We start from the raw sequence: 72,089 nt of genomic DNA on the forward strand, positions 1-72,089 counted from the left end.
GAAGAAAGACTAAAAAGAAATACACCATGGAAATCACTGAATAATAAACATATAAATTATCTTTTATCTTATTTTTAGTACTTTCTCAATCTTACCCAAGTGAAACACATAAGAGAAGGTTATGGAAGATTTACTGACTTTTTGCTATCTTTTCATATGTTTCATGATCTCTTAATATGATCGTGTATTTATAAAAACTGATTCTATTTTTAGATAGGAATATAGTTAAATAATATTATTCAGATTTAAGCAGTTTTCAAGCAAATTGGATTAAATATCCAATCTTTATGTTACAGGAGCTTTAAACTTTTGCTGAAAGTAGATTTTAGAAATTTATTAGAATAAAGTTTAATAATGAAGAAAGTAGAACAGACAGTTTAACCTCAGGTTGAAACTAGGTTGCACAAGAATCACAGACAAAACAGGGACACAAGAAATAAGGGTAAGTGAAATAACGTTCTGCAGTTATTCAAGCCATTTGTTCAATTCAGAGACTCTTCGGAAAACTGCTGTTTTCTTTAAAGGTTATTTGTATAGTTACAATTTCATTTTGTGTCTCTTTATTCAAATTGATTGTGCAACACACTCAGCCCCCCTACCCAGTATTGGTGAATATATTAATTTGGACATTATCAACAGAGTCATTTGCTAAAGTCTGTGGCATGTTTATTTTTCATTAGCATGGCAGGATAGATAGCTATCAATAATGGAATATGTTTAGAGGATTTGAATGAGAAATGTTGACATTATTTGCAAATGAATTCCATAGCTTGAAGAGTCAGTCTTCCTTAATTGCATTGATAATTTATCCAAAGTATGATCATGACTTTTTGCAGATCTGCACAAAAACTCATAAACTGATTTCTCCATGGCCAAATAATATGTTACTAGGACATTTGCTTCATTCTGTATTCATGCTAAGAAGGATCAGAACTAGCACATTAAGCACAGTACGTAAGTAATGGAAAAGCTTGAAATCCTCATCTGTTAAGCAATGTCAACTCACTTTCTAACCAACAGAAGGTATACATTAATGAGACTATCAGGAATTCACAGATCTGTGTTTAGACTTCAGTTCAGAAAATATAGAATAATCAAAACTGTAAGTTATAAAAGTGGCTCAGTGGTAAAGAATCTGCTTGCCAATACAGGAAATGCAGGAGACCCAGGTTCAATCTCTAGGTCTGGAAGATCCCCTGGAGAAGGAAATGGCAACCCACTCCAGTATTCTTGCCTGGAAAATTCCATGGACATAGGAGACTGGTGGGCTACGGTCCATGGGGTTACAAAGTGTACAACACAACTGTGCAATGGAACACATACAAGCTCTAAAGGAGTTAAAAGATAATTTGGTCCACTGTTCTCATTCTACCTGTTTATAGACAAGTAGCATGAAGGGGAAATTATCTGCTACTTCAGAGTATGATTAACTTCTTTGTGATAGGATTGCTCAAGTTTTCTGAGTACCAGTCAATGAACATTTGGCTCCTCATGCTAAATAAGCTAAGCCTCTGATGTGTGTGTGTGTGTGTGTGTGTGTGTGTGTGTATGTGTGTAGGCATGTATTCTTTGGTATATAGAATAATTTCCCCCGTATCTTTTTGTAGTTTGGTGTTATGATTGACATCAGTAGTATAAGTTTCATTTTGTTCTGTTTCAGAACATTATCACTTGAATTTTATAGCTAAGAAACAAAAACTAATAATTCTCCCACCTAAGGACATCTCTTTTTATAACTACAACTTAAAGTAACTTTCCATGGTGTTTAGTTATATAATTTATATATTGTGAGTTTGTCTAAAAGATATTCAAATATCTATTATTAGTATACTCACTAGCTAATTATTTGTGAGCCTAAAATTGGTGACCCAAGTCAAATGGATCACATATTCAAAAGAATGTAAAGGCTTCTAACTGGAGAGGTCTTAAAAGGTCGAGCTCCCTTTGAGACTAGAAGCATTGTGATTTTCTTCAGGTTGCATAGTATCTAATAACTACCTCTCAATCAGAACTCATGAGGCAGCCTGTCTACCTAAACATTTTACTTTCTACTCTGCAACCTGACCTTTCATATTCCAGAAGTATGCAATATAAGAAGTGAGAGGGAATTCCTCAACTATTCATACAACATTAGGACTGGAAATGAGATTAATTTATTCTTGTATTTATACAACACATATTTATTTAATATTATGTATCATACTGTGTTTGGCTCACTTCTCTGAGAACACAGTGATGAAAGGGACACAATATCTATACTAGATGCAATAAGACATTAATTAGGAACAGAACATATGTAAACAAATTTTAAAAGAAAAGTTGTGTGACTATTCTAAAAAGACAAGGATAACAATTTTTGTCACTACATAGAAATGGATCATCAGTGAAGGGATCACAGAAGAGAAAAATTTTAAGCTTGGTCTTCTAAAGACTTCATACAAATGATTTAAGTTTCCAAACAGCAGAATGGGTAAGGTAAGTTAGGCAAAAAGAAAAACTTGGTCCAAGTTGGAAAACTTTGGAAGAGTATGACACATATGAGAAATAATTAGAAATTAAATTATAGATTGGCCTCCTGAAAGAAATTCCAATAGACACTTACTTCTGGAATCCTTTGCCATGATGTTGACATAATTTGGGACAGATTGTCTAATGCCCTGTGTGTGTGCTTGGTTACTCAGCCATGTCTGACTCTTTGTGACCCCGTGGACTGCAGCCTGACAGGATTCTCTGTCCATGGAATTATCCAAGCAAGAATACTGGAGTGAGTTGCCGTTTTCTATTCCAGGGGAATCTTCCTGACTCAGGGATTGAACCTGAGTCTTCTATATCTCCTCCATTGGCGGGCAGATTCTTTACCACCGAGTCACCTGGAAAGCCCTCTGGTGCCCCATATACCTCCTTAAAAAGTATAGTATACTTAATAATTTTTTTAATGACAAATAAATGATAGTATGAGTAAGTCTACTTAGGTTAATTTTCTCAGAACTCTTGGTTTAAATATCCCATGTTTCATAATAGAAACGAGGGAGTTTTCTAGGAATCAGGCCTTAATCACATTCACTTCTTTGTGTAGATTTCTTCCCTTCCCAGTGAAGTGACTCTCGTACGCTACACTGTATCTGCATATATCTGTGAGACAACTCTTCTGATAACACTGACATTACTGTTTTGCTACTTCATTGGCTTATTCAGCTATTCTGGCTCAAAGATTCTCTACTCAGACTTCTGGTTATTTGATGGTTACATAATGTGAGCCCACACAATGTATTCAATTGTATTCTGCTCCCCTGTTAGAAAAATCCCACTCCTTCTCTGGCTCCCTTTCACCGTCTTTTGTCATCTGTAATTCATTGCCGATAGATGAGAGACTTCAAAGTAAAAAATAATAAAATGAACATAATTCTCTCCCTCACTGTGCTTCATCCACAGTAGAAGGATCTATGATGTGTCTAAGGTTACAGATTTTAAAATGATGGACAAATGAACTAGTATCACAGATATAAATTGCTGGAGGACTGGGATAGGGAGGGAGATGGGGAGAGGTTCAAAAGGGAGGACATCTATGTATACCTATGTCTGATTCATGTTGAGGTTTGACAGAAAAAAGCAAAATTCTATAAAGCAATTATCCTTCAATAAAAAATAAATTAATTAAATAAACAAATATAAAATGCTGATAGCATGATCCTTCCTGAAAATTGTTTTTTATATACTGTCATGCTCATTTTGGTTGATATTGCAAGAAAAACCTTGAAAATACAATGCTTCTTGGGAAATGCATGCATGTACTTCAGTCATTTGTTTTTTTCACATATCAGAATGATCACCATGAGGCAAAATCACCTGGATAGTTAGAACAATTTGTTCAATAGTCTGTCTGTGGGTAGAATTAGCCTTTTGCTTGAGTATAAATGTTTATAAGAAGTATATTTTTTTACTTTCGGCAATAAGGAATAATTTAGGCAGCAAGTAGTTTCTACTCAATGGCTTATTTCTTCAATGGCTTATACTAGCTACTAACGTAGACGGTATATCTGAGGAAGCCCTTCAAGGAAAGTTGTTTCATGTGTATCACTGTTTTCTTGGAAGTCATGTGTGCCAGGAAAAAAATGTCACTTTTCTGAACAGCTAAGATACAAATAGAACATTAAAAAAATGATTGCAGTCATACTCATGTATCAGGCACTACCTTTTCATAATTCTACATGTTAAATATTTCTTGTTTCATCACTCCACTAATTCAACTCTGCCACTTAAGACTTTTATATTACTTTTTCTACTCTCAACAAGTCATTCTGGATAAAGTACATTCATAGTTAATATTGCAGTTCATATTAATTCACTCTAAGACATGCCCTCCAGATATGCTTTGCAACTAAAAGTGGTGACAGTCATTTCAAAAATGTTAAGAACTCATATTAGGTGAAAGAAGTTATCTTTGAAATCTCAGTTATTCTTTCCCTTGTTACCTGCCTCTCTTCTCACAGAACTGCTCTTGTCACAATCTTTTCTTCCAACTCTACTGGGTAATACATGCCTCTTGGTTTAGGAATCATGTGTGAAATAATTAATTTCTCCACCAGAGTATAGCTCTCAATGAAAGACTAGCATCTGGGCTCTAATGCACCTCATGGCCAGTTCCTCCAATTAATAGCAGTAAATGTTCATACACTGTGTTCTAAAGAACTCTCAGAAGGTACATTTCTTACAGATGATCTCTTCTCTTCCTATTATGTTTATTATTTGTATTATTAAACCTCTTGAAAAGTCCTCAATCAAAATTCAAAAGCCTCTATGAAGAAAACTTAGATTAAATACCTTAAAGGACATTTTCATAAGGTTTCAGAGAAAATATTCTGTTCAAATAAGCATACTGTGTAGGTCTGAAGAGATCAGGCCATCTGAGAATTAATGGGAGGCTGAAGAACTTTGATGATACACACAATATGACTTAAGCCACTCCCTGTTTATTAAACCTGAGATACTGAGTTGAAAATCACATATGTGTCAATAAAATGACTTTGGTGTTTCATTGAGTAACACTGATGTAAACTATGGAAATTTTGTTACCATGTACAAGGTATATAAATATAGTGTCAAACATTGTTGGTTGTCTTAATTTTAGAAATTGCCAATGGTCAAATTATGACTTATTTTAGGACCAAAAAAAAAAAGCTTAAAAACAGAGCAAATGGGTAAAAAAGAAAAATTAGAATCAGGAGCATAATTTGAAATATCTGAACATAACATAAGAATGACTGCTTAAAATTCTATTTTCCTATTTCCAGGTCTTATGAGATTTATTCTAGTGATATACCCATAGCCCAGGTAAATGGCAAGTTAAACTACTGGAACTAAATAATCCACCATTTAGATGTTGTTGTTCAGTCATTGTGTCTGATTTTCATAACCTCCATGTTCTGTAGCTTGTGAGGCTTCCCTGTTTTCCACCAGCTCCTAGAGTTTAGTTTGCTCAAGTTTATGTCCATTGAGTTGGTGATGCTATCTAACCACCTCATCCTCTGCTGTAATCTTCTCCTCCTGCCCTCAACTTTTTCCAGAATTATGAGTTTTTTCCAATGAGTTGACTCTTCACATCAGGTGGCCAAAGTGTTAGAGCTTCAGCTTCAGCATCAGTCCTTCCAAGTGAATATTCAATGTTGATTTTCTTTAAGATTGACGGGTTTGTTCTCCTTACTGTCTAAGGGACTCTCAAGAGTCTTCTCTAGCACCACAATTTGAAATCATCAATTCTTCAGCACTCAGCCTTTTTTTTTTATTATCCAAATTTCACATCTGTACATGGCTACTGGAAAAACCATAGCTTTGACTGTATGGACATTTGTTGGCAAAGTGATATCTTTGTTTTTTAATATGCTGTCCAGGTTTGTAATAGCTTTCCTTCCAAGAAGCAAGAATTTTCTAATTTTATGGCTGTAGTCATTATGTGTAGTGATTTTGGAACCCAAGAAAAGAAAATATGTCACCATTTCCACTTTTTCCTTCTTTTAGCCACGGAGTGATGGGACCAGGTGCCATGATCTTAGTTTTTTGAATGTTGAGTTTTAAACGAGATTTTTCACTCTCCTCTTTCACCCCCATCAAGAAGGTCTTTAGTTCTCTTCACTTTCTGCCATTAGGGTGGTATCATCTGCATATCTGAAGTTATTGATATTTCTCCCAACAATCTTGATTCCAGCTTGTGCTTCATCCAGCCTGACATTTTGCATGATGCACTCTGCATATAAATTAAATAAACAAGGTGATGATATACAGCTTTGTCATACTCCTTTCCAAATTTTGAACTAATCTGCTGTTCCATGTCAAGTTTTAACTGCTGCTTCTTGACCCACACATAGGTTTCTCAGGAGACAGGTTACTTGATCTGGTATTCCCATTTCTTTAAGAATTTTCTACAGTTTGTTGTGATGCACACAGTCAAATGCTTTCTCATAGTCAAAAAGCAGAAGTAGATGCTTTTATGGAATTTTCTTGCTTTCTCTATTTAAATTACATTTAGATAGCTCTTAGATAACCATTTGGATAACATTTCTCCAAACTTTACTAACATTTTCTGGTAATCATTAAATTCATTATAAGAAATTAACATGCATACATACATATTTATACATAATATATATACATATACACACACATATATAAACACTAAGAAAGAATTCTTGGAGATTATCAAGGCAATTTATGCAACTAATGAGGAGGGATGTGAAACAAATGTTAATTTGAGATAATCTATGATCATTAGAAGCTCAGAGTCTTCTTACAGAGGGTTACACATAAAGGAGGTACCATAGCTTGATGAGAAAAAAATGAGATCACTTAAATAAACTGAGGGAATTTTTTTTTTCCTTAGCTAGTTGAATTATAGTGTCATTATCTATAAACAGGATATTAACACCCACTTTGTTATGGGAAATCCCTTGGTTGTCTGGTGATTAGGATTCCTGGCTTTCACTGTCGTAGCCTGGTTCAATCACTTGTCAGGAAACTGAGATCCCACAAACTGAGTAGCCAAAAAAAAAAAAAAAAAAAAATTACAGGTACAGCATGCTATAGTTAAAATATATAGCTAACAGAGACATACTGTACAGCACAGGGACCTCCACTCAATACTCTGTAATAATCTAAATAGGAAAATAAATTAAAGAAGAACAGATACATGTATATGTATAACTCGATCACATTGATGTATAATATATGTGACTGTACAACTGAGATTAACACAACAATCAATCCTCCTCCAACATAAAATAATATTTTTAAGAAAAGAGATTGTTATGAAAATTAGATAAATTCCATGTGAAGTAATGCTACTAAATAATATGTTATAAAGGTATTATGAATGACTGTAGTCAAGGCATACTATAGAATTTCAACATGGTACAAATATATAAACAAGCAAAGGATGTTGAGATGACTTCTTTGGTACAGGGTCTTTGGGAAAAGATATGAAGACTGTTCTAAAGTAGTTACCACCTTTCTGTTATAACTTCATCTAGCCCAGTGTTTCCCAAACTGAGTTTTGTGAACCACTACCTTCCCAGTATCTATTTACAGATAAATATTTATCTATTTATATGCTTCAAGTCTTCTTTGAACACAGAAGTTGGATAGCACTGAAATAAATAACACACACCAGATATCTTCATAGCAGGTCTTTGAGACTTTAATTTGCATTTAGGGACTAGGAATGTGTGTGGTGGTGGGAAACAAGGCTGGAAGAGAAAGTATGCAGGTTTCCAAAATTTCACCATTAAAAAAAAAAGAAATTGTTCCCTAAAGTGATACCCTGATAAAATTGAATGGTACAATATGATTTTTCAGTTTAGAAAATGTTCGTCTACACCTTTGCTTCTGGAAAATTTGGCTACGTAGCAAAGGACTTTGAGTTCCTGATTTTTTTGGGAGGGGGCATTTGAAGATGGCATTTCTGGTACACAACAGGTAGGTAAAGGGATTTAAAATGTTGCAATGAATTATTTAAACCCTTACTCAAATCCCTCTGAACAGCAGTAAATAAATCCAAGACATTAGTTTGGAGTGGGAAAAGCCCTATTTGAGAATGAAGCTTTAAAAGTAAGCTAAACTACAGGAATCAAAGATTAACATTAGGACCCTTATTTGAAAGCTAAAAAATGGAATGTAAATCAAAGGTCAGGTCTTGCTATGATTGTTACTGAAAGGTAGGGTGGAGTAGGTAGGCAGCTAGTAGTAGCTCGTGTGCCACATAATTGTTCAACCTACCAAAGATCTTCCCAAAGGGAACTGCCAACCATAAGCCCCACCTTAAGGGATACTGACATATTTTTCCTGAAGTAGGTATTCATTTAAATGTTATCCATAAATCTCCAATGGCTCAGGCAAGTAAAGAAACTACTTATAATGAAGGAGACACAGGATTTGCAGATTTGATTCCTTTGTCAAGAAGATCCTGTGAAGAAGGAACTGGCAACCCACTGCAGTATTCCTGCCTGAAAAATCCCATGGAGAGGAGCCTGGTGGGCTACAGTCCAAAGGGTGAAAAAAATTAGACACAACTGAATGACTAAGCACACATATATGTTATACAAACAAAGCTGACACTTCTCTGAGCCAATAAGTGCTCACTAACACTTGATTGTTCCTATGGGTTTTTTCCCCTCACTTTTAATTTAGATATTTTTCCTTCTACCTTGTAGAATTACAAACATTTTTTTTTCTTAAAAAATTAATCAGGGTGGTATTTAAGTTGCTTTTTTAAGGTATTGGAATTGTTTCCTAGTGATTTGTGACACACACACAAACACACACATAAATATACACAGTGAAACAAATGAAAATATTTTAAAACATGAAAGCAATGAAGGAAGTATATCCAAAGCTAAGGAATGTGTGTTTTATATAGTATTTTGTGGGTTTTTTTAGGCTTTTATAGTGAAAACGATTTGACAGTAATGTTTAAAATAAGAGAAGAAAATTCAAAGAACATTAAAGGAGTTTACAAATAAAGAAAGACAGGCAAAGCGGAGACAGACAATCTTTCTGATGATGCAAAGTGCAATTGATGTATCCATATGGCTAGTTTGCCTTGCTTTGGTTCTTTGATTTTGGTAATCAAAGAGGTGATTCATCCATTGCAATTATTTGGCAATACTAATACTAATAATAATTTGAATTAGCTTCCTAACTCAGTCAACTTATGCTGAACATGCCATTCACTAATTGTTTTATTTTATCTTCTAAAGAATGAAATAATTTAGGTACAATGATGTTACTTCTATTATTTAATTACTTCATTTATTTATCTTATAGGTGAATATTCACTCTCAGGCAATATATTAAGTATAGGACAGAGTTAACAGCAGAACAAAATACTTTTCCTCAAGTTTTACCCAGCATAATGGGAGAAATATTGTACTGGATTAGAATCCTCATGGCCCTTTGAGATTCCAATCACTTGCTGTCTTCTTGTTCTATTGGAATCCACCGTCACGAAGTGGAGCACCCTTCTTTCAGATTTTCATAGACAGCAGACCCCTTCAGTGTGTGACCACACTTACACAGTGCTACCAAAGACTCGGATGATTCAGCCCAATGCGGCAACCAAGACAGATGGGGAGGGGGCTCAGGAAGGGTCCAGGTACGTAAATATCCAGGTAAAAGACTACCTCAAGTAGTGCTTTTCTCAACTCATCATAAGTCCTGAACTTTGATCCATCTGCTGTATCTCATCCTTACCCAATATGAAATGGTAACCAGAATAAGAAGGAATTGCTTGCATTGCATCATGTCTTCTGTTCTTCACTACTCCTTTTTCCTCTCTCATCATCCTGGCCTTGCACCTCCCAGATATTATTTAATCCTTCTTTCTTATTTTACTTCTAATGAACGTGGGGTACTGCACAAACATAGAAGCAAACGAATCAAGTGGGAAAACTAACTAGTAATGAAATGATGACCAATTATTGAGTGATGGATATTTTAGGCCTAGAGTTTATAATTTTTCAAATGACCTTGCAAGAGAAATATTGTTCACATTAAACATTTTAGGAAAATGCAGTTCAGGTAAAAAGCACCTGACAAGGTCTTGCAGCTAATGTTGATAAAGAAGACTCAAAACTGTGGTTTTCTTTCCTCACAGACCATGTTCTTTCAGCCCAGTGTTTAAGAGATTGGGGTAGACTTCCATAAGTATGTAGCTTTGTGTAGTTAAGGAGTTCATAAGGGGGAAAAAAAAGAAAGACCTTCCATTCTGAGAGAATAATACAATACTAGCAAAAGGGTATATATTATATATCACAACCCAAGTGCTTAAATCATAAAACTGGAGCTTTCGTTTTACAACTCCACTTGCAACTTGAGCAATTCAACGGATCATTCCACAACAAGAAACATCTCTCAGGGAAAATAAAATCCATCTAAATTGAACAGTGAATCCCAATTTTGGCAATAAATAATAAATATAGAATAAGAAATGGCTTACAACCACCTACTGATTTCATAAACTTTTGCTCAGTGTTTACTTTCATTTTCCTAATAATGTAAGAAAATGTACAAAAATGTAACCCAGAAAGATTATGTAACCTTTTAAATAAGTTTCTTCTTAGATTTAAATTTGCTCTTTAACATAGATATTGACCTAATGGACTAGTATGTTGTTCTTGGAATGCCAAGGTCACTGCCAGAAAGATATCTGCATGCTGATGAATGATCTGTAGATTGCTGAGCTGAGAAAGTCTCAAAATTGTCAATGCTTGAATAAATAAATAAATGAATAAATAACAAGAGTCAGACGCAATGATTCAGAAAAGATGGAGCTGGGGTGAGTGTAGTAGGACAAGAATAGAATTAAACCGAGGGGAAATAGATGGAAAAGGAAGAAAAAGAAACCTCTGGTAAAGCTATTCTTTGTTTAAAAGTTCACTTGCTGTGTTATTTTTTATTTTGATTTATTGTTGGAGTGGAAGAATACTTGTCTTTTAGAAAGTGTTTTACATCACAGAACAATTTTTTTTTTGTTCTTATGTTTATTATGTTTATGTTATGGAAATACCCTTTCTCTCTCTTGGTATTTTTTTTAAAATTTTCATGTCATTATTTTATTTTTGGACCTTTGCTTTGCAAATCCGTTATCTATAAAATATAACAATAGTTTATTAGCATCTAATACATGAGGTTGTATTATTTTTATCAGTTAAAATGTAGTCACATATGCATTCCCAGAGCTCAAAAGAAGATTGTGATTCATAAATGAGTGTGCTGAGTAGGAGAGATCTAATGGGAGCAGCCAAAGTTTTACAGGTGTACAAGTTGTTCATAGGAAAGCAAAATCAGTAGGCTTTACAAATGTTTGAACTATCTAGGGGAGGGATAGCTGGACTTATGGAGGATGTGTGAGGCATCATTCCTTGGGCTGCTCCACTGATTTTTGGAAAAAAATATTTAAAGAAATAATAAAGGTTAAAAGGAAGAAAGAAGGAAAGGAACAGGTAGAAAGTATAAACTTCTTCATGTTGCTGCTCATAGTAATTCTATAAGTATTACATGATAGGTCTATGACTTCGGACAAGTCACTAGCACTCTTTATCTCTCATTTTCTCACCTGAAAAATGGAAATGTAATGTTATATAAATTAGAGCAGAGTATTGAAATAGTTGATTCTCAATTCTCTAACTTTCTGAAAGTTCCTAGAGATAGAATGCCATATTTGGAAAAGCAGAGAAATGAATTTGAAGAAAAGCAGATATGAGTGTGAATCTTCTCTGAATTTCTCTCTGAATTAACATGGGAAAGTTATTCAGATGTGTTAGGATGTTTTGATTCTATTAAAAATTGAACCAACTGCTATAGAAGGCATGAGAAGAAAGCCAGAACTTAGAGTTACTAGAAGGATACTGTTTTGAAAACCTTTCAATAAATAAAACTTTTTTCAGTATAAATTTATTTATTATAATTGGAGTCTAATTACTTTGCAATATTGTAGTGGTTTTGCCATACATTGACATGAATTTGCCACGGGTGTACATGTGTTCCACATCCTGAACCCCCTTCCCACCTCCCTCTCCATCCCATCCCTCTGGGTCATCTCAGTGCACCAGCCCTGAGCACCCTGTCTCATGCATCAAACCTGGACTGACGATCCATTTCACACATGATAATACACATGTTTCAATGGCATTCTTCCAAATCATCTCAACCTCGCCCTCTTCCACAGAGTCCAAAAGACTGTTCTATACATCTGTGTCTCTTTTGCTGCCTCACAAATAGAGTTATCATTACCATCTTTCTAAATTCCATATATGTGCGTCAGTATACTGTATTGGTGTATTTCTTTCTCGCTTACTTCACTCTATATAATAGGCTCCAGTTTCATCCACCTCATTAGAACTGGTCCAAATGTATTCTTTTTAATGGCTGAATAATATTCCGTAACTTTGATTTACTTTTTACACCTGACATTAATCTTCTTAATTTTATCTTTCTAGAAACTCCATTTTGACAACCTCATAGTCTTCCTGGCCTTCTCTTTTACCCTTTCCCCAGGTTTAAGTACTTTTAATTTTCCTGCATTACTTCATAGCAAGTAGATGGGGAAACAATGGAAAAAGTGACAGACTTTATTTTCTTGGGCTCCAAAATCACTGTGTCACTGCCTGCAGCCATGAAATTAAAAGATGCTCGCTTCTTGGAAGAAAAGCTATGACAAATCTAGACCGCATATTAAAAGCAGAGGCATCACTTTGCTGACAAAGGTCTATCTAGTCAAAGCTATGGTTTTTTCAGTAGTCATGTACGGATGTGAGAGTTGGACCATAAAGAAGGTTGAGCGCCAAAAAATTGATACTTTTGAGCTGTGGTGCTGGAGAAGACTCTTGAGAGTCCCTTGGACAGCAAGATCAAACCGGTCAATCCTAAAGGAAATCAATCCTGAATATTCATTGGAAGAACTGATGCTAAAGCTGAAGCTCCAATACTTTGACCATCTGATGTGAAGAGCTGACTTGTTGGAAAAGACCCTGATGCTTGGAATGATTAAGGACAAGAGGAGAATGGGACAACAGAGGATGAGATGGTTGGATGGCATCACTGACTCAATGAATATGAATTTGAGAAAACTCTGGGAGATAGCAAAGGACAGGGAAGGCTGATGTGCTGCAATCCATGGGGTTGCAAAGAGTCAGGCAGGACTCAGTGACTGAACAACAGCAATTTTCTTTCATCATGCTGGGGATTCAGATGAATAAACTTGCAATAGAAACTATCTTTTACCAAGATGTGATAAAACTAATTTATAAAAAAAAAATGCCAGAATTACCAATAATTCATAATTTTGGCCCCATGCTATCTTGTCTACTTGTCCTTGGCACATGGAACTTTATGGGAGCTACTAGAGAACAAGTCCCAGCAGGCTTACAAAGGCAAGATATGCCTTCAGGTAATGACCTTAGCCAAAGTTATTGTTGTTGTTGTTAATTCAGTCACGAAGTCGTGGCCAACTCTTTGCAACACCATGGACTGCAGCATGCCAGGCTCGCCTACTCTTCATCTCTTGGAATTGTTTCCTAGTGATTTGTGACACACACACAAACACACACATAAATATACACAATGAAACAAATGAAAATATTTTAAAACATGAAGGCAATGAAGGAAGTATATCCAGAGCTAAGGAATGTGTGTTTTATATAGTATTTTGTGTGTTTTTTTTAGGCTTTTATGGTGAAAACGATTTGACAGTAATGTTTAAAATAAGAGAAGAAAATTCAAAGAACATTACAGGAGGTTACAAATAAAGAAAGACAGGCAAAGGGGAGACAGACAATCTTTCTGATGATGCAAAGTGCAATTGATGTATCCCTATGGCTAGATTGCCTTGCTTTGGTTCTTTGATTTTGGTAATCAAAGAGGTGATTCATCCATTGCAATTATTTGGCAATACTAATACTAATAATAATTTGAATTAACTTTCTAACTCAGTCAACTTATGCTGAACATGCCATTCACTAATTGTTTTATTTTGTCTTCTAAAAAATGAAATAATCTCTATCTATTACAATCAATATTTCCTTAATAAAAGAGAAGTTATAGAGGTGTTCACTTGGCACAAAACTAGTACTGCTGCTGCTAAGTCACTTCAGTCGTGTCCGACTCTGTGCGACCCCATAGACGGCAGCCCACCAGGCTCCACCGTCCCTGGGATTCTCCAGGCAAGAATACTGGAGTGGGTTGCCATTTCCTTCTCCAGTGAATGAAAGGGAAAAGTGAAAGTGAAGTCGCTCAGTCGTGTCCGACTCTTAGCGACCCCATGGACTGTAGCCTACCAGGCTCCTCCGTCCATGGGATTTTCCAGGCAAGAGTACTGGAGTGGGGTGCCATTGCCTTCTCCGAAAACTAGTACATACATCCATTAATCATAGGTATTACCTTAACAGAGATTTTAAATTAGGATAAACTTGAAGGCAAGCTTCTCAAATTAGTTCCATTTGGCTTTATGGATGCATTTATTTATTTATAGTTCTCAGCATGGTTTACACATGCAGACATCTAAAATGGCAGCTGATTGTCGAAGAAGGAAGTCTAATCAGTAGTCTGTTTCTTCTGTGGGTAAAGATAAGTTGAAAAGACAACAGCCTGTAGTAACACTAATAACCTCAGAACAGACAGCCTGTAGTTAAAATGTTAGAGAGATCTGTAAGGAATCTGGTGTTTCTCTTTTGCTTATATAGTCTCAACATGTATTTGTGAGTCAGCTTCTCACCATACCATATGTAAACTGATTATCGTTTCACAGGATCTGAGTATGAGGTTTTATGAGAAGAAGTAGAAAGAAAATTGTTTTTTAAACATAAATCTCAATAAAGTAAATAGGGTCGTGTTTGTATTCTTCAACAGTTTAAATATAGTCAGTTGTGAAAAGATTGTGGTTTGCCATAGGCAATGAAAACACAACCAGCAGATTGACCTGGAGGACATATTTGGGTAAAATCAGGAAGAAATGACTGAGATTCCTAGAATTCAAATTATCTCCCCATGACAGAAAGTATCAAGAGTAGACTGCATGGTCATTTGTTAGAGATGTTTGAGTATGGATTCTTCCTTTGGGTGGATAAATAGACTAGAGTCTCTCAGAGGCTTCCACAAACACTAAGATCCTATGATCTTATTATCTCCTTGTTCCCGCAGTGTTCCAAGGGCAGGCTACCATTACAAGGCTGGGACCTCAACTCCTCCAGCGGCCTTGTGTGCTGAGAGCATAGCAAAAGGAGACGTGCTGGGAATCTGTGGGGTCTGAAACATGGTATGTTTCAGGGAAAGTCTGAAGGGCAGATGTGCCCTGAATATGAAATGACCAAAATCAGTTTAAAGCCTTTTTTCTATGCTCAATTCCCAGCTACTTTTGTGAGCCTGGTGCACTGTCTGCAGGCAGACCATTTTACTCTGCATGCACTCACTTTTCTGAAAAATGTTTCTATCTTTAAAAGCAGCAGCCACTGTTAAGAATCAAAGTCCATTTGCATGGTGCAGTGCCAGTACAATGTAGTTTATTGGACAATAAGCCTTGCTGACACATCCATTTGAAATCTTAATCCAGCAGCTCTGCTGCATTTCTAATGTTATGACAACAGGGCTAAAGTAAGGGATTTTATTCGATCATGATTTTAAATTTATCACTCATTACTTAGGACAACTGAATGGAGAATTAATTTGAATAAAATATTAAAAGCACTCCCAGTGTTATGAAAGTTTTGACACTGCCAGAACAAAACAATTCTCTTGAGGTGCTAAACACTGCTTATACCGCAAAAGTACTCTTCTTACACTGCTCGAACTAGTTGGAAGTACACTATTATTTTCTCCAAAGCTGGATCTGGATCTCTGCCTAGAGTATATATCAAATGCCTTTATCATTGGAGTGCTTAAGAAAGAATGTTCCTTAGGAGGAAAAAAAAGTGATCACTGAATACAAACAAATAAAAACTGCAGTTCACATTGGGTATGGGGGGAACAAAGTAAATAGACTAAAACCTGGAAAAGCATACATTTAAAAACAAGACAAACATCTGACAATGACATCTAGAATATGACTGACATGTCAGTGAGGAATTGAGTATAAATTATACTATTTAAAGTGAAATATTTTCCAATTAGAGGGTTTAGAATAGGGAAGAAATGAGGTAGAATTAAGAAAGATAAAAGAATTTTTTTTCCAAACTGATTGGATATAAAACAACAATAGAGCTTCAATAGAGCTACTTATTTATAACATTAGTTTGTTGAATTGTATTCAAATTATAGACTTCTAGGTCTTGGGTCAATTTTAAAGAACATAGTAATAGAAGATTGGGGAGTTGGAAAGAATATTACAATTCACTAAGATCTAAATCTTCATCCTTTAGGTAAGAAACAGAAAGGCAAGATGTGTGAGTAACATGCTCCAGTTCATGTAGATAGTAGATGGCCATGATCTGGTAATCTGTCTCCACCCCACATCACTCTGCCGTTATCTCTACCACCTCATTGATTCTCATTCTTCCTTACACTTTTAAAACCCAGAAGGTATGTAGTACACTCTGCTAGTAACACTAACGGTAACCCTTGACATATGTGTGCATATGTTTGCGGGGGCGAAGGTATAGCAGGGTAGAAAATCAGAGAGGTAAGCTTTGAAAAATATCCGGAGAAATCTTGGTATTTTTGCAGACAAACCTCCCTTACTACTTCTCCTCCACTAATAGCCCCTTTCATTTCAAAGTAAAAATTACTTTCTAGAATTCAGCCGACATAATATACTGATTACATAGGCTGTTCATTAACCTATTAGAAATCAGTTTCACTCTCTTGCAGATGCACATAAAATTGCTGTATATGGATTTTTCTTTAAGTGAATGTGCAACAGTCAAACATTTGGTGTGTGTGTGAGCACTAAGTCACTTCAGTCATGTCTGACTCTTTGTGACCATATGGACTGTCATCTGCCAAGCTCCTCACCCATGGGATTCTCCAGGCAAGAATACCGTAGTGGGTCACCATGCCCTCCTCCAGGGTACCTTTGGTACAATGTATTAAAGAGCCCTGTAAACAACTCTTCAGACTATTCATTTCAGTCATATAATTAATTGGTTTGTTTATTTTCCTAGTTTTTACAAAGCCAAATTGTCATTTGAATGACATGACCAATTATTTAGTCATTGTATAGACATTGGGGTCTTCTCTGTAGCTCAAACAATAAAGAATCTGCCTGTAATGCAGGAGACCTGGGTTCGATTCCTGGGCCAGGAAGATCCTCTGGAGAAGGGAATGGCAGTCCACTCCAATATTCTTGCCTGGAGAATCCCATGGACAGGGGAGCCTGGTAGGCTACAGTCTGTGGGATTGCAAAGAGTCAGACATGAATGAGCGACTAACAATACTACTATACTATATAGACACAGGCTTAGGATAACATCTCAAGAGTAGGTAGAACATTCTCAATTCCCACATAAGAATAGAACAACAACAACAACATAGGAAGTATACCATGATACAAATAGGCCAAATGTCCAGATACCTAATTTTTTTCAAACTCTTACTTATAACTGGGAACACTCATGGTCACTGATTTAAGATATTTTCACTTATGATTTTTTTTGACTTTACAATAATGTGAAAGTGATACCAATTCAGTAGAAACTGTACTTCAGTTTTGATTTTTGATCTTTCCCCAGAGATACATTCTTTTGTGATATGGGGCAACATCTACGAACCAGAGTTCCCTGTCAGTCACACATCCTGCAGGTAAACCACTGCTACACTTAGAACCATTTTGTACCTAGATAACTATTCCTTTTTTTTTTTTTTTGGCTTTCAGTACCATATTCAATAAAGTACATGGGATAGTCAACACTTTATTATAAAATAGGCTTTGTGTTAGATGATGCTCAAACATATGTAGGCTACTGTAAATATTCTGAGCACATTTAAGGTAGGCTCACCTAAGTGGTGATGTTTAGGAATTTATTAAATACATTTTTAACTTATGATATGTTTAACTTATGATGTAACTATTGGAACATAACTCCATTGCAAGATGAGAAATATATATACTGCAAAATGTGTCAGTCTCTTTATTATGTGCAGGTTCCAGTCATTAAAGTTGAAATATTTTATCTGATACACAAATCTGCTTATATTACAATCATTTTCAAGAGTTTGTATAACTAAGAAAGTAATGATATCTCAAAACAAATAAATGTTCAATTCTTCACACAACAGTTTTTATAAGATAGAAACACCTATTTAGTGTATAAGTAAATTTAATATGATATTTTAAGGAAGAAAATGCATTTCAGTTAAAACTAGCATAGAAGTTGTGAATTGCAAGTACTTTACAGAAAGAGGGAAAATTATAGAAACTCTGGAATCATAAAGAACTGAGATTTAATTTCTGGATTCATTATTTTGATGATTGTGTGGCTTTAAGCAAATAGTTTATTCTCATTCTCAGTTTCTTCTTCTATAAAGTAATAGTAATAATGTATTTTCATCACAGGGTTCTGAGAACAGAAATGTGGAGCCTTGCACAAAGGCCACAGAAGTGGAACCCAGAACCAAGGTCACCTCTGACTCTGACTGAGCCCCTTTCTAACTATTGCTGAAACCCACTTGATCATCACTAGAAGGCTTCCTGACCTCAAATTAGGCAAAAAATGCCCACTCTATTCTCATCCTATAGCACCCTAACCAGTTGACAAATGCCACCCTTCCAGCAGGTATTTTCTTTGTCTTGAGGCTATGAAAACTGGCTATTAGATGAGTCTAGCTAATGACTTGTCCATTTTATCTTCTGAAAGAACCAACTTTTAGTTTTATTAATCTTTACTATTTCTTCCTTCATTTCTTTTCCATTTATTTCTGCTCTAATCTTTATTTTTTCTTTCCTTTTACTAACTTTTGGTTTTTGTTGTTGTTGTTGTTCTTCTTCTTCTTTTTCTAGTTACTTTAGGTGTACAGTTAGGTTGCTTATCTGATCTTTTTCTTGTTTTTTGAGATAGGCTTGTATTGCTATAAACTTTCCTCTTAGCACTGCTTTTACTACATCCTATAGGTTTTGAGTTGTGGTTTTGCTGTCACTTATTTCTAGTTTTTTTTTTTTTTAATGTCTTCTTTGATTTCTTCAGTGACCTCTTGGCTACTTAAAAACAAGGTTTAGCCTCTTTGTGTTTGTGTCTTTTTAGTTTTTTTTTCCCCCTGTTAAAATGTTGAGGTCAGTAAAAAAAAATATGATATAATTTCAATTTTCCTAAATTTACCAAGGCTTGATTTGTTGTACAAGATGTGATCTATCCTGTTGAATGTTTCATGTGCACTTGAAAAAAAAGTTTATTCTGACATTTTTGGATGGAATAGCCTATAGATAGCAATTAGGTCAATCTCATCCTATGTGTCATTTAAGGCTTGTGTCTCCTCATTAATTTGTTGCCTGAATGATCTGTCCATTGGTGTGAGTGGGGTGTTAAAATCCCCCACTATTATTGTGTTACTGTTCATTTGCCTTTTACAGTGTTAGCATTTGCTGTATGTATTCAGGTGCTCCAATATTGAGTGCATATATATTTATAATTGCTATATCTTCTTCTTGGATTGAACCTTTAATCAAAAATGTAAAGAAAATCTAAACAGACATTTCTCCAAATAAGACATACAGTTGGCCAAATGATGTTGAGAAAAGATGCTCAACAGCATTCATTATTAGAAAATGCAAATTAAAACTACAGTGAGCTATCATCTCACACCAGTCAGGATGGCCATCAACAAAAAAAAACAGTTAATGTTGGAGGGGATGTGGTGAAAAGGGAACACTCTTGCACTGTTAGTGGGACTGTAAACTGATACAGCCACTGTAGAAAACAGTGTAAAGATTCCTTTAAAAATTAGGCATAAATCTACCATGTGACCCAACAATCACACTAGTGAGCATATGCCTTGAGATTATCACAATTTTAAAGACACATGTATTCCAATGTTCACTGCAGCAATACTTAAAATATCCAGGATGTAGAACCAAACTAGATATCCATCAACAGCTTAATGGATAAAGAAGTTGTAGTACATTTATACAATGGAATATTACCCAGACATATAACTAGGTGGAGCTAGTGGTAAAGAACCTGCCTGACAATGCAAGAGACTTAAGAGATTCAGGTTCAATCATGGGTTGGGAAGATCCCCTGAAGAAGAGCATGACACCCACTCCAGTATTCTTGCCTGGAGAAATCCAAGGACAGAGGAACCTGGTGGGCTACAGTCCATAGGGTTGCAAAGAATCGGACATGACTGAAGTGACTTAGAATGAAAAAAATGCATAAAGAAATGAATTTGAGTCATATGTAGTAAAGTAGATGAGCTCAGAGCCTCATATACAGAGAGAGGTAAGTTAGAAAGAGAAAAAGCAAGCATTGTATATTAACACATATATATGGAATCTAGAAAAATGTTACTAACGAACCTACTAGGGAAAGGATTGTGAATTCAGTAGGAGAATATGAAGGCAGGACTTACTGAGAAAATAGCATTAATATACATACACTATCATGTGTAAAATAGATAGTGGGAAGCTGCTAAATAACACAGGGGCCCAGCCTAGTGCTCTGAGATGATCTAGAGAGGTTGAATGTGGGGAGGGAAGGGAGGCTCCGGGGGAAATGATGTACATATAATTATGACTGATTCACTTTGCTGTATGGCAGAAACCAACACAAATTTGTAAAGCAATTTTCTACCAAGCAAAAAAAAGAACATATTTAAAAAATGGCTACTAACCCATAAAAAGTGTCAGCTCTCCTTGGCTTGCCAGGAGGTCAGCCTGCTACATTTGTGGTGCCCTCATTATCTCTGCTTCTTGTTTTCAATAAACTCACTCCCTTCTGAAATGAAATGTGTCTGGAAACTCTTTTCCAACCCACACCCAGACTGCCACAACAAGAAGGAATCTTAATATATGTATTAAAAAATATGTGTGTGTGTTTTTTTTTTTTTTATTTTGGTATTTCTTTATCAAGAGTGTTGTAAACAATGTAAAAACAAAAGTACCGATGATTATTGTTGATTCTGGTCACAAAGTCAGAATAATTCCAGTGAATAAAATGTGTCCATTGTATTTCCATAAAGACTTTCAGTTTCACATCTTAAAAGTGATTATTTGGGTAGGGCTTTTCAGAACCTGGCCTGTGTGAGTCTGTGTGTGTGTGTGTGTGTGTGTGTGTTTGTCTAAGCAGGTGCGTAATTTAGGCCCCCAATTTCTAACATACCCATTTAAGTTCCACTGTCCCTACTTCATTTATGTTATTTTTTCTCAAATTCATTATAAAGATTATTGGAAACCAGACAACATAATGACCTCTTTCATATTCACCAGACATATTATCTCTTATTTATTGAGTATGAGTTTTCCATTTTTAGTATAATACTTTTTTCATCTTACTCTATGTCTTAGGTAAATCATCCAGTTTTTATCTACTCAGGAATATTGGAAGGTGTTGCAAAGTCAGTATCTGGTAAATTGGATCCATATAAATAACTCATCAGGATCATTCAGGTCAACAAAATAAGCATTTTGCTCAAAAGATCTGTATAATTGCCTTAACTATTTTATTTTTTCTTATAAATATATTATGTGTTTCTTAGCAAAGTAAAGTCTTTTGGAGTTCTCATTTTTAGTCATATACCCCAGAAAAATTGCAAATATGTGGAGACACAATATAGTTATCCACAAAGTTTATTCAATACAGTGGACTAATGGTTATGTATGATCAGTCTCTCAGTTGCGTCTGACTCTTTGTGACCCTATGGACTATATTCCACTATGCTCCTCTGTTTTTCAGGCAAGAATACTGGAATGGGTTGCCATTTCCTTCTCCAAGGGATCTTTCTGACCCAGGGATTGAACCTGTGTCTCCTACACTGGAGGCAGATTTTTTTTTTTTTTACCACTACACCACCTGGGAAACCCAAAGAATGTATTTAACATTTCTTAAATGAGGAATGAGATAAAGACTCAGTATTTAATCAGAATAGATGGTTGTTGAACAATGCTCACACACACGTGAGATGTGCTTATCCTATTATTCAATCAGAATGAAACAGCTACAGTGAATTATAAATTGTCCAGAAATAAACATTAGTATATTGTTTTATTATTTGATTGTTAAATTCAGTGACATTTAAAATAACCTACTTGTCATGAACTAATAATCTAACAGGGAAAATAAGATGTGTTTCTTCCTGTACTTACAGGTTATATTTAGAGAACATTAAAAAAAAAAAAAATCCAGCATCAAGTGTGGGTCTTTCTAAAAACAAGCAAAAAGACTGTAATGTCAATCATCTCCCTACTACAACCCAATTTAAAACATTCCAATGTCTTTCTGTTGGTGTTAAGATAGACCAGACATTTTTATGAGGTTTAATAACTCTCAACATAATCTGACCTTGCCTTTCTCTCCAGTGTCATTTCTTGCCCTTCCCCTCTCAAAACGCCCTACATTTTCTCAGTCACTTATAGTCAACACTCTCCCTCTTTCTCGGGGCATACTTTGTTCCTTCTCTCTGATCCCTTTTGCTCTTTGACTCATTAGCTCCTATTCTTTAATTTCATCCTAATGTTATTTCCTCAGGAAAGCCTTCCCTTAGCTCCCATTCACATTTCCAGAGCATCATAAAACTTACTTGAAATTTTATTTATTTTGTATGATTGATTACTGTCCATTTTCCTCACTAGAATATAACATGCACATGACTCTTTTTGGTCCTCAGTGTTTATAATAATGTCTGGTAACATAATTGCTCAAAAAATTAGTAGAATAGATTATACTAAATTTAATACTAAAAAAAAAAGCCCAAACACCACATGTTTCTCAATTCTATTTATGAAATGTCCAGAAAAGCCAAATCTATATAAAGAAAGTAGATTGGTGGTTGCCTAGGGTTAAGAGTGGAAATGGGGATTAACTATTAATATAAACTGAAATGAGGAATTTTACTGGAAGAATGAAAATGTTCTAAAATGAGATTATGGCGGAGGTTGTACAACTCAGGAAATTTACTAAAAAAAAATTTGAATTGTACTTTTAAAATAAGTATATTTTATGGTACGTAAATCTGCCTATGGAATTCTGTAAGCAAGAATACAGGAGTGGATAACCATTTCCTTCTCCAGGGGATCTTCCACAATCAGGGATCAAACCCAGGTCTCCTGCACTGCAATCAGATTTTTCACCATCTGGGCCACCGGGGAAGCCCCACATTATACTCCAGTGAAGATGTTTTTAAAAAATGACCCAGAGGGATGGGGTGGGGAGGGAGGTGGGAGGGAGGTTCAGGATGGGGAACACATGTAAACCCATGGCTGATTCATGCCAATGTATGGCAAAAACCGCTACAATATTGTAAAGTAATTAGCCCCCAACTAAAATAAATAAATTTATTAAAAAAAATGTTCAATGTGGCTTGACTTTTCCATTAGCTGTGATGTAATTCCAGGTAATAGTGTAACTTGTGTTTATCTGTGAAGAAAACCATGTCATCATTCTTCATGGATTCTCTTAAATCTTTTTATTTGTTTCTATTTGTCTCTTCACAGCTTTTCCAGGCCTTTGCTTTAACAGGCTTTCTCTGGAAGATTGCCCTGGGCTAATGGAACCACCTGGCAGGAGCCTGGAGTGCTACAGTTCTCAGGGAGGACCTTAGCCAATCACTGACTGATAAAGGAGGATACATGGACAGATGAGTCTTGTGGGTTACAGTCCATGGGATAGCAAAGAGTCAGACGTGACTGAGCAACTGAGCACACACAAAGGAAACGGGGTCTACTCTTGTGGCTCAGTGGTAAAGAAAATCTGCTTGCCAATGCAGAAGATGTGAGTTCAATCCCTGGGTCAGGAAGATCTCCTGGAGAAGGAAACCCACTCCAGTATTCTTGGCTGGTAAATCTCATGGAGAGAGGAGTGTGGCAGGCTACAATTCCATGGGGTCGCTAGAGTCAGATATGATTTAGCGACCAAACAACAACAAAGGAGGATGGAAACTGAGCTTCCTTGCCTCCACTGAGGGCACACTCTGAGCTGTAACTTATGTCTCCAATAAGGCTGAAGTCAACTTTCCAGGATCTGTGTCTGAATATGTAGCCTCCTTAGTATTAGCATGTTTCCCTTTCTTCTCCTGCTGCTGCTGCTGCTGCTAAGTCGCGTCAGTCGTGCCCGACTCTGTGCGACCCCATAGACGGCAGCCCACCATGCTCCGCCGTCCCTGGGATTCTCCAGGCAAGAACACTGGAGTGGGTTGCCATTTCCTTCTCCAATGCACAAAAGTGAAAAGTGAAAGTGAAGTCGTTCAGTCGTGTCCAACTCTTAGCGACCCCATGGACTGCAGCCAACCAGGCTCATCCATCCATGGAATTTTCCAGGCAAGAGTACTGGAGGGGGGGTGCCATTGCCTTCTCCGTTCCTCTCCTAGTTCCTGAATATAAGATGTGTCAAGTTCTCGGATCCCTTTTTTAAAGTCCTTGCACATAAACCCACCAGAACTCAGCCTACCCAAGACATTGACTCCACTGAAGTTTTAAAATGTTAGAAATAATATGGGACAACTTAAAATTAACCTTGTATATCATATTCTGATATGAGCCCCAGACCTCTTCCGTCTTCTAGGGGTGCCCTGAAGTGCTTGTCCTACTCCTCTTCTCACAGATACATTTTGGATCCAGTTAATCATTATTACAATGTAGGCAGAAAGAAACTCAAAGGGTGGATTTAATTAAGAACTTATAGGCATTACATATGGCCACAACGTTGTTGTTATTGGTGATGATTTTGTGTGTTAGGGGAGAAACAAGGCTATATAATCAGGACCAGTTTTATCCGGATATGCAAGAAACTGCCTTCTCAGCTTAATCATAAGGCTGACTTTATAAGCCACATATTTTAGTTATCATTAAATGCCGGAGTCCTGCTCCAACTGGTCCAGGGGTTCCCTCAGGATGGACGGCGTCAGCGGAGAAAATGATGCAGTCTCTCGCTCAAAGCACTGGGCTGCATGTTTATTTTAAGCATCAGGTTTTCTTTTATACTTTTACAAAAGCATTAGGTCAGAGGTATGACATCTTCAGTTTCCCCTCACCCAGATTTACTGTCTCCATAAATTATTGTTGTCCTTCAGAGTTCCCTCTTAAGTGTCCTTGTGATAACATTGTAACTCAAGTTTGTCTCTGGGCTGTATATTACATTCCTCAGTTTAGTTCTTATCTCTTTAAATCCTGTTATCCCGTAGTAACTTAAGCTCATCATCTCCTAAAAAGGCTTTTAGCTATTAGTATCTCTAAAATTCCTAGTTTCTATAAGCTATAGTAAAATATGCCAACACTACAACATACCTTAAACTTTTAGCTTCTAACTATTCTTAATTATTCCTAACCTCTAAACTCAGCAAACTTCTTTTGCCATAAACATTCCCCTTACAGGCACGTTTCAGATAACAATGTTTCCCATGGTCTCAAGCTGCAGCCTATGTGCTCATCCTGGAGCATTCTTTGTAGAGATCCTTGAACAAATGTCAGTAGTTAACTTTACGGATTATAACATTCTTTCCAGCCAACTCAACCGGAGGAAGGAAAGGACAAGTCAGAATCACAAGACCTAACTCCTTCATCCCGGGACCGTGCCTGCGGGATGAGGAGAGGGGGTTGGGGCTGTGCCTCCATTTTGCCAGTAATGCCTATCGCGGATCCCGACAATTAAAGATATAGATGAATAGAATCAATTTTTAAAAATGTTTCAGAGAATTGCTATAAGTTTTCACTGGCCAGAATCTTATCATAGCTTTAGAATGACTATGGAAAGTTTTACTCTCTTTCTCCAGGCTTTATAAGATAGGCCACTTAGCACTAATTCAGAGATATGTTTGTGAGTGTATGTTTGTGTGTGTGTGTGTGTGATGCTGCTTATATGTATGTACAATATCAATTTCTAAATATTTAAAATTGTTGGCAATTTGATGAGTCAAATTAATTGTAATATGAGTAATCATTGTTTTGCAATATTTCTATTATATTTGGTAAACAACTGAGTGAAAGAAGTTAACATAGAATCACAAAATATCATAAAGCTAAGTATTAGAACAACACAACCCCAGTGTGCTGAGTACTGACTTATTGCAAAATCTCCAGGGTTTACTTGGGTAAATTGTGCCTAAAAAGCCCATTCTTGTGAAATGTTCTCTTTCAGAACATTTCCACTGGGGCATATACGGTTACACAAGCAAGAATTTATATTTTACCCTTTGGACTGTCAATTCACAAATGTCACATTTCCAATATCACTGAACTTCTGGAAAACAGTAATAATACAAAAAAGACAGAGGGAAATAATATGCCATTTCTACCTGCTATAATAGCGTATGTTAATAGGTATCAAGCAGTTGGTGTAGAAGATATTTTTCTTGAAAACTAACTGAGGCATAAGAGAGTAATGAACAAATCATTGAATATATGTTAAAGTTTCCTGCTTTTCTTTCTTTTCCCTGTGTAACCTCTCTCTTTAAACTTACCAACTCTTAAAGTTGCCTTAAAACTCAACATTTAGAAAACTAAGATTATGGCATCCGGTCCCATCACTTCATGGCAAATAGATGGGGAAACAATGGAAACAGTGAGAGACTTTGTTCTCTTGGGCTCCAAAATCACAGCAGATGGTGACTGCAGACATGAAATTAAAAGACACTTGCTCCTTGGAAGAAAAGCTATGACAAACCTAGAAAGCATATTAAAAAGCAGAGACATTACTTTGCCAACAAAGGTCCATCTAGTCAAATCTATGGTTTTTCCAATGGTCATGTATGGATGTGAGAGCTGGACTATAAAGAAAGCTGAGCACTGAAGAATAGATGCTTTTGAACTACGGTGTTGGAGAAGACTCTTGAGAGTCCCTTGGACTGCAAGGAGATCCAACCTGTCCATCCTAAAAGAGATCAGTCCTGGGTATTCATTGGAAGAACTGATGTTGAAGCTGAAACTCCAATACTTTGGCCACCTAATGTGAAGAGCTGACTAACTGGAAAAAACTCTGATGCTGGGAAAGATTGAATGCAGGAGGAGGAGATGACAGAGAATGAGATGGTTGGATGGCATCACCATTTCAGATTATGTGATGGCATCATATCATCATCATGGACATGAATTTCAGTAAGTTTCTGGAGTTGGTGATGGACAGAGAAGTCAGGTGTGCTGCAGTCTATGGGGTCAGAAAGAGTCGGACATGACTGAACGACTGAACAGAACTGAACCTTTCTTTTAGTCCTTTTCTGTTTTTCTTCTCTTTCGTTTTTTCTCCTCTCCATTTTTTTTCTTCCTCTAGTTTCTCTTTTTCTTATTTTTCTCATCCCATCTATTTCTTCCATTTTTCTTCTCTTCTCTGTTTCTCTTCCTTCCTTCTTCTTTTTTCTTCTTTTTCTCCTCTTTCCTCCTCTTCCTTTTTCCTCCATGAAACAATGGACTGGTTCAAAATTGGGGAAGGAGTATGTCAAGGCTGCATATTGTCACCCTGCTTATTTAACTTAAATGCAGAGTACATCATATGAAATGCTAGGCTGGATGAAAATCAAGCTAAAATCAAAATTGCCTGGAGAAGTATCAATAATCTTGGATATGCAGATGACACCATCCTAATGGCAGAAATTGAAGAGGAAGTAAAGAACCTCTTGATGAAAGTGAAAGAGGAGCATGAAAAAGCTGGCTTAAAACTCAACATTCAAAAACTAATATCATGGCATCTCGCCCCATCACTTCATGGCAAATAGATGAGGAAGAAATGGAAACAGTGACAGATTTCATTTTCTTGGACTCCAAAATCACTGTGGATGGTGACTGCAGTATTGAAATTAAAAGACACTTGCTCTTTGAAAAGAAAGCTATGAAAAAACTAGACAGCATATCAAAAAGCAGAGATATAATTTTGCCAACAAGGTCCATCTAGTCAAAGCTATGATTTTTTTCTAGTAGTCCTATTTGGATGTGAGAGTAGGATGACAAAGAAGGCTGAGTGCTGAATAATTGATTCTTTTGAACTGTGGTGCTGGAGAAGACTCTTGAGAGTCTCTTTTACAGAAAGAATGTCAAACCAGTAAATCCTAAAGAAAATCATCCCTGAATATTCATTGGAAGGACTGATGCTGAAGCTGAAACTCCAATACTTTGGCCACCTGATGCACAAAGCTGACTTGTGGGAAAAGACCCTGATGCTGGGAAAGATTGAAAGCAAAAGAAGAAGGGGGCAGTAGAAGATGAGATGGTTAGATAGCATCATCGACTCAATGCACATGAATCTGAACAAGCTCTGGGAGTTGGTGATGGACAGGGAAGCCTGGCATGCTGCAAGCCATGGGGTTACAAAGAGTTGGACATGACTTAGTGACTGAACAACAACAATATGATAAAAGCAATATATGCTCAGGGAGACCCTAGTCTACACTGACCTTTAATCACAAAGAAAGTAAATATAAAATTACCGATAATATTATGTACTTGGGAAGATAAACTGAAAGAGTTTGAAAGATTTGTACCCTCATATGAGGCAGAACTTGTCTTTTTTTTGTAACATTCCATGGTAATTTTTATAAAGCTCTTAAATAGCCATCATATTGGGTTCAATGTATTTATTTAATATCTCTGTCTAGTTGTTTGTAACTCAGAGGAAATGGAACTTTGTCCAATACAGCAGTGTTTGATACACTCTATACACCAAGGTTGATCAGTTATCAGTTGGTATTTTTTTTCCTATTAAGATTTTTTTTTAACTTACAAATTTATAAGAAAATTGCACACATATTTTTAGATAGTAGTTCAAAGAAGCCCATGATTGTAATATTAATTGTTTTGATAAAATGTGGTTAATTCCTATGTATCAATTAATTTCCAATACCAATAATATTATCAAAAAATATAATTACACAAGCTGTTGCCCAAGTGGGACATAAATCTCAAAGAATTCAAGCTTCAGAACATTTGATAACTCAGTGTGATATAAAGCCTAAATTTAAAGCCAAATAGTATGTCCTGTCTTATTGTTGTTGTTCAGTCACTAAGTCAAGTCCAATTCTTTGCAACCCCATGGACTGCACCATGCCAGGCTTTCCTGTTCTTCACTATCTTCCAGAATTTTCTCATATGCACGTCCATTGAGTCAGTGATGCTATCTAACCATATTCTCTTCTGCCACCTTTTCCTTTTGCCTTCAGTTTTTCCCAACATCAAGGTCTTATCAATGAGTCTGCTCTTCGCATCGGATGACCAAAGTATTGGAGCTTCAGATTCAGCATCAATCATTCCAATGAATATTCAGGGTTGATTTCCTTTAAGATTGACTGATTTGATCTCCTTGAAGTCCAGGGATCTCTCAAGAGTCTTCTCCAACCCCACAATTCAAAAGCATCAATTGCCTGGCGCTCAGCCTTCTTTATAGTCCAAATCTCACATTCATATGTGACCTGCCTTGAAACCTAATAAAATCAAGAGGGCTTCAAATGTCTGAGCCAAAGCCTCTCATCTCCACTCTGCTCTCATGGATAAGCTCTCCAGCCAAACCACTTTTAACAAAGTGGCTAAGAATAGTCCCAGATTATTCCTAAGAAACGGCCTTCAGTTCCCTGCAAGTCTGTGAAATTATTCAAACCAGCCAACCACATCCTCCCATAGCAGTCAGAGGGCACCTCTCAAAGTTTGTTCACTCTGTCCCTTAGTGCAATCCTGATGTGGATGTGTGTGGCCTGCAGTCTTCTCCTCCCCAGGCTGTGAGTGTGATGAATTAAACTATTGTCAATTTAGTTTTTCCAGTGTCAAGTACCATCTGTTGGGCTGTCCTTCCCTAACTTACAGGTTGAAAAGAAAGAGATTAAAATGCTCATGTGTTCTAAGTTGCCTCATTCATGTCCAACTCTTTGTGACCCTATGGATTGTAGCCTGCCTGGCTCCTCTGTCCATGGGATTCTCCATGCAACTGTACTGGAGTGGGTTACCATGTCCTCCACAGAATCTTCCCAACCAAGGGATCAAACTCTTATCTCTCCCGCAGTGGCAGGAGGGTTCTTTACCCCTAGTACCATCTTAGAAGCCCTAAAATACTCGTAACAAGTCAAATGCCATAGCCAATCTGCAATTTAAGAAGAGAGTAGGTAAAGTCCATTCTGGGTATAGGCAAGAATGAGTGCAGTGTAAAGAATTTAAAAATAATAATGAAATTAACTAAAAGCTGATATTTTTATTATCATTGTGCACTAGTAGTACTAGTCATAAAATCCTCCATCCTGATAGAATAAACCATCCTCTTTCCCTCCCCCACTCACCATTATACACAGAAATATTTAATGCATTAGAAACTTATCATTTCATCACAAAGGCCCATGGTAAAGGAAAAAATAATCATGGAAGATTTGACAATGCTGGAGAATTTGTTTCAAGTCAAAAAATCTGAAAATCTTCAGGGACATATACATCATATTGGTGTTCATAGAAATGCTATGTATTGTATTAAGAATTAAATGTATTTTAGTGGAAATTATACTCTAGTTGAAACAGGGTTACTAAAAGTACAGTACAAGCTCTATGACAAATATTGTCAATGAAATCCTCAAAACATTTGGAAAGAAGAGTGCATGCAAGGACTATATACATCCATCATCCAAAAACTAACAGATAAGACACTCGACAAATTTGAAAGGAAATGTACCTGAAATGAAAGGTACACAAATGTCTTAAAAATAGAAAGACAAATGTTTCTCTGGCAATTAAATGCAAGCAGTGACTTTAAAGACCCAGACTATTGAATCCCAAATACTGAACAAAAATCCCATCTTGATTACATGTCAGCTGATCATTAAAAAAAATGAGAAAACTAACACTGAGCAGAATTACTGTGAGTAAGAGAGATGCTTGATGTAAGACAGGTGTCTGGTGCTTGTAGAGACCTAGTAAGATATAGGTGATAATAGCATATTGTTTAAAAGGCAGGGTTGAGATTTTATATATGTAAAGGCAGCAGTGCTGGTAAAGAACACACTTGCAAATGCAGGAGACATAAGAGATGCTGGTTCAATCCCTGGGTTGGGAAGATCCCCTGGAGGAGAGCATGGCAACTCACTCCAGTATTCTTACTTGGAGAATCCCATGGACAGAGAAGTGGGAGGGCCACAGTCTATAGGGTCTTAAAGAGTTGGACATGACTAAAGCGACTGACCACACCCACATATATATCTATATCTATCTATCTATATGCACATGCATATAGCATCCACTATCAAATAAGCAAGGTTTTTAAGAAATAAAAAAGAACATTATTATACAAAATACTGTAGAGTGGGGGAAAATAAGATTGCATTATTTGTGCAACCACTGTGGAGACTCTGGAAAGCAGTCTTTAAATTTCTAAAAGACAGTGATATATAAGAGACACTTGACTACCTTGCCCTGAATTTTTATTATGCTATATAAAATGCAAAGGGCAAAGTCAAACACAAATTTGAAGTCTATGATAGTCTTGTAACCGACAGATAAAGAGAACTTGACTTATTCTAATCACAGCAGAAATACAATGAAGGGGCAAATCTGAAATTTATCTTGCTTCTGATTTTGACTGAACTTGCTCACAGTGCAGAATAAGACTTGAGGAACAGGGTAAATTGTCCTATTAGAAGTAACATATCAAGAATATCAAATGGTTTAAAAGTCAGTGTTAGGCAACTGAGAGAAATATGAGGAAATGGCAGGAGGGCAGAAATTACTAGTATGACAAGAGAGATATTATACATTTGGCTTACAGATTTAAAAAATTTCACAAGCATAAAGATAAAACTTTATTTATTTTATTTTTTAATTAATTAATTTATTTTAGTTGGAGGCTAATTATCTACAATATTGTAGTGTTTTTTGCCATACATTGATTTGAATCAACCATGGGTTTATATTTATTTATTTTAATTGAAGGCTAATTACTTCACCATACTGCTTTGGTTTTTGCCATACATTGACATGAATCAGCCATGGGTGTACATGTGGAAAGATAAAACTTTTAAAATAAGAATCTGTGTTTAAGTTCAAGTTCTAACAAGCACACAAAAAAATCTGAAGTGTGATATCCTATGCCAGTTAAGAGGGACTATATATAATCAATTTCAACAAGATTTGTTTAACTTTCAGGTTGCACATTTGAATGTTAATACCATTTTTCACATGGGTCAAATTAACTTAATTAGCTGGCATTTAATAAGAATGATATTTTCAACTACTTTTCCATAGTTAAAATAAACAGCAATAGGAAGCTGAAAATGTAGTCTGGCAGGTTTTGCAACAAGAAATGAGTTTTCTGGGAGAAGATAAGGGATTTGAGGCAGGGATGGAAGAGACATTTTTCCTAAGAGAAGTTTTGGGACAGAAGTCTCTGTAAGTATTTGACATTAGAGAAGAATAAAGTAATTTAAGAAAAAATTTTCTATGAATTCTTCTAGTAACGTATAACATAAATAGAGATTAAAATACTAAGTGGATAAACCAATTAATAAAAGTCCATTCTGAATTTGACTAAAATGCAAACATCTCACAGGAATCACTACGTCAATAGATTTTATAGCTCTATTTAATGAACTAACCCCAAGTTATGAAGAGAAAAAGAGAGAAATATTATGACTAGTTATGCACAGTGAATACTGAATATTGAAGTGAATATTTAAATGATTTATTCCCTTTTACAAGATTTTCTTGAGTTCCATCTCAATACCAGGGTTGTTTTATTATTGTTTGGATATGGAGGAAAATAATATATCATGGCCTCTACAACCCACTCAGAGTGTACAGGAAAATTTCAATTATTTATTATTCACTTAGCATCATTTAGGGGGGAAAATCTTGTAATTCAGGGAATGTCTTAACTTCCCCATAAAGTAGGAAGTGGGGAAGCATACGAGAGAGGAGGGGAAGATTGGCATTTAAAGAAGAGAGTAAGGAAAGCAGGACTTCCCAGATGGCGCCAGTGGTAAAGAACCAGCCTGCCAATATAGGAGATGCAAGAGACCTGGGTTCAATTCCTGGGTCAGGAAGATCTCCTGGAGGAGGAAATGGCAACCCACTCAGTATTCTTACCTAGAGAATCCCATGGACAGGGGAATCTGGCAGGCTACAGCCCATAGAGTCACAAAGACTCAGAAAAGATTGAAGCAATTTAGCATGCATGCTCACACAGTAAGGGAAACTACAAAAGAAAGGTGAATGATTTATACAGGGAAGTTTTCTGGGTAGCATTTTCCCTGCAAAACATTTTGTTTAAAGGTGATGTATAGAGAGATATCTTAAAATATAACATGATTTGAAAAGAGTCTTATAGTAGAAATAAGGCTTATACAATTTCTTAAGTGTTGAGTTTAATTCCATAATTACTAACAGTTATTAGAAAAATGATAAAATTACATATTATGTGGATTTCTGTATGTGGTCATGTATAATAGATACAGACAGGAACATATCTCCTGGAGAAGGAAATGGCAACCCTCCAGTATTCTTGCCTGGAGAATCCCATGGATAGAAGAGCCTGGTGGGCTACAGTCTATGGGGTCACAAAGAGTTGATCATGAATGAACCACTAAGCATAGCACAGCACATATATATTTATATATATGGATATAAACATTATATCTACAGAGATGATCAACTATATAGATTATTTAAGTATTAATAAACTATTTTCAGGCAGAACACAATAGTGACAAATTAGCTGTAGGGTAAGACATGCTAAAATATGTATAAAAGTACCATATAATGAGAATAAAAGATCAAAAAAATATAAAAGACAATCAGCAATCAATTATTTTAGGAGGAAATACATACTGTTTGGAATTATACCTTTACTAATAAATATTTTCAGCAGGACTGGCTTCATGAAATGAGACCAGAGCCACACAAGAAGGCCCACACTTGAGGTCGGATGCTCTGTAGCTGCCGGTTTGAAATTCTTAATAATTTCCTTTGTTACTTTAAGTGAAGTTCAATGAAACAATAAATTCTTGGCTGTCTGTTTCCTGGCTCTACCCAGCACTGGAACATGTGCAACCTGGGGTGTTGGACAGGAACATTAAGGTGTAGGCTCTGAGCATCTACTTACCTGCAGAGTGGGACTCAGGATGCCTGTGAGGACCTACAATTGCCCATGATTAGTCTCATGCCCAGGGAAGTGCAAGATTGAATAGCAAATACAAACATCAGGAGAGCTCAAAAAAGAAAACAGTTTTGTCTCCATTTAAAGAGTCCCTTTTTATAATTATTAAAAAATAATTGATAATTATAATTTATAATTACTAAAAATAGTTGATTTACAGTGTTGTGTTAGTTTCAGATATATAGCAAAATGATTCAGTTATACATATATAAATATGCATGTATATAAATATATAAATGTTCTTTTTCAGATTCTTTTCAAATATTGTGTTTAGTCACTAAGTCATGTCCGACTCTTTTGCAACCCCATGGACTGTAGCCCACCAGGCTCCTCTGTCCATGTGATTTCCCAGGTAAGAGCACAACCCACGAGAGTGGCTTGCCATTTCCCTCTCCAAAGGATCAACTGACGCAGGGATTTAACTCTCATCTCCTACACAGCAGACAGATTCACCATTGAGCCACTCGGGACACATTTTTTCATATATAGGTTGTTACAAGCTATTGATTATAGTTCCGTGTGCTATGCAGTAAGTCCTTGTTGCTTATCTATATCATATACAGCAGTGTATATATGTTGCTCCCAAATTCCTAATTTATCACTACGCCCACGTTTACCCTTTGTCTGAAAGTCTGTTTCTATTTTGTAAATAAGTTCATTTGTATCATCTTTTTGATTTCACATAAAAGTAATATAATATGATATTTATCTTTCTCTGCCTGACACACTTCACTTAGTGTGGTACTCTCTAGGTCCATCCATGTTGCTGTAAATGGCATTATTATATTTTTAAAAAATTATAACTATTTTCCTACTCATACATCTTTAAGTTATTTATTAATGTATTGTGCCTATTAATAATTTATACTTATTTATCATTTATAGTTTTATTTATTTTAATTGATTAATGATTAAAATGTCAGTTTGATTTCTATTTTTATTTTTTGAAGATTCTTTTTCTATTATTTTTTTATGTTTTATTTTTAATTTGGGGATAATTAATTTGCAGTAATGTGATGGTTTTTGCCATGCATCAGCATGAATTGGCATTAGATTCCCTCCCTCTTGAACCCCTCCTCCCACCTTCTTTCCCATCCCACACCTCTAGGTTGTCACAGAATGCTAGCATTTTTCCCTGTGTCATACATTGAACTTCCACAGGCTATCTATAATTATTTTTTTACATTAATTTTTTAATGAAGTATAGTTGATTTATAATATTGTGTTATATTCAGGTATAAAGCAAAATTATTCAATTATACATATGTCTATTATTTATCAGATTGTTTTCTCATATATAAGTTATATAAAATATTGAGTATAGTTCCCTGTGCTGTACAGTAGGTCCTTGCTATTTATCTAAAATTATAAAAAAAAAAGAACAAACATAAAAAAAGGGAAAAAGAAAGTTCATCTCATTCAAAAAATAATTAATAATGTGCCTGATACATTAATGGACAGGTTAAAAGTATATGAATGGAAAATAATCTTATTTCCTATCTAAATAAATAAAGGGTCCTGGCATTTTTATTTTGTACTCAATCTCACAAACTATGTTCCCACCCCTGGCCAACAGTGATTATCAACCTTTCAGAATGACCCCTTGTCTTAACAATAAAGCCCAGTTTTATTTTTTTCTCCCCCAGTGCCAGTCTATTGTGGGTTGCTCATCCAAGCAAGAGACAGTGCTCCAGATGTCAGCCACATTTTCAGGGTCTGAAGCAGCTTTCTCATACTGCCCCCCCCCTTTTTTTTCTGGTATTTACTTTGCTGTTTCAGTGTTAGTTTTGTTTTCAACCAAAATTAGGGAACTATTGGCAGAGGGAATCAAACTTAATCATTTTGCTGAAAAAACAGACCAGGACTTAAATGCCATTCTATATTTCCTGTTTTCAAACCTATGGAGGTATTCTTTGTAAGAAGCCATAGGGAATCTGAGAAATGGGCAGAAACAAATGTGAAGAAACTTGGATTATAGTGTGCTGTTTAATATCTGGACTGAGTGGTTTAAATCTAACTCTATGTGAAATCATTAGGGCAGATGAGTAAATCTGGATAAGAAACAAAAAATATTCTTATATTATTTTCACTTGTGTATATTGGATACAGGTTAATATATTTTTTATCTCTGTATTCCTCTGTTATTTTCCTGAGTTAGTATTTTATCAAAATTGCTTATGTCTTCTTCATTTATTTATTTATTATTTTATTTTTTATTTTATTATTTAGTAAATATTTATTTATTTTATTATTATGTATTTCATTTTATAAATAAGGCAAATTATTTATCTTCATTGCCTTAAATTCCCTTCACCCCAGGGTTTTAACTTGTTCTTTCCTTTGAAACACATTCTTCTGTCATCTTGTTGTTGTTTTTTTTCTTTCTCTGCTTGTCTCTATGAAATTAGGTGAAACAGTTATCTATCCCAGTCTTTAAGGCATGTCTTTGTGTGAGAGCTTCCCTATGTAGTCTGTGTGTGAAAGTGAAAGTGTCACTCAGTCCTTTCTGACTTTGTAACCCCATGGACTGTAGCCCATCAGGCTCCTCTGGCCATGGAATTCTCCAAGAAAGAATACTGGAGTGGGTAGCCATTTTCTTCTCCAGGGGATCTTCCCAATTCAAGGATCCAACCCAGGTCTCCTGCATTGTAGGTGGCTTCTTTATCATCTGAGTCACCAGGGAAGACCTGGTCTGTGTGTATTCAATGGCTCTGGTGGGACTGTTGAATCTGAAATGAGCAGAGCCTATGTCTTCTTGCTGGCTTAACTAGTCACCACTGCCTTGGTGGAAGGTAGGGCTAGAGTCAGAGGGACACTAAGAAGGGCTAGAGCAGGAGTTTGGTGTGAGCAGGGGGCACTGGCTTGCCCACCAGGAAAATTTCAATCTGCTGCACCTGTGCTGAGACTGAGAACAAATAAGTTCATTAGTGTGCTCTTCAAGTGTGGAGTCTCAGTTTTCCACAGCCCTTCAGAAGAGGCTTGCTCATTTTCATACCAGCTAAGAGGGTTCATCTTCCCAATGCTGGACTCTAGAGTGGGATTGTCTAATATGGGACTCAACCTCTTGTTCCTTGGGGAGGCTCTCCAAGCTGGTGATATGCCTCTCGTCTTCTGCATCACATACTAGGTGTGTGGATCTTGACTAGATTACTTCTCTTTCTCTTCTATCAGATTCTATGTGTTTCTTTCTATACAGCCTGGTCAGAGAAATGCTGTTCTGCTCGCCAATTTTTATAATCATACACTCTGCTTTTCATAATCAATCTATTGTGGAAGATCACTTATGTGAAGGAAGGGGACTGTCTTCCTCCTTTCTAAAATTGTTTCCTTGGAAGAATGAAAACACATCTCATTGGATACCATTGTCAGAATAAATAACTATATTTATTCTCTCCACCTGTAAAATTTATATCCTTCTTCAACTAGGAGAGGAGCATGGATTTACTGGGAATTTTCACTGAGTATTGGACTCAGACTGGAACTCCCTGCTTTCAGCTTTCAGGATTGGCTAGAATAAGGCTATCATTATCAATCACTTTTGGAAGACCTTTTGAAATTCCTTTTAAGATGACATGATTCTAGGTAGTACAGTCGCCCGTTTTCCTGAATCTATTATACTGCAATGCTGGAAAATTGAGCTCAAAACCAGGAGCAGGTCAACAGTGTTCTGGTTTGACCTACTCCTATGCTATAAAGTATCCCCACCAAAGCTCTGAATATAGTCAAGTGGCAAAAACCAATGCATTCTAAGGAGCAGGAGCCAATACTCAAGAGGCTAACTCTATTGACTCCAGAGAGGATTGATTACCCCAGCCCTCATGCAAAAATATTGATGGGGAAATGTTGCAAACTCTGCATTCATTGTTGAAATAAAAGGGATTTTAATCTGAGAGAGCCCCTACTTTGATATTCAGGATGTACGAAATGGATAATGCATAATTCAGGCTGTGTAGTAAACTCCATGGCTGCCAGGGGGAAGGATGAAGGAAAGGATATTTAGGGAGTTTGGGATGGACAGGTACACGCTGCTGCATTTAAAATGGATAATCAACAAGGGCCTACTGTATGGCATATGGAACTCTGCTCAATATTATGTAGAAGCCTGGATGGGAGGAAGTTTGGGAGAGAATAGAGATACGTATATGTGTGACTGAGTCCCCTTGCTATCCACCTGAAATTATCACAACATTGTTAATCAGCTATACTCCAATACAAAATAAAACATTTAGTGAAAACAAAAAATAAACAAAAATACCCCAAAACCTCATTGACCTTATCAGTCTACAAAAATCAAATGACATTCATCTTGTACTTAATTAGACAATTTCAAGATACCCCTGAACTGCAGCCACATCATTTGCTCACTATTCTAGGGTGCCTATTCATTTCTTTTTTACTCACTATTCCTTATCCAAATTATATCTGTTTTTCAACTCTCTCATGAAATGACATCCTCTACAAGGATGCACAATATTTCTCTTTGCTGAACCCTCAAAAACTGTGTTGTATTGCTCTCTGGCAATTTAATTTTCTACTATTTGCAAAAATATTTAAGGAACTCACACAATTACTCAGTCATTTGGCATGAGGACTGTGGTCTCTGCATGTTGAATCCCCACCCAGTAACTAACCCATATGTATCCCTAGTAAATCACTTACTTTCTTTAAAGCCTCAGTTTCTTTATTTGGAAAATGAGGATAACAATGGTGCCTAGGTCACATGCTTTTAGAAATTGAATGATATACGTAAAACAAATAGATTTTCTGACATAGTAGAGATTCAGTGTTATGGTTGTAATAAATTTCACTAAGAATTGCTGAATACCATTATTTAAATTAAATTCAACTTCTCATCAGTAAACCGCCTATTTTCTTCCATAATTTACAATTAAAAAGGGACTTTTATCCAGAATATGTAAGAATGCATACTTAAAAAATCAAAAGTATCAAAAGCCATATGAATCATGCTATTAAAAAAAAAAAAATCCCAAACATAACACTATCCTTTAAACTCTGAGTCATATATTGTAAAACTGACATTTTTCACATTCTGGGCAGGCCACATGCAGTTCCTTTCATCTTAGCAGTTTCACACCATTATGTTTCATTACACACTAAGATGTGTCAAATAGGAAAACACTTCACTGACTTGATGAAAATTTAACGTATCATTTATGTACCTATTTCCAGTTCTTAAAATGGTTTCCTAGGCTGAAATAACATGATAAATAAATATGTTGGCCCTATAAGCCTTGAAGTTTTAAAAAGAAAAAATAAAAACAAGGAAGAGAATGTCTATTCAAAACAATGATTGATGCTTACAAGCCATATGTCTTAATTTGTTGAAGACATGGCTATGTGGGAAGCGATCTAACTGGAGTAGTTTGAAGGAGATGGGAAAAAAGTTGTATTCAACATTTCCAACTTCAGTTCAGTTCAGCCGCTCAGTCGTGTCTGACTCTTTGTGACGCCGTGAATCGTAGCACACCAGGCCTCCCTATCCACCACCAATTCTCAGAGTACCCCCAAACCCATGTTCATTGAGTCGGTGATGCCATCCAACCATCTCATCCTCTGTCGTCCCCTTCTCCTCCTGCCCTTAATCCTTCCCAGCATTAGGGTCTTTTCCAATGAGTCAACTCTTCGCATGAGGTGGCCAAAGTATTGGAGTTTCAGCTTCAACATCAGTCCTTCCAATGAACACCCAGGACTGATCTCCTTTAGGATGGACTGGCTGGATCTCCTTGCAGTCCAAGGGACTCTCAAGAGTCTTCTCCAACAACACAGTTCAAAAGCATCAATTCTTCGACGCTCAGCTTTCTTCATCATCCAACTCTCACATCCATACATGACTACTGGAAAAATCATAGCATTAACTAGATGGAACATGTTGGCAAAGTAATGTCTCTGCTTTTAAATATGCTGTCTAGTTTGGTCATAACTTTCCTTCAAGGAGTAAGCGACTTTTAATTTCATAGCTGCAATCACCATCTGCAGTGATTCTGGAGCCCCCAAAAATAAAATCTGACACTGTTTCCACTGTTTCCCCATGTATTTGCCATGCAGTGATGGGACCAGATGCCATGATCTTAGTTTTCTGAATGTTGAGATTTAAGCCAACTTTTTCACTGTTCTCTTTCACTGTCATCAAGAGGCTCTTTAGTTCTTCTTCGCTTTCTGCCGTAAGGGTGGTGTCATCTGCATATCTGAGGTTATTGATATTTCTCCCAGAAATCTTGATTCCAGCTTGTGCTTCTTCCAGCCCAACGTTTCTCATGATGTGCTCTGCCTATAAGTTAAATAAGCAGGGTGACAATATACAGCCTTGATGTACTCCTTTTCCTACTTGGAACCAGTCTGTTGTCCAATGTCAAGTCCTAACTGTTGCTTCTTGACCTGCATACAGGTTTCTCAACAGGCAGGTCAGATGGTCTGGTATTTCCATCTCCTTCAGAATTTTCCATAGTTTATTGTGATCCACACAGTCAAAGGCTTTGGCATAGTCAATAAAGCATAAATAGATGTTTTTATGGAACTCTCTTGCATGAACAGTATGAAAAGGTGAAAAGATAGGACACTGAAAGATTTTCAACTTAGGGACTTGCAATTCCACCATCTTTTGGTTTCAGGATCTCCATATGAAAATTCAAATTTTAGTGAGTTAGGTAAGGTTTTCATTTTCAACAAAATAACTTTATGGGTTGGCAGACGAACAATATTAAAAAGGTAGAGGTGAGAATCAGGAAAGATCTAGGCGAAAACAGAAAGAAGAGTTAGAAAGAAAAACATAGTAAATTTTGCCATAACTCATCTTAATATCTTCTATAGATAAAAAGTAATTAGGCATCAGGTTATTCAACATTGGCTATTGTTATCAATATTAGCCAAAATCTAGCACTTAATGAGTTTCTTTTTATACATTCCCTTGGAGTGTAGAATTAAGGATAATATTTCCATTATAAGTCAGATATCAGATGATATCAGTGTGATATGTTTTGTTGGATATGGAGACAATGATTTATTGGTTTCTTACATTTTTCCCAATGAGACTCATTTCCAGCTTGCAAAATCAGAACAACATTTGAATTAGTTTTTACCTGACAAAGTACTATGACTGTATTATAATCCCCTTAGGTCTTTTTCAATCATTCACTTACATGTCTTTGTAATAGCTTCTACTTGGGTCTTCTTTCCTGTTTTGTTTCTTTTTAACATTCTGGTTTTTCCATATTCATGACTATTGATGTCACCATTCTGGGTGCTATCAATTTACTTTTCATTTACCCATAAAGTCTGTCTTTTCCTTGTTAAAGACCACAAAAGGATTGTACTCTGTTTGCAAGTTAACATGTTAACAAAATAGCCACTCCAGTTTATTGGATGCTGGCAGAAGGTACAAGATGTCTGGTTCATTGGTGGGGAGGCATACATTGGGAGAATAGGATTGACATATACACATGACTATATATAAAATAGATAATAAGATAAAATAGATAATAAGAACCTACTGCATAGAACAGGGACCTTTACTCAACTCTGTAAAGACCTATATGGAATAGAATCTAAAAAAGAAGATATATGTATACGTATAACAGATTCACTTCAGTGTACAGCAGAAATTAATACAATATTGTAAATCAACTTTCAATCCAATAAAAATTAATTTAAAAATTCTAGTTGAGAGAAAAAAGACTTTATTACAACCCAGCAGGCAACATGAACTTCATGTTCACATACGTTTCCCTTTCCTTCCATGTTTCATAGAAATGATGTGGAGTAACTCATGTGAATGCAGTGTTCACTGTGGATCTGACTCATAGTAGAGAAATCTCAAGCTTAGGAAACCACTATGTCTTGCAAAGGGGATATTAGCAGTATTGTACTTCACAGAAAACACATTTGCCCTCTACTCCAAAGGGAAATACTATCATAATCTTCCAGCATTTTTGCAATATAACACCCTTGAAAGAGTCTTCTGAAACAAACAAGATCTTTTAATGCCTTTCCTCAGAATGTACTTTCAATCAGAAGTTCTTAATTTTGATGATGGGCAGGATATATATATATATGGATAGATAGATAGATATAGATATATAGATATAGATATATAAAACTTGGTAAATAATGATTTTTTTGTGCTGGATCTAAGAAAATGTTTTCAAATCCTAAGTCATAAAGTATTTTCAAATTAATTATTGTGTGTTTTTTTGTTTGTTTGTTTTAAAATGTTTCTATATTTAAGTCTTGGATTCATTTTGACTTAAATTTTGTTTACAGTATGAAGCAGAAATGCAAATTATTTTTTGTTGGAATGTGGTTGTTCAGTTATCCCAGTAATATTTGTTCAAGTCTGTTCTTTACTCACTGAGTGATCTTGTCACAATTGTCAAAAATGAGTTGACAATGATATGTGGGTTTATTTCTGGATGCTCAATTTGATTCTGTTGATTTACGTAATCATCCTTAAGCCAGTATCATACTGTTTTGAGTGTTGTGAATTCACAGTAAATTTTGAAATTGGAAATTGTTAGTTCTCCAGATTTATTCTCCTATTAGAAGACTTTTTTTTTTTTTTTTATCTTTTGAATCCTTTGAGTTTCCATCTCAATTTTAGAAATGAACTGCCCAAAAACCCAACTGTGATTTTAATAGTGATTACACAGGCCATAGACCAGTTCTTGTTGTATATCCATCTTAACAATATTAAATCTTCCAATTTAAAAACATGGAATGTATTTCCACTTATTTGCTCTTATTTAACAATGGTTTGTATTTTATAGGGCATGAGTTTTGTATGTATTTTATTTAACTTATTCTTAATAATTTTATTTTTGTGGTTATTTTAAAGTTGTTCTCTTAAATTCATTTTCAGACTGCTCATTGCACACGTATATAATACAGTCGATTTAAATACATTAATTTCACCGCCTGCCACCTCGCTGAACTTTTCTGTATATAATATCATGTCATCTACATATGAACAGAGATCCAGATTGCTTTCTAGTCTTTTGTTTCACTTTATTGCCTTATTGTCCTGGCTAAAATCTCCAGTACAATATGGGATAGAAGTGGCAAGAATGAATATCCTTGTCTTGTTCATGTTTTGGCAGACAGTGGATTGAGGCCTGGGTTCCACACCAGAAGCCTATGTTTCTGTTCTGGTTTCCAGAAGGATATAGATGTGCAACCAGAGTGTGTGTAATTATACTCTGTTCAGCCTTTGGGCTAGAGCCCTTTCCCCTCCCCCACAATTTGGTAGGCCCATAGGGCCAGATGTCTCAGCCCTATGACTCTGAAAATGGTGAGATAGTGTCCAAGAGGTTTGGGACTTGCTTGATGGGTGGTTTGAGCCTGACCTTTTAAGAAGGGGTCTGGGATGAGAGACTTTCTGTGTAGGGGCACTCAGGTTTTTTTCTCATCTCAAGATTCCCCTTGGTCCCCAGAGAATTTCTGTGAGAGTTGTGCTTCTCTGGAAAGAGTAGTCATGGTTGTAGTGCTTTCAAATCTCATCATTCTCTGAACTGCTTTTAATGCTTTTCCAGCTCGTCTTCTCTTTGCCCCTCTGTCAGGATCTGCACTTACTCCACCCCACACACCCGAAGTTCCATAGCTCACCCTGTAAGTTCCAAGCGTACCCTGATTGCATTCTTATGAAAACTCACACTCCACCCACTAGTGTCAGCGATGTTCAAAGAAGAATTTCTCCTGATGGACCTGAGTGAAGGCGCCAGCTCCCCCATCACAGGGTACTGGCATTTGGGTTGGGACAGAAACCGACATGATACCCCGATATTGTACTTCACTGGAAAATCTGGAAAAACAGGCAGTGGCATCCTTCTGGTATAAATTCTAGACACCTCCCAACTACCTGGAGGAGCAACTGGGCTACCAGGATTTGTGTGAGTGCCTGTGTGAATGTGCGTATGTGCCTGTAATTTGTTTTCTTTTTTTCTTCCCTCTACCTACTGTGTGAAGTTCAGTAATCTGATAAAGGGATTTATTCCTTTTCCAGAGCATTTCTCAAGATATTGAGCCTAGGGTAATGTTAAAATTAATTGCAAAATGGAGAGATTATAAAAAAAAAAATCTCTGCATAGATAAAACCACATAAGTGAAATTTAATTTAGCTTATTCTGCCAAACAAGAGAAATTTAACTTCGGCTACTTCTTGTAAATGCCTGTGGTGATCATAAAATAGACAACTCACCTTTCAAAAACTGTGTAAGATAACTGCTTTTAACCAATCCCTTGGCCTGCAAAATCCAGCGTTGTGATAACCCATCATTGTGTAAGTTAACAACTTTCTCACTTTTTTCTTTGTAATTGATCCTATAATATTATGCCCTGAGATTCAACTCTGTCTTTGAATTTGAATACTCCCATTTCCAAAGTGTTCTTATACCCACGATAAACTTTTACTAAATGCTTTTTGTTAATTTGGTGATTTTAATTTTGCTATTTGGAGATTTTTGATAGTCTTTGGCATCAGAACTGGGATTCAAAAGAAGACCCCTAATGACCCTGAGACTCACTGCTTTTTCCCCCACCACAGAGTTCATGGATAAGTCTCTCTTGGATCCAACTTCTATTCTCTTTGTCTTTGGAGTTCTCCAACTTTATTGTGCATACTTGTATTTTGTTTGTTGAAGCACCTTGACAAGTCACCCAATTCTATTTGATTTCCTGTGTTTTGAAGTAGCTGTTAAGAAACAGAACCTCTCAGATTTAAGACATCATAAGGAATCTAAAGGCAAAGATGGTTCTACCTTGTCTAAAACACTTCCAACATTTTCTTAAAAATCTCCTGTTTCCTGTATGTATAAACACTATGAGCCATGGTCTTATGTCTTTCTGGAAAATGCATGAGTTTTTGCATAACTTGAAACTGTAATAACCACTTTGAAGTATCAACAACCTCAGATATGCAAATGATACAATTCTAATGGCAGAAAGCAAAGAGAAACTAAAGAGCCTCTTGATTAGGATGAAAGAGGAGAGTGAAAAAGCTGGCCTAAATTCAACATTTAAAAAAATTAAGATCATGGCACCAGGTCCCATCACTTCATGGCTAATAGAAGGAAAAAGTGGAAACAGTGAGAGATTTTATTTTCACAGGCTCCAAAATTACTGTGGACAGTGAATGCAGCCATGAAAATAAAAGACACTTGCTCCTTGGAAAAAAAGCTATGACAAACCTAGGTAGTAAATTAAAAAGCAGAGACATCACTTTGCTGAAAAAGGTCCATCTAGTGAAGATTACAGTTTTTCCAGTAGTTATGTATGGATGTAAATGTTGGGTTGTGGTGCTGGAAAAGACCCTTGAGAGTCCCTTGGACTGCAAGGAGATCAAACTAGTTAATCCTAAAGGAAATCAGTCCTGAATATTCATTGGAAAGACTGATGCTGAAACTGAAGCTTCAATACTTGGGCCACCTGATGTGAAGAGCCAACTCATTAGAAAAGACCCTGATTCTGGGAAAGATTGAGGGCAGGAGGAGAATTGGATGACAGAGGATGAGATGATTGGATGGCATCACCGACTAAGTGAACATGAGTTTGAGCAAACTCTGGAAGATGATGAAGGACAGGGAAGCCTGACATGCTGCAGCCCATGGGGTTGCAAAGAGTCAGACATGACTAAGCAAGTGAACAATATATTGTATTTCACTGACTTAAAAAAAAAAGAAACTAAGTGGTTGCTGTTTTTTTTGTTCAGTCACTCAGTCGTGTCTTATTCTTTGCAACTCCATGGATTGCAGCACTCCAGGCTTCTCTGTTTTCCGCTACCTTCTGGAGTTTTCTTGAACTCATATTTAACTTATATGCAGAGTACATCATGAGAAACGCTGGGCTGGAGGAAGCACAAGATGGAATCAAGACTGCCGGGAGAAATATCAATAACCTCAGATATGCAGATGATACCACCCTTATGGCAGAGAGTGAGGAAGAACTAAAGAGTCTCTTGATGAAAGTGAAAGAGGAGAGTCAAAAAGTTGGCTTAAAGCTCAACATTCAGAAAACTAAGGTCATGGCATCTGGTCCCATCACTTCATGGCAAATAGATGGGGAAACAATGGAAAGAGTGGCTGATATATTTTTGGGGGGTTCCGGAATCAATGCAGATGGTGATTGCAGCCATGAAATTAAAACACACTTACTCCTTGGAATGAAAGTTATGACCAACCTAGACAGCATATTAAAAAGCAGAGACATTACTTTGCCAACAAAAGTCCATCTAGTCAAGCCTATGGTTTTTCCAGTAGTCATGTATGGATGTGAGAGTTGGACGGTGAAGAAAGCTGACAGCCAAAGAATTGGTGCTTTTGAACTGTGTTGTTGGAGAAGACTCTTGAATCCCTTGGACTGCAAGGAGATCCAACCAGTCCATCCTAAAGGAGATCAGTCCCGAGTGTTCATTGGAAGGACTGATGTTGAAGCTGAAACTCCAATACTTTGGCCACCTGATAGGAAGAGCTGACTCATTTGAAAAGACTCTGATACCAGGAAAGTTTGAGGGCAGGAGGAGAAGGGGATGACAGAGGATGGGATGGTTGGATGGCATCACTGACTCAATGGACATGGGTTTGGATAGACTCCAGCAGTTCGTGATGGACAGGGAGGCCTTGAGTGCTGCGGTTCATGGCGTCGCAAAGAGTTGGACATGAGTGAGCGACTGAACTGAAGAAGCTGTCATTTTATTTTCATATGGTTTTGGATGTCTCATGTGTTTGTTAGATTTCTAATGTCATTTCATTGTGGTCAGAGAACATCCTCTGTTTTATGTCCTAGTATTGTTCTGTCCTGAATAATGGCATAAGTGCAATTGAGAATAACTTACACTCTGCTTTCACTGATTTGCCTGTCACATTCTATTTCCTTTGTGATGTTTTGTCTAGTTTTTCTGTCCATAATTGATAGTGAGTTATTTAAGCCTGTAACTACTATTGGTGAATTATCTATTTTTGCTTTCATTTCCAACAGTTTTTTCTTCATGTATTTTGATACTCTCTTTGCAACTTTATGTCTTTATGATATCTATATCTTCTTGATAAATTGACCGTTTTCTCATTATAAAGCATGCCTCTTTATCATTAATACATTTTTTTGTTTTGTATTTTTTGTCTGATATAACATTAGTCAAGACCTATAGGTAGTAACCTACTGTGTATTGTTATCAATGTGAGTTATTGTACCAGACACAATGTGTGACATGTTCATATCTTCTAGACAACCACATTCCCCGGATTGCTTCTAATCACAACCTGGACTCTGCTTGAGGGCTAATCTTTTCATGAGGCCCCAAGGTTTTTCCTCTAGTAGAACAAACCTAAAATAGTGAAAAGCAGTTGTCCCCAGAAGCTGTCTATTAATGACAAAAGGATTCTGTTGCCTTTGGTGAGATAACTCTTAATCATGCTTCACAGACTGGTCTGGATTCTCTCTCCTCTCTCTCATTATCCCCCTGGTGAATAAGGTCTATATTCCTTCAGAGTAACCTTTTAGAAAATGCACATTTTATTATATTCTGCCTCTCTCTACCCCATTACGATCATGTACTTCATTGGATTGCTGCCAAATATGCCACTTGTAATCACCTCCTTGCTTCAGAGTTTGCTTTGAGGGACACAGAAATCATAACTAGTCTTATTCCTAGGTCAGAAAACTAAGGTTACAATTTCCAAAACAACATGGGTTACAGTTGTTAGAGAAAACAATTACTCTGAGGTGATAAATTTTTTAGGGTATACTTAATGGAAGAAGAGGAATTTTTGAAGATATAAATATGAGATAGCTGGAAGAGTTGCTCAAATAGAAGCAAAGTTTGGAGGCTGGGATACTGAAAATGTCTAAGTAATTTTCTATTCCTGTCTGTACAGCTTTTTTCGCTAATGTTAATAGAGAAACCCCCTCACACTTGACAATCCTTAATTCAAACAGATAATTGTGGGTATGTTCAGAGAACAAACTCACAGACAGATTTAATGAATGTTCCTAAAGTACAGTCACCTTTTTTAATGTTTAATAGGTTTAAATGAGAGTTTTTTAATCTTGAGAAATTATAAACTCCTGGGATGATTTTTATAGACTTCCAGAGCTGTATGAACATCAATGTGAATAGCATTTCATTAACAATTTAAGAATTTCCAGATAAATTATTATGGCCAAACTGATCATAAAATGTAAAAGCAAATAGAATCAATGCAAGTAAAGTACTCTGCATGTAAAATATAATAACATTATTTATAATATGCTCAAATTGTTATTAAAATTCAAATTCCCAATTTAAAAACTCTTAGAATTTGCTTTAGGCAATTACATATCTCTCAGCCACCAGAAATCCTTATATCTTATTCTAAGAATGCTGGGTTAAGGTTTTGTTTTTAAGATGCTCAATAGCCATTCACCAGTTGTTTAAATAAATTTTGTCCATTATACAGGCGTTCAGTTCAGTTCAGTCACTCAGTCGTGTCCGACTCTTGGCGACCCCATGAATTGCAGCACGTCAGGCCTCTCTGTCCATCAGCAACTCCCAGAGTCCACCCAAACCCATGACCATCAAGTCGGTTGTGCCATCCAACCATCTCATCCTCTGTCGTCCCCTTCTCCTTCCGCCCCCAATCTTACCCAGCATTAGGGTCTTTTCCAATGAGTCAACCCTTCGTATGAGGTGGCCAAAGTATTGGAGTTTCAGCTTCAACATCAGTCCTTCCAATGAACACCCAGGACTGATCTCCTTTAGGATGGACTGGCTGGATCTCCTTGCAGTCCAAGGGACTCTCAAGAGTCTTCTCCAACACCACAGCTCAAAAGCATCACTTCTTCGGTGCTCAGCTTTCTTCACTGTCCAACTCTCACATCCATACATGACCACTGGAAAAACCATAGCCTTGACTAGACGGACTTTTGTTGGCAAAGTAATGTCTCTGCTTTTAAATATGCTACCTAGGTTGGCCATAACCTTCCTTCCAAGGAGTAAGCGTCTTTTAATTTCATGGCTGCAATCACCATCTGCAGTGATTCTGGAGCCCAAAAAATAGTCTGACACTGTTTCCACTGTTTCCCCATCTATTTCCCATGAAGTGATGGGACCAGATGCCATGATCTTAGTTTTCTGAACGTTGAGCTTTAAGCCAACTTTTTCACTCTCCTCTTTCACCTTCATCAAGAGGCTCTTTCATTCTTCTTCACTTTCTGCCATAAGGGTGGTGTCATCCGCATATCTGAGGTTATTGATATTTCTCCTGGCAATCTTGATGCCAGCTTGTGTTTCTTCCAGCCCAACGTTTCTCATGATGTGCTCTGCATATAAGTTAAATAAGCAGGGTGACAATATACAGCCTTGACGGACTCCTTTTCCCATTTGGAACCAGTCTGTTGTTCCATGTCCAGTTCTAACTGTTGCTTCCTGACCTGCATACAGGTTTCTCAAGAGACAGGTCAGATGGTCTGGTATTCCCATCTCTTTCAGAATTTTCCACAGTCTGTTGTGGTCCACACAGTCAAAGGCTTTGGCATAGTCAATAAAGCAGAAATATATGTTTTTCTGGAACTCTCTTGCTTTTTCGATGATCCAGCAGATATTGGCAATTTGATCTCTGGTTCCTCTGCCTTTTCTAAAACTAGCTTGAACATCTGGATGTTCACGGTTCACGTATTGCTGAAGCCTGGCTTGGAGAATTTTGAGCATTACTTTACTAGCATGTGAGATGAGTGCAATTGTGTAGTAGTTTGAGCATTCTTTGGCATTGCCTTTCTTTGAGATTGGAATGAAGACTGACCTCTTCCAGTCCTGTGGCCACTGCTGAGTTTTCCAAATTTGCTGGCATAATGAGTGCAGCACTTTCACAGCATCACCTTTGAGGATTTGAAATAGCTCAACTGGACTTCCATCACCTCCACTAGCGTTGTTCGTAGTGATGCTTTCTAAGGCCCACTTGACTTCACATTCCAGGATGTCTGGCTCTAGGTGAGTGATCAAACCATCATGATTATCTGGGTCGTGAAGATCTTTTTTGTACAGTTCTTCTGTGTATTCTTGCCACCTCTTCTTAATATCTTCTGCTTCTGTTAGGTCCTTACCATTTCTGTCCTTTTGCGAGCCCGTCTTTGCATGAAATGTTCCCTTGGTATCTCTAATTTTCTTGAAGAGATCTCTAGTCTTTCCCAATCTGTTGTTTTCCTCTATTTCTTTGCACTGATCGCTGAGGAAGGCTTTCTTATCTCTCCTTGCTATTCTTTGGAACTCTGCATTCAGATGGGAAGATCTTTCCTTTTCTCCTTTGCTTTTCGCTTCTCTTCTCTTCCCAACTATCTGTAAGGCCTCCTCAGACAGCCATTTTGATTTTTTGCATTTCTTTTCCACGGGGATTTTCTTGATCCCTGTCTCTTGTACAATGTCACGAACCTCTGTCCATAGTTCATCAGGCACTCTGTCTATCAGGTCTAGTCCCTTAAATCTATTTGTCCCTTCCACTGTATACTCATAAGGGATTTGATCTAGGTCATACCTGAATGGTCTAGTGGTTTTCCCTACTTTCTTCAATTTAAGTCTGAATTTGGCAATAAGCAGTTCATCATCCGAGCCACAGTCTGCTCCCGGTCCTGTTTTTGCTGACTGTATAGAGCTTCTCCATCTTTGGCTGCAAAGAATATAATCAATCTGATTTTGATGTTGACCATCTGGTGATGTCCACGTGTAGAGTCTTCTCCTGTGTTGTTGGAATGGGGTGTTTGCTATTACCAGTGCGTAGACTTCCTTTATAACTAAGTGAACTAACAGGCCAGATTACACAGTAAAGTACTATCTTAGTTTTAGCAGAGCTTTGAGCTAGTTTTTGATAGTCTCAAGTAAGACCTGACTGAACCACAGTAACTTCTGATTTGTTGGCACCTCACTAGATTCATTATTGATCAACTGACTTACCTCAGCTTCACAACTCAGTCATCTTTGCTTTCTCACCACATCACTTGCTCTAGTGATAACTTTTGATGTTGTTGAAATGGTTTCCAATCTTCTTTTTTTTAAACAAATAAATTATCTGACATATGGTTAGAAGGTCTGGATTCATCACTTCTAAAAAATGTTAGCTGCTCAGTTGTGTCCTACTTTTTGCGATTCCATTGACTGTTACTCACCAGGCTTCTCTGTCCATGGAATTCTCCAGGCAAGAATACTGGAGTGGGTACTCATTCTCTTCTCCAGGAGACTTTCCTGGTCCAGGGCTTTTTATGGTATTTGATAATATTTGATCTCTTAACATTATCCAAAAAAAAATTATGTTGATGACATCGACTCCCTCCAGCAATAGTTACAACTTTAACCATATTTTTGACTAAGCATGTGTTTTATTAAAATTTCACTTGTATTTTTTTTTCTTCATCAAAATATTATCCAGGAAGAGAGGAGCGTTAGTAAAAAGATGTAACATATAACCAGTGAAAAACGGTGATGCCTTAACATGGTTTTATTTCACTTTTTTGTGTCCTAAGTTAATGCATAGAAGTGTTAGATACAAGAACAGACTGTTTCTGCATTTTGTGACTTTTCATGCTTTTTTTTTTGTAAATTAACCCATCTTACTACAAATACACATTTACAGGCACACCATAGACTTAACCCAAAAACAAAATGAAGTTTCTAGCAGCTCTTTCAACTACATAAATGATGATGCTTCACTTTACTATGTATATAATAATTTTTAGCAAAATATTTTCTAGTTCCTAAAAAAAAACTATTTAATTTGAGCTCATGCTATGCAGAACTAATAAAGTAACCCAAGCCATGCTGCTTCTTTATAGTGCTCTTTTAGAATCAGTAAAATGAACTTAGCATGTAGGAGAGATGAAACACCCTTCTAATACCTGTCTTTCATTGTTCTTTAATATCCATGCCCCAGTTTTACCTAAGCAGCTCTAATTTCTCATTCCCTTTATTATAATTTCATTTTTTCATCATTACATTTCCTTATACCATTTTTAGATATAAAATATTTTATAGCATATAGAAATTTGTGTTTTTTGGTATCAGTTCCCAGAAAATCTTTGTATCTGGAATGCTTGTACTTCTACTTAATTTTCTCTGTGTCTTAATAGTTTTTTGTATCTCTGTTCCCTTTATTGATTAAAAAGTCCTTGGTGGTAGAATGTGAAGTATACTTTTTGTCTGTCTCCACCAAGAAAAATATATATGAACATATTTAGTCCCTCAGATATTTGTTGAACAAATAAATCAGTGTTCAATTTAAGCTTCAGTTTCTCTCAGAAAACACTGTGATATCTTTCTGTTATTTAAATTTAAATGAGAGTCAATTATTTTCCCCAATTGTCACATATGTGATGGTTGTGAAGTAATAGACAAAAAAATTAATACCAACACCCACAAAGTATACAAATTCCTTAAATTTGGTAAATTTTACAGTACGTCTACACAGCTATCAACTACACTGTAACAAATTTGTTGTTGTTGTTTAGTCCCTCAGTTGTGTTTGGCTCTTTTGCAACACCATGCACTGTAGACCAGAAGGCTCCTCTGTTCATGGATTTTCCGGGCAAGAATACTTGAGTGGGTTGCCATGTCCTTCTCCAGGGGATCTTCCCAACCCAGGGATCAAACCTGCATCTCCTACGCTGCAGGCAGATTCTTTACAACTGAGCCACATGGAAAGCCTGTGTAACAAATTGCCCACTTTCAACTTAAAATACCTTACATGTCTGTGAATTGAGAGTCAGGTATGTCTTACAGCTCACAAAAGGCTACAATCAAGATGATGTCCTAGGTTACAGTCCATTGCAAAGTCATACTGGGGGAATTTCTATCCCAAGCTCATTCACATGGCTCTTGCTAGGGCTCAGAATATCCAGTTTCAAACTCACATGGGGCTGTTGATGGTTCGCAAGTTCTCCTGGCTTCTGGAGAGATATATTAGTTCTTTGCTACATAGTCTTCTCCATATGGTCAGTTAAAACATTGCAGTTGCATCCTCCAGAGTGAGTGAGAGACAGAAGCCATGATCTTTTGTAACCAAATGTGATGTACCACCACCTCTACCATGTTCTATTCATTAGAAATCATAGAAGTCATTTAGGAGATTCACCCCATACTGAGGAGGAAGAGCTTATACAAGGGGAAAAATATCAGGAGACGGAGGTTACTGGAAACTGCTTTTCACATGTCTATTTCTTTGTTTCTAAGTCCTACATGGCATTCCATGGCATGCACTTGCCACATTTTATTTATTCATTTTTGTACCAATGACCTAGTTTGTCTTAAGTTCCTCATGGCACAAACAAGAAAGTTCTGATGAACTTTCATGAAGATGTCCTTTTACATATCCGAGGCATTTTCAAGCAGAAATGGAAGTAATGAGCCATAAGCAAGTGCATGTTTAGAAGAAAGGCATATATTAAGTCCATAGATAAAGAAACTGTCTTGAAAATGAGTTAAACTACTAGGAACGACAAGTTGTTTTGTCATTGCAAATGATATTAAGTATCTTTTGATATATGTAAATAAATGTAGAGGTAGAGGAGAGTAATGGTTTGAAGCTGCATAGCTCTTCATATTAAATAAATATTGTACTGCTTGTAAATTATGTTGTAATGAATATTGGAGTGCATGTATCTTTTCAAATTATGGTTGTCTCTGAGTATACGCCCAGGAGTGGGATTGCTGGATGATATGCGGGATCTATTTTAGCTTTTTCTTTAAAGGAACTTGTGTATTGTTCTCCATAGTGGCTATTTTACCTTCCTATCAACAGCGTAAGAGGGTTCCCTTTTCTTTACATCCTCCCTAGGATTTACTGTTTGCAGATTTTTCCATTCTGACTGGTGGGAGGTGATAGTCATTGTAGTCTTGGTTTGTATCTCTCTGTTAATTAGTGATGCTGAACATCTTTTCATGTGCTTTTGGCCATCTGTATGTCTTCTTAGGAGAAATGTCTCTTTAGCTCTTCCATCCATGTTTTGATTGGGTTGCTTGCATTTTTGGATATTGAGCTGCATGAGGTGTTTGCATATTTTGGAGATTAATGCCTTGTCAACTGTTTCATTTGCAAATAGTTTCTCTCATTCTGAGGATTAGCTTTTTGCTTTGGTTATGGTTTCCTTTGTGTGCAAAACTTTTAAGTTTAATTAGAATTCAACTCTTTATTTTTGTTTTTATATTCACTACGTTAGAAGATGGATCAAAAAAGATCTTGCTGTAATTTATGTTAGAGAGTGTTCTGCCTATGTTTTCCTCTGAGAGTTTTATACTGTCCAGCCTTACATTTACAGCACTCTTTACAGCATCCAAGACATGGAAGTAACCTAAATGTCCATGAGCAGAGGAATGGATAAAGAAGATGTGATACATATTAATATATACAATGAAATATTACTCAGTCATAAAAAATAGCAAAATCATCAAATTTGCAGCAACATGGATGGACATAGAGACTGCCATTCTGAGTGTAGTGAGTCAGACAGAGAAACACAAATACATGATGTCACTTAAAGGAGATATCTAAAAAAAGGATGCAAATGAACTTATCTACAAAACATAAATAGAGTCACAGACGTAGAAAACAAACTTAGAAACTTATGGTTACCAGGGGAGAAAGAAGGAAGAGGGCTAAAATAGGAGATTGGGATTGACATATATGTACTACTATGTATAAAATAGATAACTAATAAGGACCTACTGTATAGCACAAGGAAATCTACTCAATATTCTATAATGACCTGTATAGGAAAAGAATCTAAAGAAGAATGGATATGTGTATGTGTATAACTGAATCATTTTGTTGAAACTAATACAACACTGTAAATCAATTGTACTCCAATAAAAATTTGGAATATATAATTCACTTTGTAGAATTTTATGAAGAAAATTCTGACTGAGATAACTGTAGAATTTGGAAACATCAGTAAATATACACTTTCTTTAATTTGTTCATGTTCTCTACTTCTATTTTTTTTTTTTTTTACTTTTACTGTTTGTCTTGCAGAGTAGATACACATGGGAATAAAGTGTTGTAATCATTTCTGGGTCATTTCTGAAAATCAGAGAGAATAATAATTTTTGTGCAAGTTATTTGGTAAATAGTAGAGAAAAAAAACATCCTATTTACACTTAAGTTTTCCATTTATTTCATTTAGGAATCTGAAGCCTAATTCATTGAAAAGGTAAACAATCATTTATTTAACTAAGTACTTATGGGAGGTATTTCATTTGAAGTACCAGAATATTTCAATTAAGGATATTGTCAGCTGTGACCATAATAGTCTATTCACTATCAAAACAACTCCATAACAATCATATCTCCTTCTTTGCACATCTTTGGGCCACCTAGTCCAAAGAACTCTCTGGGAATGTTTGTATAACGTTAGTAATATTAGCCCAGACTCTTTGTACTAATTTCAGAGTTGATGATATATATATATCTGACACAGGAAAACCACAAAAGCAAAAAAAAAACCATCATAGACAGTCCCTAGTGGATCAAACCTTCTCATATTCAAAGTTAATTTTGAATTAATAAGATTGGTAAAGAGAAATTTACAATTCCAAAATTAATGATATCTGAAAAAACTGTAAAGTGCTTTCTTTTTACTAGGAATGATATTTAACAAAGCATAAATATCTTAGAAAAAAGGAATCTTAAAATTTTCAGTTCTTTTTGTTCACTGAAATAAATCGATCCTTACAATGATTAAGGGCAAATTATTTTATACTTTGTAGGTTTACACATACTGATAGCAAGATTAAATAAATGAAATGATACCAAGATTAAATAAATGGCTATGTAAAATTAAATTTTACAGCATCGTCACAGCTGAACTGTAGCCTGCCAAACTCCTCTGTCCCTGAATTACTAATTCATTCTTTAGTCATCATTCACCTTCCTCTTCTTTCTTTCTCAGATGAGTTCTTTATATAGAGCAGGTAAAGTATGCTAGGCATGAACATTTATGCTTATTTGCTAAAATTTAATTTTCTCTGTGTATTCACATGAATATCTGCACTGATTTCCTTAAAATGTCCTTTTTGTCAAATAACTCTACTGATGAGAAATTATCAGTTCTTAATGAGATAAAACACTTAAAACTATTGTTTAATGTTTCTTGATCCTTACTTCAAATTTCCTTTTACATCTTGTCTCTCCACTACTTTTGAATACACACTTTGAAATTCTCTTTCTCTCCTTCAAGCAATTATTATTCCTGATGGTGGTGGTTTAATCGCTAAGTTGTGTCTGACTCTTGCAACCACATGGACTGTAGTCTGCCAGGCTCCTCTGTCCATGGGATTCTCCATGCAAGAATACTGGAGTGGGTTGCCATTTCCTTCTCCAGGGATTATTCCTGATACCAAACCAAATAACTATGAAATACAAATTTGGTTCCTCTTCTGTCTTATCACTTGTCACCAATAAAGATTTCTCAGCAAAAATTCTTCTTTCTAATGGAATTTCACTACTACGTCCAGCATATATTTCTGAAATCATATAGAATTCAGATATTTATTTTAGCATTTTCATTTTACTAAATGTTCATGAATAAGTCTATTATCTTCCTAATGAACTATATATTCAAATCAGAGATCACATCATATAAATATTTTCATCATCTGCTACTCCAAAGAAAATATCTTTCCTACAGTTAGAGCTTAGAGCAATAATTAAATGTGTTTGAACTTTATCTCCATCATTTAGCAGCTTTTTGTGGATACAATATTCAGGCACATTTATAAGTGTTTATAACTTTTATCTGTAAAATTGGTTAATACCAGATAGGTATTTTATGAAGGATAAATGATATAAGACAAAGGAAGTGCTTAGCTTGGCATTTAACTCATTTCATAAAAGCTCAGCATTTAGATGTATTGATTAATAGATCAAATGGCATAATAGTTATCTATGGCATTATAACAAATTAGCCCACAATTTAGTATTTTAAAACAACAAACATTTATTTCACATAGTTTTTGAGAATTAGGATTACAGATGGCTTAGCTAAGTGGTTTTATTCCAAGATCTATCAGGAGTCATGGTCAAGATACTGACCAGGGTTTCAGTTATCTGAAGCTTGACTTGGCCCAGAGGATCAGATTCCAAGATGGTGCACTCATGTGTCCATGGCAGGAGGGTTTGACTTGTTTTCTAACAATTGGAACAAGACGTTTCCTTCTTTGTTTGGCATTCCCTATAGCGTTGCTTCCACCAGAACAAACAATCCAAAGGGAGAAAGAATTCATAAACCCTTTTTTTCCCCTAACTTTTCTTTTTATGACTTCATGCTCTGTCATATCTACATATTATTGGTCACAAATGTTAGTTCTATTCAAAGTAGGTTGAGTTACAGGAAGGACAAAGAGGCACAATTCCTTGAGACAATCTAGTGGGTTGAATTTTTTATGCCTTTAAGCCCAGATAATTTAATAGTTCTTGGAAGTACTTTGCTGTTCTTACTGTTCAGTAGCTCAGTGTTGTCTGACTATTCGCAACACCATGGACTGCAGCAGGCCAAGCTTCCTTGTCCTTCACCATCTCCGAGAGCTTGCTCAAACTCATGTCCATTGAGTCAATGATGGCATCCAAATATCTCATCCTCTGCTCCTGCCTTTGATCTTTCCCAGCATCAGGGTCTTTTCTAATGAGTCAGCTCTTCACATCGGGTGGCCAAATTATTGGAGCTACAGCCTCAGCACCAGTTCTTCCAAGAAATATTCAGGGTTAATTTACTTTAGAATTGACTGGTTGGATCTCTTTGCAGTCCACAGGACTCTCAAGAGTCTTCTCCAACACCACACTTCAAAAGCATCATTTCTATGCTTACCTTTCTTTATGGTTCAAATCTCACAGCTATATATGAATACTAGAAAAAGCATAGCTTTAATTAGATGGACAATTGACAGAAAAGTAATGTCTCTGCTTTTTAATTTGCTGTCTAGTTTTGTCAAAGCTTTTCTTCCAAGGAGCAAGTGTGTTTAATTTCATGGCTGCAGTCATTATCTACAGTGATTTTGGAGCCAAATAAAATAAAGTGTGTCACTGTTTCCATTGTTTCCCCATCTACTTGCCATGAAGTGATGGGACCAGAGGCCATGATCTTCATTTTTTGAATGTTGAGTTTTAAGCCAGCTTTTTCACTCTCCTCTTTGCCCTTCATCAAGGTGCTCTTTATTTCTTCTTACTTTCTGCTATGAGAGTGGTGTCAATCTGGATATCTGAAGTTACTGATATTTCTCCCGGAAAACTAGATTCCAGCTTGTGGTTCAACAGCCCAGCATTTCGCATGATATACTTTGGATGCAAGTTAAATAAGCAGAGTGACAACATACAGTCTTGACGTACCCCTTTCCTAATATGGAAACAGTCCATTGTTCCATGTCTGATTCTAAATGTTGCTTCTTGACCTGCATTCTCCTTTCTCAGGAGGCAGGTAAGCTGATGTGGTATTCCCATCTCTGACGAATTTTCCACAGTTTGTTGTGATCCACACTGTCAGATTTAGCATAGTAAATGAAGCAGAAGTAGATGCTTTTCTGGAATTTTCTTGCTTTTTCTATAATCCAACAGATGTTGGCAATTTGATCTCTGGTTCCTCTGAATTTTCTAAATCCAATGTGTGCATATAGAAGTACTTGATTTATGTACTGTAGAAGCATGGCATGGAGAATTGCTAGTATGTGAAATGAGTGCAATTGTCTGGTAGTTTGATATTTTGAACATGTTTTGGCATTGCATTTGTTGGGATTGGAATGAAAACTGTGTCTACTTTTCCAGTCCAGTGGGCACCACTGAGTTTCCCAAATTGGTTGGTATATTGAGTGCAGCACTTTCACAGAATCATCTTTTAGGATTTGAAATAGCTCAGCTGGAATTCCATCACCTCGACTAGCTTTGTTCATAGTGATGCTTCCTGAGGCTCACTTGACTTCACACTCCAAGATGTCTGGCTCTAGGTGAGTTATCACAGCATTGTGGTTATCTGGGTCATTAAGCTCTTTTCTGTATAGTTATTTTGCATATTCTTGCCATCTCTTCTTAAAATCTTCTGCTTCTGTTAGGTCCATATCATTATGTCCTTTATTATGCTTATCTTCGCATGAAATATTCCCTTGGTATCTCTAATTTTCTTGAAGAGATCTCTAGCCTTTCCCATTCTATTGTTTTCGTCTATTTCTTTGCATTGATCACTGAAGAAGGCTTTCTTATGGCTCCTTGATATTCTTTGGAACTCTACATTCAGATAGGTATAGCTTTCCTTTTCTCCCTTGCCTTTTGCTTTTATTCCTTTTTTTTTTTTAATATTCAATCATTTTATCTCTAATCAGGTTGGCTCTATGTCTAAAACACTAATCTCTACGAAATCACTCTGTTCTCCAACCCCAAGTCTCATTTTAATATAGATGATATGCATTTGAAGCATTACCATTCAAGTACGGTCTAATGCTAAGTTAAAGTGAAAGTGAAGTGACTCAGTCGTGTCTGACTCTTTGCAACTCCATGGACTGTAGCCTGCCAGGCTCCTCCATCTATGGGATTTTCCAAGCAAGAATATTGGAGTGGGTTGTCATTTCCTTCTCCAATTGCTTTTATTCTTTCTCAGTTATTTTTGAGCCTGCCTCTGACAACCATTTTGCCTTATTGAGTTTCTTTTTCTTGGGGATGGTTTTGATTACTGCCTCCTGTACAATGTCACGAACCTCCGTCTATAGTTGTTCAGACACTCTGTCAAATCTAATTCCTTTAATCTGTTTGCTACTTCCACTATATAATAGTATGGGATTTGATTTATGTCATACCTGAACGGTCTAGTGGTTTTCCCTACTTTCTGCAATTTCAGTCTGAATTTTGCTATAAGGAGTTCATGATCGGACCCACAGTCAGCTCCCAGTCTTCTTTTTGCTGATTGTATAGAGTCTTCATCTTTGACTCCAAAGAATATAATCAATCTGATTTCGATATTTGCCATCTGGTGATGGCCATATGTCATCTGTCACGTTGTTGGAAGAGGGTGATTGCTGTGACCAGTGCGTTCTCTTGGCAAAACTCTGTTAGTTTTTGTCCTGCTTCATTTTGTACTCCAAGGCCAAACTTGCCTGTTTCTTAAGGTATCCCTTGACTTCCTACTTTTGCACTCCAGACCCCTATCATGAAAGGAATTCTTTCGTGAGTGTTAGTTCTAGAAGGTCTTGTAGGGCTTCATAGAACTGGTCAACTTCAGCTTCTTCAGCATCAGAGGTTGGGACACAGACTTGGAATGCTGTGATATTGAATGGTTTGCCTTGGAAACCAACAGAGATCATTCTATCATTTTTGAGATTGTACCCAAGTACTTCATTTCAGACACTTTTTGTTGACTATGAGGGCTACTCCATTTCTTCTAAGGGATTCTTGCCCACAGTAATAGATACAGTGGTCATCTGAATTAAATTTGTCCATTCCTGTGCAATTAGTTCACTGATTCCTAAATGTTGATGTTCACTCTTGCCATCTCCTGTTTGGCCACTTCCGATTTACCTTGATTCATGGACCTAACATTCCAGGTTCCTATGCAAGATTGTTCTTTACAGCATATTTTCACCACCAGACATCTCCACAACTGGGCATTGTTTCTGCTTTGGCTCAGCCTCTTCATTTCTTCTGGAGCTGTTTCTCTGCTCTACTCCAGCAGCATATTGGGCACCTACTGACATGGGAGTGCATATTTCAGTGTCATATCTATTTTGCCTTTTCACACTGCTCATGGGGTTCTCAAAGCAAGAATGCTGAAGTGGTTTGCCATTCCTTTCTCCAGTAGACCATGTTTTGTTAGAACTCCCCACCATGTCTGTCCACCTTGATTGGCCCTACACAGCATGGTTCATAGCTTCATTGAGTTAGACAACGTTGTGACATTCTTTATTCTTTACTAAAGGCTTTTTCCACAGTTGCAGTTTGTATTAGATCCTATGTTCTAAGGACGTTATTTACGCTAATGTCGTGTTATAATTCTGTTGTGTGAAATTGAGAAAGCCTACTAAAAAGCAAACTGTGTTGGGTTTTGATTGCACTTTAATGTGTTTCAGTTAATGTGATTTCAGCACTTGGTGCAAAACATTATTTGGGCATTTCAGTATTTGATTTGACAATTACTATATATATATGTATATATATATATATATATCTTTGATGAGGTTTTAAATAATAAACACAAAGATTACAAAATGAAGTAATGTAAGTACCATGAAAGATATTAAAATATAGTATGGCTTAAAAGAAACCTAGATTAACTCCAACTGTAGGGTTTGAATAGGGCTTCATGGTATAGGTAACATCAGACTTTGAGAGTTATGAAAGATAGAAATACAGAGAAGTCAAAATGAAAACAAGTTTTTGAAAATTTGTAGCATGATCAAAATTAGTTGACTGTTCAAGTTTGCCTGGAGCATAAAATAAATTACAATCCATATATCTACCAATAATTGCATCCAATAATTCTACACAACGTCAAGACAGAGAAAAGAGAAAACATCTAGCTACTGAAAGAGATTTCAAAGTTCAAACTTATTTTCCAATTTTATAGACATTGAGGTGGCAATGATACATTTATGTAGTCATAGATAAACTATAAAAAATAATAAATTTGAAATCGTTAGTGTTTTCTTATTATACTGTAATAAAGTACCTAATGTTATTGTCAAATTTAATTTTGCAATTAATCCTCCTGTGAACCATTGCATTATTAAAGTCAAGCTTAAACTGAATCCAAATGGAAGTCACAAATTTTATTCACTGTACTTTCATTTTTGAATGTGACATATGACATCAAAGTTTGTAATACAAAAATCATGAAGGGCTATTAATTATATTCTATTAAAGCTTCCTAAAAGTTTAGGAATATATATATCTATGTATGCATATATATATATATACATATATATATGTGTGTGTGTGTGTGATGCATTTATACATTCACATGTATGTACACACACATACTTAATTATACACACAAGAACAAAATAATATAGTAACATAGCGAGTTAAAAAGTATAAATTATGTATTGTACATAGTCTCAGATCATCTTATCTTATCTTGTTAGCTTACCTTTATTTTTTTTCTCCCTGTTTTGGAGTGGTCTTTGTTAATGATTATTCAATAACTTCTCTGTTACCATATTTCTTCATGATATTTTCTAAATTTTCAAATATATTTTGTTAATTAGCTCCTATTTTCTTCTAATTTGGGATTTTTTTTTTATATGACTATTTTTTTTTGGCAAAGCTCTCAGTGAAACTCTACCTTCACAGCAATTGTCACATTTGGACATTTACATTTATGTGATTTTAGATTAAAGTTTGTAACCTGTTACAAGTGTCAATAAAGGCAAAGGTACTTCTGTAGAGCACCTAGAAAATGGAAAATACTTGATAAATATTTTTCAAATGTGGAAAAGTAAAGGGATGAATATAAATTGTGAAAATTCAAAAAAAACAAAAATATATGTTAAAAGATCAGGCTTAATGGACTACCAAAGCGATGAATATCTGAAAAAAGTTCACCTGGATTATATATTTAGTTTTGAAATATTTTGTTTCAATCAATATGTTTTCAACTGATATCTTTACAACTAATGGTTTCTACTCTGCTTATATATTGAGATCTTTAAAGCATAGGAAAGAATTTCTAAGCAATTCAATCAAATATTGGATGGATATGCATATATATTGGTGATGAATATATTAATAAGAATACTGATAGCTATTTTAATTTTTAGCCAGTTTTTGGATAAGATGATTTCAAAACTCAGAATATATATATACTTGTTATTCATCTTGTTATGTTCTAAAATTGGGTCTCTTCTTTTCAGGTGTCATCTCTTGAAAATACCATTTCTGTATGTGATATGAGGAACAAGGTTGCTAAGTTGCCAGGTGACTAAAATGTCTTTGCCATCTTTGACAATCAAGGCTGACCAAAAACCCAATGTGAGCACCTCTACCTCTGCAACATATTTATTCAGGATGACAAGTTGCCTCTAACACCACCAAAGAGCTGGGTTCTTAAAAGGCCAAACAGCACAAAGTTGCGTAAAGCTACATTTGCTTCTTGATTCATGACACTTATTAGAACTAAAGTTTATGGCCACAGATTGCAGATTTCAAGTCCAGAATATGTCTTTCAATTTTACATCCGTAAGCTGTTTTCAGTGTAAAAGAAAAGGTCAATAATTACAAGACTGAAAGTGATGTGTGAGTAGAGTCCCATGCCATTGATCCTTTTCTTTTTTTTTTCCCCCTTATTTGGATGCTGTCTCAACATTTCTCAACTTGAGAAAATAGCCCTGCCAGTCTTTCTAATTAAATTAATTAGACCTTCCTGGAGTCTTTTTCAGTGTTTTTAACAAGCATTCTTAGTAATTGTTTGTACAACTTCAAAACAGGTTTCTGCCTTCTAGCATAGAATTTTTAAGGAGCTAAATATTCTGGCACTGGATATGAGGGGAAAATATCCACAATAACCTTCCATGTATAACCACAATAATGTTCACAAGCTTTCATTATTGAAAATATGCTCAAATGATGTTCAGAATTTTTCAAAAAAGGAGAGTGGAGAAATTGGGAATAAACCTTGGTTAAGAATATGATAATTTAAGAAAAGAAAATGCTTATTAAAAATTCACAGCTGTGAAGATAAAGTTTGCAGAGAGCTCCTGAGAATTAGAGAGCCTCATTATTCCTATATTAAATGCTGAACTTGAAGAGACCTAATTCATACAGAGATAAAGATTGCCAGCCAAACTTCATATTCTATAAACATGATTAACAATTCATGTTTCTTTCTTGGAATCTCATTCTGTACCCTAAAATTGCAAGTTACAAATTTTACGTGAGGGGATTAATAATCATTTAAGGTAACTATAGTAGATTTGCAAGGCAGAGGAGCAAGTGGGAAGACTTGGTCTTCTTTAGACAATGAAGAAGGAGAATCAGCCCAAATATTTTCAGTTGAAGGTATTAAGGGCAACATGTCTGACCTTTGAACATATATCAACACATTAATTTTTTTCTGTACTGTGGTACAGAGTAGATTAATAAAGCTTTACAAAGTAAATTAACAAGATATATTTTCAAAGTGTTTTGAACACTTTTAATAGTCATAGAATTTTAATATACATGGGGCTGATGATTAAAAATTCTCTTTCAGCATAGATACTACTTTCTACTACTTTCCCTGTTTTTTTTTTTTTGCACTACTGATTATCTCATTATCTCTGAGTCTGGCTTTTTCTTTCTTTTATCCCCTTATTGAAATAATCTCTCAGAACTCAATAATATCTCTCAATTGTCTAAATTTTCTCCATAATAACTTTTTTCTTAGTTTTTCTCATCATTTAATATATTGATCAGTCAGCCTCATACTTGTTGAAATTCCCATCTTTCTTAATAACATTGCCATAGAATTACAATATGATTGAATATCTCCTCTTCCTATAAGCATCCTTTCCTTTTCTGCTTTCCTTGCATCCATTCTTTCTCTTTTGAAAACTACGGATAGGGCCCAAGGACCAGTGCACTAATCTCCATTCTCCTCTTCATCATTCTTGCTTCAAAGCACATAAACACATCCATGGTTACACAATTTCTCTCTCTTCAAGTGGAAGCCATTTTTTTAATGGATTTGCTTTCCTATTGTTCTAGTTATGAGTAATCATTTACTGTTCATATCTTCAACAAAATATCATGTGGTCATCTGTTATGCAGGTGAACTAAACCTGTATAGTAACTATCTTCCTCTTAAATTTCACTTTTACTGATTAAACATATTTTGGCATTGAAAGAGACGCGTGTACCCCAATGTTCATCGCAGCACTGTTTACAATAGCCAGGACATGGAAGCAACCTAGATGTCCATCAGCAGACGAATGGATAAGGAAGCTGTGGTACATATACACAATGGAATATTACTCAGCCATCAAAAAAAATACATTTGAATTGGTTCTACTGAGATGGATGAAACTGGAGCCCATTATACAGAGTGAAGTAAGCCAGAAAGAAAAACAACAATACAGTATACTAATGCATATATATGGAATTTGAAAGATGGTAACGATAACCCTATATGCGAGGCAGAATAAGAGACACAGATGCATAGAACAATTTTATGGACTCTGAGGGAGAAGGTGAGGGTGGGACGTTCTGGGAGAATAGCATTGAAACATGTATATTATCATATGTGAAACAGAACACCATTCCATGTTCGATGCATGAGACAAGGGCTCAGGGCCGGGGCAATGGGATGACCCAGAGGGATGGGATAGGGAGGGAGGTGGGTGGGGGGTCCAGGAAGGGGAACACATGTAAACCCATGGCTGATTCATGTCAATGTATGGCAAAAACTATTACAATATTGTAAAGTAATTAGCCCCCAACTAAAATAAATAAATTTATAAAAAAAATAAAAAAAAAATATTTTGGCCACCTGATACAAAGAGCTGACTCATTCGAAAAGACCCTGAAGCTGGGGAAGATTGAGGGCAGGAAGAGATGCAGGCGTTAGAGGACGAGATAACTGAATGGCATAATTGACTCAATGGACATGAGTTGAGTAAACTCCGGGAGATGGTGAAGGACAGGAAAACCTGACATGCTGCAGTCCATGGAGTCACAAAGAGTCAGATATGATTGAGTGACTGAACAACAACAACTGATTGAAAAACAATGTTAACTGTGCCTTCAGTTTTTGTGTTATACAGACTTAATACTGTAAATCTAATTTTCACTGTTGATTCATTGTTGTTGTTCCTTTGCTAAGTTGTGTCTGACTCTTTGCAGCCCCGTGGACTGCAGCAAGACAGCTTCCTCTGTCCTCTACTATTTCCTGAACATTGCTCAAATTCATGTCCATTGAGTTGGTGATGATATCTAACCATCTCAAGCTCTGTTTTCCCCTTCTTTTGCCTTTAATCTTTCCCAGTATCAGGAACTTGTCCAATGCATCTGCTTTTCACATCAGGTGGTCAAAATATTGGAACTTCAGCTTAGGCAACAGTCCTTTCAAAGAATATTCAGTGTTGATTTACTTTAGGACTGACTAGTTTGATCTCCTTGCAGTCCAAGGGACTCTCAAGAGTCTTCTCCTGCACCACAATTCAAAAGCATCAATTCTTCAGTGTTCAGCCTTCTTTATGGTCCAACTCTCCCATCTGTAGATGACTAATGGAAAAAACATACCTTGGCTGTATGGACCTTTCTGAGAAAAGTGATGTCTTTACTTTTTAATATTCTCTCTAGGTTTGTCAAAGCTTTCCTACCAAGGAGAAAGCATCTTTTAATTTTATGTATGCAGTAACTGTCCACAGTGAATTTGGAGCCCAAGAAAATAAAATCTGTCACTGCTTCCACTTTTTCCTTCTATTTGTCATGAAGGATGGAACCATATGCAATGACTTTAGATTTTTTAATGTTGAGTTTCAAACCAGTTTCTTCATCCTCCTCTTTCACCTTCATCAAGATTCTCTTTAGTTCCTCTTTACTTTCTGCCATTAGAGTGGTATCATCTGCATATATGAGGTTGTTGATATTTCTCCTGGCAATCTTGATTCCAGCTTGTGATTCATCCAACCCTGCATTTTGAATGATGTATTCTACATAGACATTAAATAAGCAGGGTGACAATGTATAGCTTTGTCAATGTACTCCTTTTCCAATTTGGAACCAGCCAATTGTTCCATGCCTACTTCTAACATTTTTCCTGACCCTGAACACAGATTTCTCAAGAGACAAGTAAGGTAGTCTGGTACTTCCATCTCTTTAAGAATATTCCAGTTTGTTGAGATCTGTATGGTCAAAGGGCTTTAGGGTAGTCAATGAAGCAGAAGTAGATGTTTTTCTGGAATTCCCTTGCATTTCCCATGATCCAGAGAATGTTAGCAATTTGATCTCTTGTTCCTCTACCTGTTTGAAACCCAGCTTCTACATCTTGAATTTCTCAGTTCACACAATGCTGAAGCCTAATTTGAAGGATTTTGAACATAATCTTAACTAGAATGTGAAATGAATTTAGTTATATAGTAGATTGTACATTCTATGGCATTGTCCTTCTTTGGGATTGGAATGAAAACTTACCTTTTCCAGTTGTGGCCACCCCTGAGTTTTCCAAATTTGCTGACATATTTTGTGCAACGCTTTAACAGCATCATCTTTTAAGATTTTTAAATAGCTCAACTGGAATTCCATTACCTCCAATAGCTTTGTTCGTAGTAATGCTTCCTAAGTCCCACTCGACTTCACACTCCAGGATGTCTAACTCTAGATGAGTGACAACATCATCAACACTTTTTTATATAGTTCTTCAGTGTTTTCTTGCCGTATCTTCTTAATCTATCCTGCTTTTGTTTGATCCTTGCTCTTTCTGTCCTTTTTCACACCCATTCTTGTATGAAATATTCCCTTGATATCTCCAGTCTTCTTGAAGAGATCTCTAGTCCTACCCAGTTTATTATTTTCCTCTATTTCTTTGTATTGTTCATTTAAGAGGTCCTTATCTCTCCTCACTGTTCTCTAGAACTCTGCATTTAGTTGAGTATATCTTTTCCTTTCTTAGATGTCTTTTGCTTCTCTGCCTTCCTCAGCTATTTGTAAAGCTTCCTCAGACAATCACTTTGCCTTCTTACCTTCTGTTTACCCATATGAAGTCCTAAAATCTGATTTCATCACAACTCCCTGCAGATCTTTCTCACATCAGCTTCTATTATCACATGCTTATTTTATTAATAAATAGTGGAAACTATTCTCATTATCTTATGCTATGGTATAACTGATCTATTTCTAATGCTTCAAAATACACATTCAGCACAAAAGAAAAAACAAATGCCTATCCTAAGATTCAAGATTCTTCCTCAGAAAGATCCTAGGCTATCATTCCAGTTGTTTTTTGTTTTTTGGTTTTTTTTGTATTAACCTGTATTATCTATTTCTCTGTTTGTTTATTTTTAATTATAAGAGGTGTGCATTGATTCACGTTTTACATTGATATTCTCATAGAAAAAATCCAAATGTTCTATGGAACATTTATTTTATATATACATAACAATTGTCTCTTCCCATTAGAAAAATCAGATGGCCATCATCTTAATCAAGTAATTCAATTCAATGTTATCTATTATGTGCCAAAAACACAATATGAATATTCTGATTAAGGTCACTGAGAAGAAAAAAAGCACCACTATACACCATAACTACCAAAGTGTTCAATTTATATCTAGTCATAAAGAAAACATAGGCAAATCCAAACTGAGTGATTTCTAAGAACAAATTGGCTTGACTTATTTTAAAATGTCAATGTAATAAAAGAGAAAAAATAAATAAGGAATAAGTAAATAGTCCCTTAGATTAATGAAGATAAAAAAGTTCATGGCAAATAAATGAAATTATTAAATATTAATTTGATCCTAAATTTTATAAAGTAGCTATGAAGACATTTACTGGGAAATTTATGAAATTTCAATGAAGCCAGAAGTTTATTGAATGAATTAAGGTTTTCCCTAGAAACTATCAATTCTTCACAATTTTTCAATCATTCTTAACAGTAAATACTTTCAATAAGTAGTATGAATCTTGGAGTGTTTTGCAAGTGGAACTAGTGGTAAAGGAACCTGCCTGCCAATGCAGGAGACATAAGACACTTGGGTTCTTTTTCTGAGTTGAGAAGATCCCGTGGAGGAGGACATGGAAACCCACTCCAATATACTTGTCTGGAGAATACCATGGACAGAAGAGCCTGGCAGCCAACAGTCCACAGGGTTGCAAAGAATCTGACATGACTGAAGCTACTTATATGTACACATGCATCAATCGGGGACCAAGTTTTTATATTACCCAAGTATAAAAAGATTGTTGCTTGGCATAGATTTTTCATTAATTCCAAAGAGCAAAAGTGTTATGGACTTCTTTTAAGGAGTCTACTTATATGTTATTAGCATGAAACTTTATGCTTGCCAAAGGAGTTTCATATGTTATCTTATCTCTTATGCTATACTTCAGCTGGTAACAGTTCTGTGAATTTGGCATAACAGAGCTTATTACCATTACCTTACACAAAGTAAGAATGGAATCTGTAGCATGTAGAACTATTACATTGCTCTTTGATTAAAATTAATCGAATTTAAAAATTTTAAAATGCATATAATATAGAATTATATAATATGAAAAATTGACATTCTGATGTCTAATTTCTCACTTGAAGATAACCTTTCTTAGATGAATTTTCTTTCAGTAACCTAGTAAATATAGTGACATATGTTATGTAGATTGTTTTTTTTTTCTTTTCTTTTTTTTAAATAAAACTTGTGTATATAACATACATTATTATACATATTTTCAGATATTCCTTTTCTTTTAGAATTTTATCATGGGCATTTCCTTATATCAGAACATAAATGCTTCCTTGTCTGCTCAGTGGTAAAGAATTATCCTGATAATGCAGGAGTTGAGGTTCAATTCCTGAGTCAGGAAGATCCCCTAGAGAAGAAAATGACAACCCACTCCAATATTCTTTCTTGGGAAAGTCCATGGACAAAGGAATCTGGTGGACTACAGTCCATGGGGTCACAAAAAGAGTCAGACATGACACAATGACTAAACAACAACAACATAAAGAGTTTAATTATGAGTCAAATTTCCATACTAATGAGCTTTTAACCTGTTCTCAATGATTAGCTAAGATGTGCTATGTAGTTTAAAAGGTTATTGTATATAACTCTTTCCAAATTCGTGCGACTATTTCTGTAGATAAATTTTAGGAAAAAGTCTCATTAAATCTAAGGTCACAAATACGTATTTTCTGATTTTCTTCATGTTGCATCATGTATAGGTACATATTTGTCATTAATAAAGTGCCTTCAGTCCAGTTCAGTCCGGTCCCTTAGTTATGTTCGACTCTTTGAGACCCCATGGACAAAGGATGCAAGGACCCCTGTCCATCGCCAATGCCTGGAGTAAACTCAAACTCATGTCCATTGAGTCAGAGATGCCATCCAACCATCTCATTCTTTGTCATCCCCTTCTTCTCCTGCCTTCAATCTTTCCCAGCATCAGGGTCTTTTCCAATGAGCCAGTTCTTCACATCAGGTGGCCAAAGTATTGGAGCTTCAGCTTCCAATGAATATTCAAGATTGATTTCCTTTAGGATTGACTTGCTGGATCTGCTTGCAGTCCAAGAGGTTTTCAAGTCTTCTCAAACACCACAGTTAAAAGGCATCAATTCTTCAGTGCTCAGCTTTCTTTATAGTCCAAATCTCACATCCACACATGACCACTGGAAGAACCACAGCTTTGATTAGATGGACCTTTGCTGGCAAAGTAATGTGTCTGCTTTTTAATATGCTATCTAGGTAGATCATAACTTTTCTTCCAAGGAGTAAGTTTCTTTTAATTTTGTGGCTGCAGTCACTATCTGCAGTGATTTAGGAGCCCTCAAAAATAAATTCTGTCACTGTTTCCACTATCTTCCCATCTATTTGACATGAAGTGATGGGACCAGATGCCATGATCTTAGTTTTTTTAATGTTGAGTTTTAAGCCAACTTTTTCACTCTCCTCTTTCACTTTCATCAAGAGGCTTTTTACTTCTTCTTCGCTTTCTGGCATAAGGGTGGTGTCACCTCATATCTGAGTTATTGATATTTCTCCCGGCAATCTTGATTCCAGCTTTTGCTCCATCCAGCCCAACATTTCTCATGATGTACTCTGCATATAAGTTAAATAAGCAGGGTGGCAATATACAGCCTTGATATACTCCTTTCCCAATTTTGAATCAGCTTGTTGTTCCATGTCCAGTTCTAACTGTTGCTTCCTGACCTACATACAGATTTCTCAGAGGCAGGTCAGGTGGTCTGGTATTCCCATCTCTTTAAGAATTTTCCAGAGTTTGTTGTGGTCCACACAGTTAAAGACTTTGGCATAGTCAATAAAGCAAAAGTAGATATTTTTCTGGAACTTTCTTGTTTTTTTGATGATCCAATGGATGTTGACAATTTGATCTCTGGTTCCTCTGACTTTTCTAAATCCAGCTTGAACATCTGGAGGTTCATGGTTCACATAAAGCTGAAGCCTGGCTTGGAGATTTTGAGCATTGCTTTACTAGCGTGTGAGATGAGTGCAATTGTGCGGTAGTTTGAGCATTCTTTGGCATTGCCTTTCTTAGGGGTTGGAATGAAAACTGACCTTTTCCAGGCTTGTGGCTACTGCTGAGTTTTCCAAATTTGCTGGCATGCTGAGTGCAGCACTTTCCCAGCATCATCTTTTAGGATTTGAAGCAGCTCAACTGGAATTCCATCCCTTCCACTAGCTTTGTTCATAGTGATGATTCATAAGGCCCATTTGACTTCGCATTCCAGGATGTCTGACTCTAGGTTTGTGATCACAGCATTGTGATTATTTGGGCCATGAAGATCTTTTTTGTACAGTCCTTCTGTGTATTCCTGCCACCTCTACTTAATATCTTCTGCTTCTGTTAGGTCCATACCATTTCTGTCCTTCATTCAGCTCATCTTTGAATGAAATATTCCCTTGGTATCTCTAAATTTCCTGAAGAGATTTCTAGACTTTCCCATTCTATTCTCTTCCTCTATTTCTTTACATTGATCACTGAGGATGGCTTTCTTATCTCTCCTTGCTATTCTTTGGAACTCTGCATTCAAATGGATATATCTTTCCTTTACTCCTTTGCCTTTCACTTCTCTTCTATTCACCGCTATTTGTAAGGCCTCCTCAGACTACCATTTTGCCTTTTCGCATTTCTTTTCCTTGGAGATGGTCTTGATCCCTGCCTCCTGTACAATGTCCCAAACCTCCATACATAGTTCTTCAGGCACTCTGTCTATCATATCTAATCC

This window comes from Giraffa tippelskirchi, chromosome 4, assembly GCF_054371585.1.
Source record: "Giraffa tippelskirchi isolate mGirTip1 chromosome 4, T2T-mGirTip1v1.2.pri, whole genome shotgun sequence".
NCBI classification, from domain to species: Eukaryota; Metazoa; Chordata; class Mammalia; order Artiodactyla; family Giraffidae; genus Giraffa; species Giraffa tippelskirchi.